Source organism: Caretta caretta, chromosome 6 (assembly GCF_965140235.1).
Source record: "Caretta caretta isolate rCarCar2 chromosome 6, rCarCar1.hap1, whole genome shotgun sequence".
NCBI lineage: Eukaryota > Metazoa > Chordata > Testudines > Cheloniidae > Caretta > Caretta caretta.
The window spans coordinates 3,981,208-4,033,454 of NC_134211.1; the positions used below are offsets into that span (position 1 = coordinate 3,981,208).

Here is a 52,247-nt window from a genome sequence, read left to right on the forward strand (position 1 = left end):
AAAATGGAGTTTGTGTTACAATATGGACAAGTGTAAGGAATGGCAAACAGTTAGAAGACGTTACAATGTTGAAATAGTGTAAGTTTCAGCGATATAAGCAGCAATTGGATTGAAAGTGAAAGTCAATTAGCCAGTTATTGGGGTATCTGGTTTTATGAATGAATGTAGTTGCATTCATAAAACTTTATTTTTGAAGTTATATTAATAAAATGAACAATTAAAAACAATTTCATTGATCAGTTCTACAGAAGCCCGTCACAAATATTCACACATCTGCAACAGATGCCTCCTGGAATTTTGATGGGGTAATAGCTTAACAAAGCCCTGATTTTAGTTGGGGCCTAGAGGCCTTGTTGGAATACAAACAAATTAATAATAATAACAATATAATAATGAACAATACGCCCACAGGTTCTGCGAAATTACATTGTAATGGGATGGGAATTGAATTTACCTGTTTCCACTCCCCATCACTAAACCAGGACTGAGTTAAAGAGATTCAAGAATTGGTTAGCAGTTTATTCATTGCTCTCCTCACGGAGTCCTTCACCTCCGTATTCCTCAGGCTGTAGATGAGGGGGTTCAACATGGGGATCACCAATGTGTAAAACACTGAGACTATTTTGTCCGTGTCCATTGAAAAGCTGGAGGTGGGACGTAAATACATGAAGAGTTGGGTGCCATAAAACAGGACCACAGAGGTCAAGTGGAAAGAGCAGGTGGAGAAGGCTTTGCGCCGGCCCTCGGCGGAGCGGATCTGCAGGATAGTGGAGGTGATATAGACATAGGAGAGGAGGATGGTCACAAAGATGCTCACTGTAAAGCACAACGTGAAAGCAAACATCATAATCTCATTGATGTGGGTGTCAGAACAGGAGAGCGCCAGCAGCGGGGGGATGTCACAGAAGAAATGATTGATGATGTTGGAGCTGCAGAATGACAGCCGAAATGTACAACACGTGTATATCATTGAATCCACAATCCCCACAGAGTACACCCCAACCACCAGCTGGTTACAAAGCTGCCTGGACATGATGACCGTATAGAGCAGCGGGTTACAGATGGCCACATAACGGTCATACGCCATCACAGCCAGCAAGAGGCACTCAACATCTGCGAAAACGATAGAGAGAGACATTTGCACAGCGCAGGCAGTGTAAGAAATGCTTTTCCTCTCGGCTAAGAAATTCAGCAGCATCTTAGGGGAAATTATCAAGGAAATGCAGAGGTCACAGAAAGACAAATTCCTGAGGAAAAAGTACATTGGGGTGTGGAGTTGGGGGTCAGTCGTGATTATCAAGATCATCCCCCCGTTCCCCACCAGGGTGATACCATAAATCAGTAGGAACACCACAAACAGGGGGACCTGCAGCTCTGGACGATCTGTCAGTCCTGAGAGAATGAACTCAGTCACATCTGAGTGATTTTCCTTTTCCATCACCTCTGAACAGAGATCAGGCTGCTTCAGAGATGTGGGCAGGTGAATGGTGCGGAAGACCTGCCCCTTCTCTGTAATGAAATAAGTGAAGATAAATGGAGATCAGTTTCTTAATGGACATCAGTACCCTCTCAGGGAAGGGCTTAGTCCACAGAGCCAGATGTTCACAGCTGGTCATTCCAGGTGTTTGATAAGATACATACACGGTGCAAATACAATACAGTTCAGGTTAATCGTGCCCCCCACACAAGCACTCCTGTTTACTCATCCAAACAGAAAACAATGACTTGTGACTCTGCTGTGAGAAAATCAGTGTGAAGGGATTATTCCTTAGCTAAAGAAGGTTGAGAGTAAAGGAGAGTCAATCTTTCCACCCTCTTTGGGCAAGGGGAGCTCTGTGGCTTGACATGTCCATTTGGGGTTAAGCTTGCTTACTGTGCTAATTAAGCTTTTTGGCATTTACTGGAGCCTGTATGAAAACCCAGCGACATCATGAGAAGCCCTGCCTTCAGTGACTATGTAATTGCCTATTTTTTCCAACCAAGGAGGTTGCTCCTTTTGCTGAAGGGGTAGGAGCTGGGGCTGAGGCATTAAATGCTGGAAGTCTGGAATTCAATACCTGCTGATCCCCATGGTGTCTGAGTGTGTGTGTGTGACACTGTAATTCAGGAGAATAGCACGTACCTTCTGAGAAGAGAGAGAGAGATGTGGTGGCATTTCCCCATCGATAGAAATCACCAGTTTGGAGCATTCGGGAAATTTTATACTGAGATGTGTGATCTATGGCACATGATTCCTGAAGCAACTGGGAATACCTGAGCTCAGAGAGCCATAACACCTAATTAATCCATTCAGTGAACCAAAGCCACCTTGGTGTAATTGGTGCCCTGGGGATTAATTTGTCCCACTCCTTCCTACTGTGTTATAAAATGATGCAATTACTACCAGAGTTACAGAGTTTCAGGTTAGGGGTATATTTCATCCTGCTGTTTTCAGTGCAAGCCGAGTACTGTGTAGAGCTGATCCACAAAGGGTATTTCTTCTGGAGACCAAAATCTTTTCACTAAAATATTTTGACTCAGATATAGCACGGGGGTGCCTCAGACACCACACACCACCAATCTCTTCCATAGGCCAGGCTCCCATGCTGGACTACATCCCCCATGATGCATGATGGTCTCTCCTCTTGTTGAACTGCCCTGGAACATCACCAAAGTCCCACAGCCATGGTTTAGGGAGGAGGGGAGTTTGGCTTTTTTGATGGAAAGCTCATAATTTCCAGGGGAAAAAAATAATTTTATGCAAAAAGTAGTTGAACTGAAAATCCAATTTCCCATCAAAAAAGACTTCTCAAGAAAAATTTTCAACCAGCCTTAGCAACACATTTGGAATCAAAGGAACTGAAAGTTAGATACAAGTGAAATGTACTAATTATTGGCATCCATAGCTGATATCTTCACTGCCATTCCTGGTTTCAGAATCACCTCATTGTCCTGGCACTCCAAATTATCTAGCTATTTATAGGATGCCAATCACCAGAGTATCTTATGCCCTTCTGTTGATAGGTTTCTCCCCAAAGTAGGAAAGGTAGGTTCACTCATTTTGCTTGATGGAGACCACATGATGACCAGAGGAGCTCAGGAGGAGACCACAGCATGCTACTGAGTTCTGCAGTTCACAAAACTATCCCTATTGCATGCATATTATCTGCACATAGAGCTCAGCTGTAAGATGCTAAATAAGTCTACGAGGTAACTAAAACTAGTCTTGCTGTCATTGTAAATGTTAATATTTTTGATAATGTTTATGAAGTTAGAAGATTACATTGTGTCGTGTTATTAATACATGTTCCAAACTGAGGCTGGCAAACCTCTCTGTCGTAAACAAAGAAATTTGTGTTCTACTTAATTTTGTTTCTAAACAGTGTGGTGGGAAATTAACCACGTGTTGTGTTTGGACCAGAACAAACCTGAGGCTCCTTTCTTCATGCATGCGCATACAGGGAGAGTCAGCTGGAGCTGCCCTGGCGTAAACAGAAATACAGAAGCTTATATTGCTGAAAACCACAATTTGTTAAACCACTTCATTCAACAGCATTTCCCTTATTTGGCATGTAGTACAAGCTTTAACTGTAGCTTTGCTTTACTTGGAGTTTAGCAAAACAAGCTTTTCCTGTTATTGACTGGTGTTTCCTTTGCGCTTAACATTTTTTTTTAACTTTTAGCTGTTATGGTTACATTTCTTAAGCTGTGCTTTTACAGTTGCCCCTTAATGGAATTTTCCTCACTCTCTTCTTATGCTTCATATGCACAGTTAGTTTGACCAAAGTTTTTGGCCTATTAGTTTAGGCCTACTAGATGTTCCTTCACATTCCCCCATTTGGTGCCTTTTTGGCACCAAATTGGGCCTATACTTCTATATCCATGAGCCTGTTAATTTTCTCCTTTTCGTCCTCCTGTTCTTCTGCCCAAACTGTGTCACACATTTCATTTACAATCATTAGTGCCACCTACTTCCTTGCACTGAGGTTGGCAGGTCTAGGGTTGGATAGGCAATGATAAATACATTTCTTACAGCAACAAGAACATAACCCTATGCTAAACAGCGGTAAAAGCAACAGCATTCCCATGGGGATAATATGATGTGGTTGGGATTGTTGTATAGCTTTAGCCACAAAACACAATACATTAGTCTGGGTACACAAAGTAGACATTCTATAGGCAGTATTAAAGGCATTCTTTTTGGCTTGCTATATATTTTGGAGCATGTGAATTTGTCCCTGTAATTTGGAAATTTTCTGAAACTCTGGTAGGATTGAAAGCAAATTTTGGAATCGGTCAGGTACTAAAGCAGTCCAGTTAAAGGGTATCTGGAACCGAAGGGGCTAATTGCAGAGTTTTATCTGCAGGCCAATGAATGATATGATTGCCTGCAGCTGTGGTGAGATTAAAATGTACATCATTCAAGGTGGTGGTTTCAAGATGCACAAAACTATTATTAGTTTGGAAAAGTAGGCGTCCTGTCAGGATAGTCCCATGTCCCATACCTTTCCAACAAATGTTGTCATGAACAGTGACAACTTCTCCTGGTTTTAGTTTACATACACACTGAAGTTGAGGGGGCTCTAATGGCCAGAGTGTCCATTAGCTTCCAATCCCTACCCAAATCTCGGGCGTTATTCCAGAAGCACTGACTACAAATCGGTTGGGCATACCTAATTTTTTAGGACATACCAAATCAGGTAGTTCAACTTCCCAAATGTCTCTGTGAATTATCCAATCCCACATGCATCCTCCCCATGAACCTGGCAGGATTCAGCAGGTGGGAGCCCATACCCCTCGGAGTGGCCCGTATGCTTGGAAGGAGCACTGTGAATGCTTGCATCTCCATTCAGAAAATCTCCAAGTATGTCTCCACAGCCACAGATTACATGGAACTCCTGAGGTATTTGTAAGGGCAGTAGGCCATGCCTGATGTTCAAGATCCTTCTGAATGGTCTTAAGTTGGTCATTCAGAAAATTCTGAACCTCTGAACAAGCCACATCCCACTGCAATGCCTTTCCAGCATTGGTGATACCTAATACCATTTCTGTTAACAGGTTTTGGGTCATTGAACTAAGGGTGGATATAACGTATAATTCACTAACACCAGCCTGAACCTGGGCTAGCTGTGCTCCAGTAATAAGGTCCGTGGCTTTTTCCAGCTGTCCCAATTTTTCCTCATGTTGCTGACTTTTATGGATATTTCAGATTGCAGTTACACAATTTGCACCATCCCAGAGGTGGCCAGCCAAGTCCCTCTTCTTTCTAGCGGAAACCCAGGTGCTTTGCTGTGCCAACCGAATGGCAGCTCCTTTTGAACAATTAGGATATATAGAGGTAATCTGAAAAGTAGATAAGGGTGGTGTAAATTTTACTGTCCCTAGTGTAGCATGAATTACAGTCCATCAGTGTCCCAACACACTGACACATCTCTCCCTTGTGAAGTATTAGACCACATCTGCTGGCTAAACACCTTCCCAAAAAGGCTGAGAGGCATCACATCAATGGCCTAGGATGGGGTATATTACAATAGGGCACAGGCCAATGGTTGGTTACTGGGACATTTTCAGTACCGGTAATCTTTTTCAGCAGCAGAACAAACTTTCTGGGTATTTGTTTGATATTGGGTGATTAAATAACAGTAAGGGCCTTTTTCTATCTATTATGCTACAAACTCCGGGAATGGCCATCATCTTTGTCCAGCTATGAGCCCCATTAATTTTAATTTCTGACTTCTGGGGCTCAGTTGCAGTGATATCATATATTTCTATATCCACCAACCCATCTGTTCTCCACTCAATCATTTGCTCATATGAATGGTCCTGAACCTTAAAAAATAATTTCTCAGAGCAAAATTTCCATAAATCACTGAAATGTGAAGGTTTTGGTCATTGGGTTTCATTTGAATATAGGGTATCGTGTATATTTGGGTAGGTTGTGGGGGTGGTGGTGAGGTTAATGGAGGAAGGGATGGTGGGGTTCATGGTTGTGGTAGCAAGGCGTTTTGGATATCCATTGTCTGGGAGCCAATTAGGGAGGACAGTCCATCCCCAGGTTACTTGCCCAACGGCGCATTTTGCCACCCCCAGGAGAAACCCCAAATACCAAGTAGTGCCCCATTCCCAAGCAAAGTGTCCACAACTCCGTCCTTTCCAGTAAACAATACTTTGTCTTTTCCATCATGTCCAATTCTTAATGTCTTTTGTAGTCAGGAATCCCTGGACTTTGGTGGTTTCAGCAGAGCGAGTGTTCCTTCTTCTTTCTTGGAACAGCCGTGCTTTGGCATTATGAAGGGGAGAGGTTACTAGCACGTCACCCTGTAATGGTTTGGTTCTTCTAGCAAAGTCCAAATGCACAGTAGTTTTGTCAGTGGATAAGGGAGAGGGTACCAGCTTTTCACCTTGTCCTTCACTCCTGCTGTCCAGAAGGAGCAACAACGCCAGAAGGAAAGATAGACTGATCATCAGTCGGAGAGCCATTACAGTGAGAAACATGGGCAGGTAGTCAATTCTTGGCACTTCACTGAGGTGTTGATTATTAACAGGACTCAGTAAGGGTCTTTCAGCATGGGTCCAGGGCAGTTCCTTGCTGATGGATCTCTATATAGCTCCTGGAAACTCCTGGTTTCAGCGAGTGCCATGGCTGCTGTATATAAACAGACCTAACACATTTTGTTAGTGCCTGACAATAATTAAGCATTGTGTCATCCATTAAATGACTGTCCATCTGAGCCAGGGCCAGTGGGGGCACAGCCAGTAGTCACATCGGGAGCCCTGTTAGAATTTCACGAGGGCTAAGTCCAGTCTTTCGGTTGGGAGTGGCCCTCATATTCATTCATGCTAATGGGAGGGCATTTGGCCACTTTAAATTTGTTTTAGCACAGATCTTGGCCAGTTTATTTTTTCAGAATCCCATTTTGACGTTTTACTGTCCCAGCAAACTGCGAGTGGTGGGGGCAGTGGAGATTGTGTTGGATCTGTAAAGCTACACATACCTTCTTATAATTTGTTCAATAACATTAGGTCCACTATCACTGTTGCTATCACTGTTGCTACTCACAGGTATGCCAAATTGTGGTACAAAATCCTTAAACAAAGTTTTACAACAGTTTTGGTCTCTGCCTTTTTATAGGGAAAGGCCTCAACCCAGTTGGAAAATACATGAACTAAAACTAACATACTTAAAATTACAACATTTAGACATTTAAATAAAATCCATTTGAATATTTACAAAAGGTCCCCAGGAAGGGGGATGTGCTGCCTGCCTAACCTTGACAGCTTTACCAACACTATGTTCCTGGCAGATTACACACTGTTGGCAGAATTGCTTAAAATATTATTTTTTTTACAAATACCCTTGCTGATTGCAGGCAAAACTGAGGAATTACTCCCCATATTTTTCTGTATTTGTTTTATAGACAAGTTACCAAAACAGATTTAAAATCTTTTTTCCATTTTTCTGGCTTTGACTGTCCTGCTGCAACCACAACTTTGGTCTTTATTTAAAAACATTTTAAATCTTGTAACGCATTAAGTCACCTTAAGGATTAAATGCTAAATACAACACTAGTTTCTTTTGTCTGGCAAAAGTATTTTTTGGTTTTACAATTTGAAAACAACACCAATTTATCTTAAACTTATAAAACAAAGATTGTACACACCAGGAGTGTTTTTTAGCTAATTTGCCTAAATTGTTCACAGTTAAATGATTTTATTTTTATCTCTTTTAATCATGTTGTAAGTTATTCCTGGGAGTCCTTGTGACTCCTCATTTGAGATTCACGGAGCTGTTTTTCCCCCCTTCTGTTTCTTCACGCCAGTAGAAATATGCCTCACACTGACATTGGCCAGAAGTGCACTTCTGAGGTGCACAACCATGTCAAGGTCAAAACTTTCCCTTTAATTTTAAATGATCCCTATCCCTGGTATACCAATTCCAATTTTTTCCAGAAACTTGCAAGTGAACTAGTGTGTGCCTTTTGGGAGAACGGTGATCCTTTTTGACTCACCAGCCCGCATTTTACCTGGTGAGTGCGGGAATCCCTTTTGGACCCCCTGGCTCCCAGAATCCCTACGGATCTTTCACTCGTCCCACTCACACAGGAAGGTTTGTTTAGGGCCTCCACAACTGTCTTACAGCCCCCCTTCAGCAAAGAGCTGAAGAGCTGGTGCCACATACTCTGTCACTTCGGGCGAGGTGATCAGATCACACAGTGGCTTTTCAAACCTCCTTCAGGCGGGAACCAGAGACAGGGGAGGAAAGAGGCTACGGAAACAGACTGTCAGAGGACGGAAGGGATGGAATCACACACTCCTAGACCCAGACAGGCTCCTTGCCAGTCATGATCCCACAGCTTCGCAGGGCACTCTGGGCGTCTTCCTGTGACCCACACTGACACCTGTCTACCGACCTTCACTTTCACACTGGCACATGGAACCAAGTCTATTCATGACCTGCCCAGCCAAACTCAGTGGCTCTTCCTGGGGAAACCAAACCAGAGTCACCAAGCAGGAAGGGAAACAAAGGAAGCTCAAAAGGTGAGGAAAAAGCAGCAGGGAACATCCTTCTACATACACCTTTTGTCTTCTGGTAACCAGATGGAAATGTTTCTCAAAGGGGGAGTAGGATTCTAAAAAGAAGGTGGAGACATCCCAGGGAGCTGTGCACTCTCTCACGCGCTCTCTCTCTCTCTGTCTCTCTGCCCATTGATTCACTGCATCTGAAGGGATAAAGGAAGCAGCCGTTGGACTGGGGGATGGATTGTGACAGAAGGGAGGGGGGAGGGATAGCTCAGTGGTTTGAGCATTGGCCTGCTAAACCCAGGGTTGTGAGTTCAATCCTTGAGGGGGCCATTTAGGGATTTAGGGCAAAAATTGGGGATTAGACCTGCTTTGAGCAGGGGGTTGGACTAGATGACCTCCTGAGGTCCCTTCCAATCCTGATATTCTATGATTCTATGAGAACCTACCTGCTGAAGTGAAGAAACAGATTGACAGAGCCAGAAGAGTACCCAGAAGTTACCTACTACAGGACAGGCCCAACAAAGAAAATAACAGAACACCAGTAGCCATCCCCTTCAGCCCCCAACTGAAACCTCTCCTACGCATCAGTCGGAGAACACTTCAATCTCTTTGGTCACTCGATTACAGACTGAAAAGTGGCAATTCTTCAACAAAAAAAACTTCAGAAAAAGACTCCAATGAGAGACTGCTGAATTGGGATTAATTTGAAAACTGGATACAATTAACTTAGGCTTGAATAAAGACTGGGAGTGGATGGGTCATTACACAAAGTAAAACTATTTCCCCATGATTATTCCCCCCGCCCCTCACTGTTCCTCAGATGTTCTTGTCAACTGCTGGAAATGGCCCACCTCGATTATCACTATAAAAGGCTTTTTCTCCCCCGCTCTCCTGCTGGTAATAGCTCAACTTACCTGACCACTCTTGTTACAGTGTGTATGGTAACACCCATTGTTTCATGTTCTCTGTGTTTATAAATCTCCCCACTGTATTTTCCACTACATGCATCTGATGAAGTGAGCTGTAGCTCACGAAAGCTTATGCTCAAATAAATGTGTTAGTCTCTAAGGTGCCACAAGTCCTCCTTTTCTTTTTGCGGATTCAGACTAACATGGCTGCTACTCAGAAACCTGTCTTAACTCATTGTAAGTGAAGGGAAGAAAAACAAAGAGGTACCACCAAGTCATGGGAAAACAAGTCAGTTTCAGAGCATTTTGGCCTTTAATTGAAATGACATTCATGGGAGGGGAAGAAAGGAATTATGCTGAGAGTAAAAATTTCTGAACGTATTTACCCATCAAAAGAAGGAAAGAGCTTTACAAGGGAGGGAGAAGAATGATGGAAAAGGAGAGAAAAATCATTTTAATGGGAAGGGAGAAAACTCCCCCACTGAGTCAGGGAATGTCTATCCTCAGGTCATTACATTGTCTCAGCAATGGTGTGCAGCAGCACCACAGTGTAGATGATTTCCACGTTGATGGAAGGGTTTTTCTTTCGACGTAGTTAATCCACATCCCCAAGGGGCAACAGCTAGGTCAATGGAAGAATGACACTGAGGATCAGTACAAGCTAACTGCCTCGCACAGGGTGTGAAATGTTTCCCCACCCTGTGTGACAGAGCTCTGTTGATCTATTTTTTAAGCCTAAACGTGGCCTCACAAAAGCTGCTGATGGAAAATACTGGTTTGGAAATCTAGTCCTATCTCCTTGCCAGGGCAGCAGAATCCCCTGCGGTTCTTTTTGTTCAGGAGAGTTGGAAATATTGCAGCTCTCCCAGCTTCCCCGTAGAGATTATTCCGCATTCTGATTGAGCTCACTGTCAGGCTGTGTGTGTGTGTGTTTGGTGTGCAGTTGGCACTGTGTGTGTTGTGTGTAGTGGGCACTCTGTGTGTGTTGTAGTGGGCGTTGTGTGTGTGTGTACTGCACCTTCTGTGTGTGTGTGCATTAGACACTCTGTGTGTGCGTGTGGTGGGGGTTACAGTGGAGCTGAATATCAAGTGTTGGCAGATGTGTGTCTATTGCCCTGCCCAGTGCTCTGGCTGGCGCCCCACCTCCTCCCAGTGCAGGGCTCCTTGTGTGATCATAGAATCATAGCACTGGAAGGGACCTTGAGAAGTCATCTAGTCCAGTCCCCTGCACTCACAGCAGAACTGAGTATTATCTAGAACATCCCTGACAGGTGTTTCTCTCACCTCCTCTTAAAAATCTCCAAAGTGGAGATTCCACAAACTTCCGAGGCCAGTTATTCCAGTGCATAGGCACCCTCACTGTTGGGATCTGTTTCCTAACGTCCAACCTAAACTACCCTTAATGCAATTGAAGTCCATGGGTTCTTGTGCTATCCTCCCTCAGCCCACACACACACACACACACACACTTTTTGCAATTTTATTCCTAATTTTATTCCTAAAACTCTGTGTAACTGGTTGGGTCACAGAAACACCTTTGGAACGGCCAACCAATGTCCTGAGATGTGAAGTTGAACATTTCACCCTCTAGGTGGATGCCCCGAGCCACCAGCTTATAAAATCATTCTCTCTCGCTGGCACTGTCATGCTTCCCATGTTTTGTCGACTGATCTCAGTTGGGGCCTGCAGACCTTGTAGGAATAGAAAAAAAATAATAATAACGATACAATAAAGAACAATACTCCCATGTGCTCTGCGAAATTACTTTGTAATGGGCTGAGAATTGAATTCATCTATTTCCATTCCCCACCACTAAACAGATTCAAAAATTGGTTAGGAGTTTGTTCATTGCTTTCCTCAGGGCGTCCTTCACCTCCGTGTTCCTCAGGCTGTAGATGAGGGGATTCAACATGGGGATCAATAGCATGTAAAACACTGAGGTCACTTTGTCTGTGTCCATGGAATAGCTGGAGGTGGGACGTAAATACATGAAGAAGAGGGTGCCAAAATACAGGACCACAGAATTCAAATGGAAAGTGCAGGTGGAGAAGGGTTTGTGCCGGCCCTCAGGAGAGCGGATCTGCAGGATGGTGGAGATGATATAGACATAGGAGAGGAGGACAGTCACAAAGCTGATCACTTGAATGCAGCTCATGGAAGCAAACATCACAATCTCATTGATGCGGGTGTCAGAACAGGAGAGCGCCAACAGTGGGAGGACGTCACAGAAGAAATTATTGATGATGTTGGAGCTGCAGAATGACAGCCGAAATGTACAACATGTGTGTATCATTCAATCCACCACCCCCACAGTGTAGACCCCAACCACCAGCTGTTTACAAAGCTGCCTGGACATGATGACCGTATAGAGCAGCGGGTTACAGATGGCCACATAACGGTCATACGCCATCACAGCCAGCAAGAGGCACTCAACATCTGCGAAAACGATAGAGAAAGACATTTGCACAGCGCAGGCAGTGAAAGAAATGCTTTTCCTCTGGACGGAGAAATTCAGCAGCATCGGAGGGGAAATTATCAAGGAAATGCAGAGGTCACAAAAAGACAAATTCCTGAGGAAAAAGTACATAGGGGTGTGGAGCTGGGGATCAATTGTGATTAACAAGATCATCCCCCCATTCCCCACCAGGGTGATACCATAAATCAGTAGGAACACCGCAAACAGGGGGACCTGAAGCTCCGGACGATTAGTCAGTCCTGAGAGAATGAACTCAGTCACCTCTGAGTGATTTCCCTCTTCCATCACCTCTCAACAGAGATCAGGCTGCTACATAGATGTGGTCAGGTGGATGGTGCGGAAAACCTGTCCCGTCTCTGTAATGAAGTAAGTGAAGATAAATGGAGATAAGTTTCTCAATGGACATCAGGACCCTCTCTGGAAAGGGCTTTGTACACAGATCCAGATATTCACAGCTGGTCATTCCAGGTGTTTGATAAAATTCAGACACTGTGCAAACACAATAACACGCAGGTTAATCATGCCCCCCACACAAACACTGCTGTTCACTACTCCAAACAGAAAACTGGGACTTGTGACTCTGCTGGGAGAGAATCAGTCTGAAGGGATTATTCCGCAGCTAAAGAAGGGGTGAGAGTAAAGGAGTGTCAATCTTTCCACCCTCTTTGGGCAAGGGGACCACTATGGCTTGGCATGTCGGTTTGGGGTAAAGCTCCTCACTGTGCTAATTAAGCTGTTTGGCATTTACTGGAGCGTGTAAGAAAACCCAGAGTCATCATAGGAAGCCCTGGCTTCAGTGACTAGCTAATTGCCTTTTTTTTCCAACCCAGCAGTTCACTCCTTTCGCTGAAGGGGTCGGAGTTGGGGCTGAGGCTTTTGGTGCTGGAGGTCTGGAATTCAATAGCTGCTGATCCCCATGGTGTCTGTGTGTGTGTGTGTGACGGTAATTCAGGACAATAGCACGTACCTGCCGAGAAGACAGAGAGAGATGTGTTCGTGTTTCCTCATCGACAGAAACTGCCTCTTTGGAGCGTTCGGGAAGTTTTATACTGAGATGTTTGATCTATGGGACATGATTCCTGAAGCAACTGGGAATACCTGAGCTCAGAGAGACACAACACTGAATTAATGCATTCAGTGAACCAAAACTACCCTCAGTGTAATTGGTGCCCTGGGGATTAATTTGACCTGCTCTTTCTTACTGTGTTATAGAATCATAGAATCATAGAATATAAGGGTTGGAAGGGACCCCAGAAGGTCATCTAGTCCAACCCCCTGCTCAAAGCAGGACCAATTCCCAGTTAAATCATCAAATTATTAAATGATGAAATTTCTACCAGAGTTACACAGTATGAGGTTTGGGGTATATTTAATCCTGCTGTTTTCAGTGCAAGCTGTGTATTGTGAAGAGCTGATCCACAGAGGTTTTTTTTTTTGTGTGTGTGTAGACCAAAATCTTTTAGCTAAAAACTTAATGCATTGACTTGGAAGTAGCACGGGAGTTCCGCAGATACCACACAGCACCAATCTCTTCCATGGGCCAATTCCCAGGCTGGACTACATCCCCCATGATGCATGATGGTCTCTCCTCTTGCTGAACTGCCCTGGAACATCACCAGAATTCCAAAGCCATGGTTTAGGGAGGAGGGGAGTTTGGTGTTTTGATGGAAAGCTTATAATTTCCAGGGAAAAGATTTTTTTTGGAAAAAATAGTTAAAGGAAAATCCAATTTCCTATAAAAAAAAAAAACTTCTCAATAAAAATGTTTAACCAGCCTGAGCAACAAATTTGGAATCAAAGGATCAGAAAGTTAGATACAGGTGAAACATAGTAATTGTTTCCGGCTGTAGCTGATATCTTCTCAGTTATTCCTGGTTTCAGAATCACCTCATTGTTCTGGCCCCAGTAGGTGGAATGTAAAACCTGTAAGACATGTAAGAGTACTCCAGATTATCTCGCTATTTATAGCATGCCAATCACCATGGTATCTTACGTCCTTCCATTGCGAGGTTACTCCCCAAAGTAGAAAAGATAGGTTCACTCATTTTGCTTGATGGAGACCACATGATGACCAGAGGAGCTGAAGAGGAAACCACAGCATGCTACAGACTTCTGAAGTTCACAAAACTATCCCTCTTTATGCATATTATCTGCACACAGAGCTCAGTTTAAGATGATAAATAAATCTATGAGTCAACTAGAAATAGTCATGCTCTCATCGCAAATATTAATACATTTTTGTTAATGTATGTGAAGTTATAAGATTACACTGCATCATTTTATTAATACATGTTCCAAACTGAGGCTGGCAAACTTGTCTCTCTTCAACAAAGAAATGTGTGTGCTGGTTAATCTAAATAGTAATGTACACAAAGTCCTGCTTCCTGAACACCACTAGAAAAAACAAACAACCAGCAATCTCTCTATCCAAAGTCTGTGACCTCAGGTCTGTGCCGAGGCAACACTATGCCCCCTCTAAGAGTCATGCTCATAACTCCTCCTCCTGGTTTCTGTGCCTCCTGTGACCTGGAGGTGCCTGGGGCAGTCCTCACTGAAAATGCCAAGGTCAGGGCAGGCTGCAAAAAGGAGGATATTCCCCAAACTGGTGGTTAACACTCAAGATCTCTGCAGCATCTCTGCAGAAGCTGCTACAAAATATCTCCGAGCATGCCAGCTTCCTTCTGATTCTTTTCTTAATTTTATTTATTTCCTATCATTTATAGTCCATGAAACAGAGTGTGGCATTGCACCCCATAATTCTTTATAGAAATATGCTTATGCATGTAAATATGACAAAACTGGAATATGTTTTATGGTAGCTAGGCCATGTAAGATATCTCTGCAAAGGTTATGATCTACTGGATAGATTCATCCTGTTTGTGTGCATGTAACATTTTTGTATTCAAAGTTATGAGTACGTGTTATGTAATTGTTTGATTTGAAGTAGCCTCAGTGAAGCAGTTGGTCAGCTTCTGGAGAAAAGATTATTCTCTGTAAGTGCCCAATCAAGAAACACTTAGGCTAACACTGACCTTTGAGAGATGCCAATTTTCCTGGGAATGTAGCTTTGTCCTGAAGGAACTGAGTCATGCATGTACATGTGACTTGCCCATGTGACTCCAAAACTCCATCTTGGAGCTGGATTCTCCATAGGAGAGGGGAAGGGGTTTCCACCCACAAAAGAGAGACTATATAAGCCCCTGAGGAAACCCCTCAATTTTGTCTTCAGCTCGCAGAAAAGATAGTCCCTCCACCCAAAGGAGATCCCTGAAAGAAACTGGAACAAAAGACAGTAACTACAGGGGTGTGAGTGATTGCTCAACCCAGACTAGGAGGAACTCTATTCAGTAAAAGAGGCTTATTTGAAAATCTCTGAGGGTGAGATTTACCTCCATTTAGTTTTTACTGTATTAGGCTTAGACTTGCGTGTTTTATTTGGTTTGGTAATTTACTTTGTTCTGTCTGTTATTACTTGAAACCAATTAAATCCTACTTTCTGTATTTAATAAAATCACTTTTTACTTATTAATTAACCCAGAGAATGTATTAATACCTGGGGGAGCATACAGCAGTGCATAACTGTCTATCAGTGTTACAGAGGGTGAACAAATTATGAGTTTTCACTGTATAATTTTTATAAAGAGTAAAACAGATTTATTTCTGGTTTGGACCCCATTGGGAGCTGAGCATCTGAGTGTTAGAGTCAGGAACACTTCTTAAGGTGAGCCTTGGGCAGGACAAGGGACACACACCTTCCTACACTTGACATTCAGCTCCACTGTACCCTCCACCACATGTACACACATAGTCCCTGATGCACACCAAACACACACACACACACAGAGTGCCTGCTACACACACACAGCCTGACACTGAGCTCAGTCAGAATGCAGAATAATCTCTACTGGGAAGCTGGAACAGCTGGACTATTTCCAACTCGCCTGAACAGAAAGAACCAAAGGGGATTCTGCTGCCCTGGCAGGGAGATAGGACTAGATGTCCCAACTGGTCTTTTCCATCAGCAGCTTCTCTGAGGCCTGGTTTATGCTGAAAAATTAGATCAACAGAGCTCTGTCGCACAGGGAGGGGAAATTTTTCACACCCTGTGCAAGGCAGTTAGCTTGTGCTGACCCTAAGCGTCATTTTTCCATTGACCTAGCTACTGCCTCTCGGAGACGTGGATTAACTACTTTGAAGGAAAAACCCTTCCATCACTGTGGAAAGCATCTACACTATGGCGCTGCTGCACACCATAGCTGAGTCAATGTAGTGGGCTTCATATAGACATTCCCTGACTCGATGGGGGAGTTTTCCCCCTTCCTCTTAAAGCTATTTCTCTCTCCTTTTCATGTCACTCTTCTCTCTTCCTTGTAAAGCTCTTTCCTTCTTTTGTTAAGTTGGTCACCTCTCCAAATGCCTCTTTATGTAATTGCCCAGCATTGGGACACAACAGTGTCTAGAAATGGGTGAATTTCTTCTGGACTATTCGTTTATTGTCAAAAACAATACTGTTTGGATTCACCTGAAACTCTTCACAATTCTGTTACAAATACTCCTAATAGCTTTGTCCCAGAACACTGTGTGTGCCCAGGGGGAGGATTTAGGTGCCGGTCGCAACACAGCCACCATAGGAGAAGGTAGTGATCCTTCTCTTTGTAATTTTTAGCCCAAGAGTTAGGGTGTTCACTCGAGAGGTGGGAGATACAGGTTTAATTCCCCCTTCTGTCTAGTGCTGGGCAAAGCTCTGTGTGACATTGCACTCCATATGCTTTATAAAAATATGCTTATGAGTGAGACATAACTGGAATATGCTTCATGCTAAGTGCCCCATGTAACATATCATTATAAAGGTTATAATCTACTAAATGTGTTCATCCTATTTGTTTACATGGATTATTTCTATATCTGGAGTTAGGAGAATAACCTATAAACTTGTATTACTGAGGTAGACATTTTAAGTGGAGGCCATTAAAGGTGCTTCAGAATAAATGAACTGTGAATGGCTCTGTTTACCTTCCTGTGTACCTGTGGGACAGCCCAAGACCATGTCACCAGATAGTGTGCTCCATCTTGAAGCTTAAATCCTACCTTTTATACTTAATAAAATCACTTTTGTATATTTGTAAATTCAATGCAAGTAATTGTTACTTGGGGGACAAACAGCTGTGCATATGTCTCTTGCAGTGATATAGAGGGCAAACATTTATCATTTTACCCTGTATAACCTTTATACAAAGTAAAATGGATTTATTTGGGGTTTAAATTCCACTGGTAGTTGGGTGTCTGTGTGCTGGAGACAGGTATCCTGCTGAGGTGGTTTCAGTTTAGATCTGCAGTTTTTGGGGTGTGGCCCAGACCCTCAGTCTGTGTTGCACCTGGCTAGCATGTCTGGCTTGACAAGGCAGGGTTCTGGAGGCCCAGGCTGGCAGGGAAAAATGAACTCAGAGGTAATTTCAGCACATTAGGTGACAGTCCCAATAAAATCACAATCTTTACTCACCAAGCAGGAAGGGAAGCAAACAAAGCCCAAAAAGGTGAGAAAAAAGCAGCACGGAACATCCTTCTATATACACATTTTGTCCTCTGGTAACCAGGTGGAAATGTTTCTGAAAGGGGGAATAGGATTCTAAAAAGAAGATGGAGACATCCCAAGGCGCTGTGTACTCTCTTTCTCTCTGCTCATTGATTCACTGCATCTGAAGGGATAAAGGAAGCAGCCATTGGACTGGGGGATGGATCGTGACTGAAGATGTTTGGTCCGTAAGACTGCTGAAAGCATGTGGTGAGGAAATTTTAGCATTAAATTTCACATCATTTGTCAACATAGGCAAAAGTTGCATTTCAGCTTTATTTGTCTTGTAACCATGTCTGACTTCTATGCCTCATTATTTGCACTCAGTTAAAATCTCTCTTTGTGTTCAACAAACTTTGTTTTATTGTTTTATCTAATCCAGTGTGTTTAAATAGAAGTGTCTGAGAAGCTAAGCTGCAGGCCTGTTAGTGCTATTAAAGAAACAATGGACAGTGTAGCTTGTATTATCCAGGAAAGGACTGGGCAGCACAGGACGTACATTTCGCGAGGGAAATCAAAGAGTGGGGAGTGTGTTGGGGTCAACCTGCAGTATAACCAAGGGTAGTGAAAGCCTGAGTGTAACCCAACTATTCCTGGCCAGGCTGCAGTTACACACACATGCTCAGGGTGTGATTTGCATGCTAGAGGGATGTTTGTGAGTGTCCCCGGTGGAAGCTACTTCAGCAAGGCATTGCAAGGTTGCAGGCAGGTGTGACACAGCTCCTGATTAGTCTGGGCTGGACCCTGGTATGTCACAGCCACCAACCTAGGAAATATCCCAGTAATACCAAAGGTGTGGTGCTGACTGACAGCAGTGTTCGATTGACATGAAAGGGTGAGGTCCCCACAGCGATGGGCCCATGCACTGATCCACGGCTGCAGATGTACAAGGCCATTGTGGTCATTACCTACCCCCAAGGGAATACATAGCAGGCGCAGTGATGACTCTTCCCTTCTTCACTATGGTAGCAGAAATTATCCCGCATGGGTGTGCAGGTTTGGCTAGTATTATCAGTGCTCCAGAGCGTGCTGGTGCCCCCTTCTCCAAAGTGGTGCCAACCTGTGAGGCACTGCAGGGTTGATTGTATTAGGAGGAAAGATTGACGATCCAAGTCAGCTACATTCTTTTGTATAATCCGTTGGGGAAGGGGTGACAAAGAATGGACGCAAAGTCCTGCTTCCCTGAACAACAATAGAAACAACCAACAGCCAGCAATCTCTGTATTCAGAAACTCCCAAGTCTGTCACTCCAGGTCTGTGATCAGGAAACACTCTGCCCCTACTTCCTCTAGGAACTTACAACTCCTCCTCCTGCCTTCTGTGGCTCCTGTGACCCGGAGGTGCCTGGGGCAGTCCTCACTGAAAATACAAAGGTCAGGGCAGGCTGCAAAAAGGAGGATATGCCCCAAACTGGTGGTTAACACTCAAGATCTCTGCAGCATCTCTGCAGATGCTGCCACAAAATATCTCTGAGCAGGCCAGCTCCCTTCTGATTCTTTTGTTAATTTTATTTATTTCCTATAACTTATAGTCCGTGAAACAGAATGTGATGTTGCACCCCATAATTCTTTATAGAAATATGCATGTGACTGTAAATATGACATAACTGGAATATGTTTTATGCCAAATATGCCATGTAACATATATCTGCAAAGGTTATGATCTACTAGATATATTCATACTATTTGTATGCATGTATCAATTTTGTATTTGAAGTTATGAGTATTGGCTATGTACTTGTTTGATTTTAGGTAGCCTCTGTGAAGCAGTTGGTCAGCTTCTTGAGAAAAGACTATTCTCAGTAAGTGCCCAATCAAGAAACACTTAAGCTAAGAATGAACATTGTGAGATGCCAATCCACATGTGAGCTATCCTGGGAATGTGGGGTTGGCCTGTAAGGAACTGAGTCATGCATGGACATGTGACTTGCCTATGTGACTCCAAAACTCCATCTTGGAGCTGGATTCTCCTAGGAGATGGGAAGGGGTTTCCACACACAAGAGAGAGACTATATAAGCCCCTGGGGAAACCCCTCCATTTTGTCTTCAGCTAGCACAAGAGATAGCCTCTCCACCCCAAGGAGATCCCTGAAGGAAATTGAACAAAGGACAGTAACTGGAGGGGTGTGAGTGATTACTGTACTTAGACTAGGAGAAAGTCTAATCTGTAAAAGAAACTTATTGGAATGTCTCTGATGGTGAGATTTACCTGCATTTAGTTTTTACTGTATTAGGCTTAGACTTACATGTTTTATTTTATTTTGTATGGTAATTTACTTTGTTCTGTCTGTTATTGCTTGGAACCACTTAAATCCTACTTTTGTATTCCATAAAATCACTTTTTACTAATTAAGTAATCCAGAGTATGTATTAATACCCGGGGTGGGGGGGGGGGAAGGGGCAAACAGCTGTGCATATCTCTCTATCAGTGTTATAGAGGGAGAACACTTTATGAATTTACCAAGTATAAATGTTATAGAGGGTCAAATGGATTTATTGGGGTTTGGAGCACATTGGGAGCTGGACATCTGAGTGCTGGAGAAAGGAGCGCTTCTTAAGCTGTTTTCAGTTAAACCTGCAGGTTGTGCGGGACGTGGTTAAGACTTGGATCTGTGTTTGCAGCAGGCAATCATGCCTGGCTCAAACAAGATAAAGGACTGAAGTCCCAAGATGGTAGGCAAAAGAGGCTCAGAGGTAGTCTAGGCACATCCGGAGGCAGTCCCAAAGGGGTTTTTAGACGCAACCCGTCACACAGAGTTTAAGAATAAAATTGCAAAACAATGTAGTGGGAGTAGGGGAAGGATAGGACAAGGACTGATGGACCTCAATTGCAGCAATGGCGGTTTAGGTTGGACATTAGGAAAAAAATCCCAAGAGTGAGGGTGACTAAGCACTGGAAGAACTTGACCAGGAAGGTTGTGGATTCTAAACCAATGAAGATTTTCAGGGAGATAGGACTAGATTTCCCAACTGTTCTTTTTGATCAGCAGCTTCTCTGAGGCCTGGTTTATGCTTAAAAATTAGATCAACAGAGCCCCGTTGCACTAGGCAGGGAAACTTTTCACACCCTGTGCAAGGCAGTTAGCTTGTACTGACCCTCAGTGTCATTCTTCCATTGACTGAGCTACTGCCTCTCGGACACATGGATTAACTACAATGATGGAAAAACCCTTCCGTCAATGTGGAAAGCATCTACACTATGGCGCTGCTGCACATCATAGCTGAGTCAATGTAATGGCCTGAGGATAGACATTCCCTGAATCGATGGGGGAGTTTCCCCCTTTCTATTAAAGCAATTTCCATCATTCTTCTCCCTCCCTTGGTAAAGCTCTTTCCTTCTTTTGAAAGGTAAATATGTTCAGAGAAGTTGAAATTGATCTTCTCAGGATAGTTCCTTCCTTCCCCTTCCATGAATGTCATTTCAATTAAAGGCCAAAATGCTCTGAAACTGACTTGTTTGCCCATCATGTGGTGGTACCTCTTCGTTTTCCCTCCCTTCACTTACAATGAGTTGAGGACGGAAGCCATACCTGCTCAGAACCCTAAAATCAGAACCGTAAAATCAAGAGTTGAATCATTTCCCTGTTTGCTAACCACACCAATGTTACCCTTAATACTCTGGAGCTACTTACTGGGATGTATTTGAGATTTCCTCCCTGGAGCATCTTTGATCCCAGGAAAACGGGTATGCACAGCACATGCAATTCATATTGTTGTTTGTGTCTTTCCTTGTGGAAATGGAACACAGAGGGCCAGAGAATCAGCTGGTCTCTGTTGCTGTCACTCCCGTGAGGCCTTTTGAATATAATACGAAACTGAGGTGACTGTATTTGACTTCATCTGTTGGTCACTGGTGGTTAACATTGAAGATCTCTGCAGCTGCTGCAAAATAGAATCTCCAAGCATGCCACCCCCCTCCCTCCCTCCTGTCATCTAGTGTGCTGTTTTCCCAGCCAGCCTGGGCCTCCAGAACCCTGCCTTGAGGAGCCAGACATGCTAGCCTGCTGCAACACAGACCAAGGGTCCGGGCCACACCCCCAAAACTGCAGATCTAGACTGAAACTAGCTCAGCAGGATACCTGTCTCCAGCACACAGACACCCAGCTCCCAAAGGGATCTAAACCCCAAATAAATCCATTTTACTCTGTATAAAGCTGTTTAATGGTTATTTAATTAGTTATCCACAGTAGAACAACTTTGAAAGGAGAGATTGAGAGAAAATTTCTGAACATATTTACCCATCAAAAGAAGGAAAGAGCTTTACAAGGGAGGAAGAAGAATGATGGAAAAGGAGAGAAAAATCTCTTTAATGGGAAGGGGGAAAACTCCCCCATCGAGTCAGGGAATGTCTATATGAAGGCCACTACATTGACTCAGCTATGGTGTGCAGAAGAGCCATAGTGTAGATGGTTTCCACAGTGACGGAAGGGCTTTTCCTTCGATGTAGTTAATCCACATCTCCGAGACGCAGTAGCTAGGTCAATGGAAAAATGACACTGAGGGTCAGCACAAGCTAACTGCCTTGCACAGGGTGTGAAAAATTTCCCCTTCCTGTGCGACAGGGAGCTCTCTTGATCTATTTTCTTAGGCCTAAATCAGACCTTCGAAAGGCTGTCAATGGAAAAGACCAGTTGGGTAATCTAGTCCTATCTCCCAGCCAGGACAGCAGAATCCCCTTCGGTTCTTTTTGTTCAGGCAAGTTGAACATATTCCAGCCCTCCCAGCTGATTGAGCTCAGTGTCAGGCTGTGTGTGTGTGTGTTTGGTGTGCACACTGTGTGTGTTGTGTGTAGTGGGGGGTACAGTGGAGCTGAGTATCAAGTGTTGGCAGCTGTGTGTCCCTTGCCCTGCCCAGTGCTCTGGCTGGCGTCCCCCCTCCTCCCAGTGCAGGGCTTCTAGTGCTTTCATAGAACCATAGGACTGGAAGGGACATTGAGACGTCATCTAGTCCCCTGCCCTGCACTCACAGCACAACTGAGTATTATCTAGACCATCCCTGGCAGGTGTTTCTCTCACCTGCTCTTAAAAATCTCCAATGGTGGAGATTCCACAAACTTCATGGGCAAGTTATTCCAGTGCATAGCCACCCTCACTGTTGGGATCTGTTTCCTAATGTCCAACCTAAACCGTCCTTCCATGGGTTCTTGTGCTATCCGCCCTCTGCCCACACACACACCCTCTTTTGCAATTTTATTCCTAATTTTATTCCTAAATTCTGTGTAACGAGTTGGGTCACAGAAACCGCTTTGGAGCTGCCACCCGATATACTGAGACATGAAATTGAACATTTCACCCTCAAGGTGGAGGTCCCCAGCCACCAGCTTATAAAATCATTCTCTCTCTTTCTGGCCCTGTGATGCTTCCCATGTTTTGTCCACTGATCTCAGTTGGGGCCTGCAGACCTTGAAGGAATACAAAAAAAAATAATACAAAACATACAAAAACCTTGAAGGAATATAAAAAAAATAATAATAACAACAGTACAATAAAGAACAATACTCCCACGGGCTCTGAAAAATTACTTTATAATGGGCTGGGAACTGAATTCACCTGTTTCCACTCCCCTCCACTAAACCAGTACCGAATGAAACAGATTCAAGAATTGGTTATGAGTTTATTTAATGCTTTCCTCAGGGCATCCTTCACCTCCGTATTCCTCAGACTGTAGATGAGGGGGTTCAACATGGGGATCACCAGCGTGTAAAACACTGAGGTCACTTTGTCTGTGTCCATGGAATAGCTGGAGGTGGGACGTAAATACATGAAGAAGAGGGTGCCAAAATACAGGACTACTGAGGTCAAGTGGAAACTGCAGGTGGAGAAGGCTTTGTGCCGGCCCTCAGCAGAGCGTATCTGCAGGATGGTGGAGATGATATAGACATAGGAGAGGAGGACAGTCACAAAGCTGCTCACTGCAATGCAGCTCATGAAAGCAAACATCACAATCTCATTGATGTGGGTGTCAGAACAGGAGAGCGCCAACAGTGGGAGGACATCACAGAAGAAATGATTGATGATGTTGGAGCTGCAGAATGACAGCTGAAATGTACAACACATGTATATCATTGAATCCACCACCCCCACAGCGTATATCCCAGCCACCAGCTGTTTACAAAGTTGCCTAGACATGGTGACCGTATAGAGCAGCGGGTTACAGATGGCCACATAACGGTCATACGCCATCACAGCCAGCAAGAGGCACTCAACATCTCCAAAAAAGAAAGAGAGATGCATCTGCACAGCACAGGTAGTGAAAGAAATGCTTTTCCTCTGGACAGAGAAATTCAGCAGCATTGGAGGGGAAATTATCAAGGAAATGCAGAGGTCACAGACAGACAAATTCCTGAGGAAAAAGTACATGGGTGTGTGGAGTCGGGGATCAATTGTGATTAACAAGATCATCCCCCCATTCCCCACCAGGGTGACACCATAAATCAGTAGAAACACTCCAAAGAGGGGGACCTGCAGCTCCGGACGATCTGTCAGTCCTGAGAGAATGAACTCAGTCACCTCTGAGTGATTTCCCTCTTCCATCTCCTCTGAACAGTGATCAGGCAGCTACAGAGATGTTGGCAGGTGGATGGTGCAGAAAACCTGTCCCTTCTCCGTAATGAAGAAAGTGAAGTTGAATGCAGATCAGTTTCTCAATGGACATCAGTACCCACTCAGGGAAGGGCTTAGTCCACAGAGCCAGATGTTCACAGCTGGTCATTCCAGGTGTTCGATAAAATGCACACTCTGTGCAAACACAATGACACACAGGTTAATCATGCCCCCCCCACACAAATACTCCTGTTCACTAATCCGAGCAACAAGTAGTGACTTGTGACTCTGCTGTGAGAGAATCAGTATGAAAGGATTATTCCATCGCTAAAGAAGGGGTGAGAGTAAAGGAGTGTCAATCTTTTGACCCTCTTTGGGCAAGGGGAGCTCTGTGGCTTGGCATGTCCGTTTGGGGTAAATTTACTCACTGTGCTAATTTAGTTTTTTGGCATTTATTGGAGCCTGTATGAAAACCCAGCAACATCATGGGAAGCCCTGGCTTCAGTGACTAGGTAGTTGCCTACTTTTTTCCAACCAAGGAGGTCGCTCCTTTAGCTGCAGGGGTAGGAGTTGGGGCTGAGGCATTAAGAGTTGAAGGTACTGAATTTAATATCTGCTGATCCCCGTGGTGTCTCTATGTGTGTGTGACTGAAATTCAGGACAATAGCACATACCTGCTGAGAAGAGAGAGAGAGATGTTTCATTTTTCCTCATCGACAGAAACTGACTCTTTGGGGCATTTGTGAAGTTTTATACTCAGATGTGTGATCTATGGGACATGATTCCAGAAGTAACTGGGAATACCTGAGCTCAGAGAGACAACACCTAATTAATGCATTCAGTGAACCAAAGCTACCCTCGGTTAATTGGTGCCCTGGGGATTAATTAAACCTACTCTTTTTTACTGTGTTATTAAATGATGCAAATTCTACCAGAGTTACAGAGTATGAGGTTAGGGGTATATTGCATCCTGCTGTTTTCAGTGCAAGCTGGGTACTGTGTAGAGCTGATCCACAAAGGTTTTTTTTCTTTTGTGGAGACCAAAATCTATTAGCTAAAAATGTAATATTTCGACCACGGGGGTTCCTCAGATACCACACACCACCAATCTCTTCCATGGGCCAGGCTCCCAGGTTGGACTACATCCCCCATGATGCATGATGGTCTCTCCTCTTGCTGAACTGCCCTGGAACATCACCAGAGTCCCACAGCCATGGTTTAGGGAGGAGGGGAGTTTGGTACTTTGATGGAAAGCTTATAATTTCCAGGGAAAAGATAATTTCTCGGAAAAAATAGTTCACTGGGAAATCCAATTTCCTATAAAAAAAAAACTTCTGAAGAAAAATTTTCAACCACCTGAGCAATAAATTTGGAATCAAAGGACCAGAAAGTTAAATACAGGTGAAACGTACTAATTGTTTGCAGCTGTAGCTGACATCTTCTCAGTTATTCATGGTTTCAGAGTAACCTCATTGTCCTGGCCCCAGTAGGTGGAATGTAAAACCTGTAAAACATGTAAGAGTGCTCCAGATTATCTCGATAATTATAGCATGCCAATCACCATGGTATCTTACATCCTTCCATTGCTAGGTTACTCCCCAAAGTAGAATCACAAAATCATAGAATATCAGGGTTTAAGGGACCTCATGAGGTCATCTAGTCCAAACCCCTGCTCAAAGCAGGACCAATCTCCAACTAAATCATCCCAACCAGGGCTTTGTCAAGCCTGACCGTATAAACCTCTAAGGAAGGAGATTCCACCACCTCCCTAGGTAACCTATTCCAGTGCTTCCCCACCCTGCTCGTGAAAAAGCTTTTCCTAATATTCAACCTAAACCTCCCCCACTGCAACTTGAGAACATTACTCCTTGTTCTGTCATCTTGTACCACTGAGAACAGTCGAGATCCATCCTCTTTGGAACCCCCTTTCAGGTAGTTGAAAGCAGCTATCAAATCCCCCCTCATTCTTCTCTTCCGCAGACTAAACAATCCCAGTTCCCTCAACCTCTCCTCATAAATCATGTGTTCCAGACCCCTAATCATTTTTGTTGCCCTCTGCTGGAAGTTTTCCAATTTTTCCACATCCTTCTTGCAGTGTGGGGCCCAAAATTGGACACAGTACTCCAGATGAGGCCTCAGCAATGTCGAATAGAGGGGAACGATCATGTCCCTCAATCTGCTGGCAATGCCCCTACTTATACATCCAAAAATGCCATTGGCCTTCTTGGCAACAATGGCACACTGTTGACTCATATCCAGCTTCTCGTCCACTCTAACCCCTAGGTCCTTTTCTGCAGAACTGCTGCTGAGCCATTCGTTCCCTAGTCTGTAGCGGTGCATGGGATTCTTCCGTCCTAAGTGCAGGACTCTGCACTTGTCCTTGTTGAACCTCATCAGATTTCTTTTGGCCCAATCCTCCAATTTGTCTAGGTCCTTCTGTATCCTATCCCTCCCCTCCAGCGTATCTCCCTCTCCTCCCAGTTTACTGTCATCTGCAAACTTGCTGAGGGTGCAATCCACACCATCCTCCAGTTCATTTATGAAGATAGTGAACAAAACTGGCCCGAGGACCGACCCTTGGGGCATTCCACTTGATACTGGCTGCCAACTAGAAATGGAGCCACTGATCACTCCGCATTGAGCCCAATGATCTAGCCAACTTTCTATCCACCTTATAGTCCATTCATCCAGCCCATACTTCTTTAACTTGCTGGCAAGAATACTGTGGGAGACCATGTCAAAACCCCTGCCAAAGTCAAGGAACAACACGTCCGCAGCTTTCCCCTCATCCACAGAGCCAGTTATCTCATCATAGAAGGCAATTAGATTAGTCAGGCATGACTTGCCCTTGGTGAATCCATGCTAACTGTTCCTGATCACTTTCCTCTCCTCTAAGTGCTTCAGAATTGAAAAGATAGGTTCACTCATTTTCCTTGATGGAGATCACTTGATGACCAGAGGAGCTCAGGAGGAGACCACAGCATGCTACGGACTTCTGCAGTTCACAAAACTATCCCTCTTGCATGCATATTATCTGCACACAGAGCTCAGTTTAAGATGATAAATAAATCTATGGGTCAACTAAAATAGCAATGCTCTCATCGCAAATATTAATACATTTTTGATAATGTATGTGAACGGACTTCTGCAGTTCACAAAACTATCCCTCTTGCATGCATATTATCTGCACACAGAGCTCAGTTTAAGATGATAAATAAATCTATGGGTCAACTAAAATAGCAATGCTCTCATCGCAAATATTAATACATTTTTGATAATGTATGTGAAGTTATAAGATTACACTCTATCATGTTATTCATACATGTTCCAAACTGAGGCTGGCAAACTGCTCTCTCTTAAACAAAGAAATGTGTGCTCTGTTTAATTTTGTATCTAAGCTGTAAACAGAGTCGTTAAGCAGGAAGGGAAACAAACATAGCCCAAAAAGGTGAGGAAAAAGCAGCAGGGAACATCCTTCTACACAGAGTTTTTCTCTTCTGGTAAACAGGTGGAAATGTTTGTCAAAGTAGGGATAGCACTATAAAAAGAAGGGGCAGATATCCCAAGGCACCGCTCGCTCTCTCTCTCTCTCTGCCCACTGAAACTGACTTGTTTGTCCATGACTTGGTGGTATTTCTTTGTTTTTCCTCCCTTCACTTACAATGAGGATGGAAGCAGTACTTGCTCAGAACCCTAAAATCAGTACCGTAAAATCAGTTTTGAATCTTTCCCTGTTTGCTAACCACACCAATGTTACCCTTAATACCTCTGGAGCTGCTTTCTGGGATGACTTTGAGATTTTCTCCCTGGATCACCTTTGCTCCCAGGACAACAGGTGTGCACAGCACATGCAATTAATGTTGTTGTTGTGTCTTTCCTTGTGGAAATGGAACACAGGGGGCCAGAGAATCAGCTGGTCTTGATCGCTGTCTCTCCCGTGAGGCCTTTTGAATATAATATGAAATTGAGGTGATTGTACTCCCCTTCATGTGTTGGTCACTGGTGGTTAACAATGAAGATCTCTGCAGCAGCTCTGCAGATGTTGCAACAAAGTATCTCCAATCATGCCACCCCCTCCCTCCCTCCTGTCATCTGATGTGCTGTTTTCCCTGCCAGCCTGGGCCTCCAGAACCCTGCCTTGTTGAGCCAGACACACTAGCCTTTTTTGAAGGAGAAAGTAGTTAGGACATTGAGGTCAATGGGACAAAATACAACATGGTTTTACAAAAGGTAAATCGTGCCAAACCAACCTGATCTCCTTCTCTGAGAAATTAACAGATTTTTTTAGACAAAGGAAACACAGTGGATCAAATTTACCTAGATTTTAGTAAGGTGCTTGATACGGGGTGACACAGGGAATTATTAGTTCAATTGGAAAAGATGGGGATCAATATGAAAATTGAAAGGTGGAAAAGGAAATGGTTAACAGGGAGACTACAGCAGGTCCTACTGAAAGGTGAACTGTCAGCCTGGAGGGAGGTTACCAGTGGAGTTCCTCAGGGCTCAGTTTTGGGACCAATCTAATTTAATCTTTTTATTTCTGATCTCGGCACAAAAAGTGGGAGTGTGCTAATAAAGTTTGAGGATGATACAAAGCTGGGAGGTATTGCTAATTTAGAGAGAGACCGGGATATCATACAGGAAGATTTGGATGACCTTGTAAACTAGAGTAATAGTAATAGGATAAAATTTAATAGTGAGAAGTGTAAGTTTATGCATTTAGGGATTAATAACAAGAATTTTAGTTATAAACTGGGGACGCATCAATTAGAAGTAGTGGAGGAGGAGAAGGACCTTGGAGTATTGGTTGATCATAGGATGACTATGAGCTGCCAATGTGATATGAACGTGAAAAAAGCTAATGCGGTCTTGGGATGCATCAGGTGAGGTATTTCCAGTTGAGATAAGGAGGTTTTAGTACCGTTCTACAAGGCACTGGTGAGACCTCACCTGGAATACTGTGTGCAGTTCTGGTCTCCCATGTTTAAGAAAGATGAATTCAAACTGGAACATGTACAGAGAAGGGCTACTAGGATGATCCGAGGAATGGAAAACCTGTCTTATGAAAGGAGACTCAAGGAGGTTAGCTTGTTTAGCCTAACTAAAAGAAGGTTGAGGGGAGATATGATTGCTCTCTATAAATATATCAGAGGGATAAATACCGGAGAGGGAGAGGAATTATTTAAGCTCAGTACCAATGTGGACACAAGAACAAATGGATATAAACTGGTCATTGGGAAGTTTAATCAGAGGAGTGAAGTTTTGGAATAGCCTTCCGAGGGAAGCAATGGGGGCAAAAGACCTATCTGGCTTTAAGATTAAACTCGATAAGTTTATGGAGGAGATGGTATGATGGGATAACATGATTTTGGCAATAAATTAATCTTTAAATTTGCATGGTAAATAGGCAAAATGGCCTGTGATGGGATGTTAGATGGGGTGGGAGCTGAGTTATTACAGAGAATTCTTTCCTGGGTATCTGGCTGGTGAATCTTGCCCATAAGCTCAGGGTTTAGCTGATCGCCATATTTGGGGTCGGGAAGGAATTTTCCTCCAGGGCAGACTGTTAGGGGCCCTGGAGGTTTTTCGCCTTCCTCTGTAGGATGGGGCATGGGTCACTTGCTGGAGGATTCTCTGCTCCTTGAAGTCTTTAAACCGCAATTTGAGGACTTCAATAGCTTAGACATAGGTGAGCGGTTTTTCGCAGGAGTGGGTGCGTGAGATTCTGTGGCCTGCGTTGTGCAGGAGGTCAGACTAGATGATCATAATGGTCCTTTCTGACCTTAACATCCATGAATCTATGAAATCCTCCCCCCCCCCCCACACACACTCACACAAACATTGTTTTGGGACAAAGCTGTTAGGAGTTTCATAGATTCATAGATATTAAGGCCAGAAGGGACCATTATGATCATCTAGTCTGACCTCCTGCACAATGCAGGCCACAGAATTTCACCCACCACTCCTAAAAAAGACCTCACACCTATATCTGTGCTATTGAAGTCCTCAAATTGTAGTTTGAAGACCTCAAGGAGCAGAGAATCCTCCAGCAAGTGACCCGTGCCCCATGCTACAGAGGAAGGCGAAAAACCTCCAGGGCCTCTTCCAATCTGCCCTGGAGGAAAATTCCTTCCCGACCCCAAATATGGCGATCAGCTAAACCCTGAGCATATGGGCAAGATTCATCAGCCAGATACTACAGAAAATTCTTTCACGGGTAACTTGGATCTTACCCCATCTAAAAACCCATCACAGGCCATTGGGCCTATTTACCTTGAATATTTAATTACCAAAACCATGTTATCCCATCATACCATCTCCTCCATAAACTTATCGAGTTTAATCTTAAAGCAAGATAGATCTTTTGCCCCCACTACTTCCCTCGGAAGGCTATTCCAAAACTTCACTCCTCTGATGGTTAGAAACCTTCGTCTAATTTCTAATCTAAATTTCCTAGTGGCCAGTTTATATCCATTTGTTCTTGTGTCCACATTGGTACTGAGTTTAAATAATTCCTCTCCCTCTCTGGTATTTATCCCTCTGATATATTTATAGAGAGCAATCATATCTCCCCTCAACCTTCTTTTAGTTAGGCTAAACAAGCCAAGCTCCCTGAGTCTCCTTTCATAAGAAAGTTTTCCATTCCTCGGATCATCCCAGTAGCCCTTCTCTGTACCTGTTCCAGTTTGAATTCATCCTTCTTAAACATGGGAGACCAGAACTGCACACAGTATTCCAGGTGAGGTCTCACCAGTGCCTTATATAACGGTACTAAAACCTCCTTATCCCTACTGGAAATACCTCTCCTGATGCATCCCAAGATGACATTAGCTTTTTTCACAGCCATATCACATTGGCAGCTCATAGTCATCCTATGATCAACCAATACTCCAAGGTCCTTTTCCTCCTCCGTTACTTCTAGTTGATGCGTCCCTAGCTTATAACTAAAATTCTTGTTATTAATCCCTAAATGCATGACCTTACACTTCTCACTATTAAATTTCATCCTATTCCTATTACTCCAGTTTACAAGGTCATCCAGATCCTCCTGTAGGGTATCCCTGTCCTTCTCTAAATTAGCAATACCTCCCAGCTTTGTATCATCTGCAAACTTTATTAGCACACTCCCACTTTTTGTGCCCAGGTCAGTAATAAAAAGATTAAATAAGATTGGTCCCAAAACTGATCCTTGAGGAACTCCACTGGTAACCTCCCTCCAACTTGACAGTTCACCTTTCAGTAGGACCCGTTGTAGTCTCCCCTTTAACCAATTCCCTATCCACCTTTCAATTTTCCTATTGATGCCCATCTTATCCAATTTAACTAATAATTCCCCATGTGGCACAGTATCAAACGCTTTACTAAAATCTAAGTAAATTAGATCCACTGCGTTTCCTTTATCTAAAAAATCTGTTACTCTCTCAAAGAAGGAGATCAGGTTGGTTTGGCACGATCTACCTTTTGTAAAACCATGTTGTATTTTGTCCCATTTACCATTGACTTCAATGTCCTTAACTACCTTCTCCTTCAAAATTTTTTCCAAGACCTTGCATACTACAGATGTCAAACTAACAGGCCTATAATTACTTGGATCACTTTTTTTCCCTTTCTTAAAAATAGGAACTATGTTAGCAATTCTCCAATCATACGGTACAACCCCTGAGTTTACAGATTCATTAAAAATTCTTGCTAATGGGCTTGCAATTTCTTGTGCCAATTCTTTTAATATTCTTGGATGAAGATTATCTGGGCCCCCCGATTTAGTCCCATTAAGCTGTTTGAGTTTCGCTTCTACCTCAGATATGGTGATGTCTACCTCCATATCCTCATTCCCATTTATCATGCTACCATTATCCCTAAGATCCTCTTTAGTCTTATTAAAGACTGAGGCAAAGTATTTGTTTAGATATTGGGCCATGCCTAGATTATCCTTGACCTCCACTCCATCCTCAGTTTTTAGCGGTCCCACTTCTTCTTTCTTTGTTTTCTTCCTATTTATATGACTATAGAACCTTTTACTATTGGTTTTAATTCCCTTTGCAAGGTCCAACTCTACTTGACTTTTAGCCTGTCTCACTTTATCCCTACATATTCTGACCTCAATAAGGTAGCTTTCCTTACTGATCCCTCCCTTCTTCCACTCCCTATATGCTTTCTGCTTTTTCTTAATTACCTCTCTAAGATGCTTGCTCATCCAGCTTGGTCTACAACTCCTGCCTATGAATTTTTTCCCCTTTCTTGGGATGCAGGCTTCCGATAGCTTCTGCAGCTTTAATTTAAAATAATCCCAGGCCTCCTCTACCTTTAAACCCATAAATTCTTCAGTCCAATCCACTTCCCTAACTAATTTCCTTAATTTTTGAAAGTCAGCCCTTTTGAAATCAAAAACCCTAGTTGCAGATTTATTTTTGTTAATCCTTCCATTCAGTTTGAACTGAATTAGCTCATGATCACTTGAGCCAAGATTATCCCCTACAACCATTTCCTCTATGAGGTCCTCATTACTCACCAAGACCAAATCTAAAATGGCATCCCCTCTAGTCGGTTCAGCAACTACTTGCTGAAGGAATCCATCAGCTATCGCATCTAGGAAAATCTGAGCCCTATTATTATTACTAGCACTCGTCCTCCAGTCTATATCTGGGAAGTTAAAGTCTCCCATGATCACACAGTTTCCATTAGTATTTACTTTATTAAAAACATTAAAAAGGGCTCTATCCATATCCAAATTAGATCCCGGCGGTCTATAGCACACCCCAAGCACTATCCCAGGGGAGGCTCTAATAGTTTTCTTCCCCAATTTAATTGTTGCCCAGACAGACTCAGTCATATCCATTTCATCGCTTCTTATTTCTTTACATTCTATCTCATCACTGATATAGAGTGCTACTCCACCACCTTTACCTTTATTTCGGTCTTTCCTAAACAGCACATACCCTTCAATACCTGTAGCCCAGTCATGACTACTATTCCACCAGGTCTCTGTTATACCTATAATATCTGGTTTCACTTCCTACACCAGTAACTCTAGTTCCTCCATTTTATTACCTAGGCTCCTTGCATTAGTGTACAAACATCTTAATTTTTGCTGTTTGGCCTCACTCACATTCTGTACCCTATTAGGCACGGTTATTTTACTACCAGTATAACCTATTAGACTTGTATCTACACTGCCCTTCCTCCTACCTACAGCTGTATCCACTCTTACTTCATTTTCTTTCCACTCTATGCTAAATTCTGGCGTGGAGATTACCTGGACATCTCCCAACCATCTCCCCCAAATTCCTAGTTTAAAGCTCTCTTAATCAGTTGTGCCAACCTCCATCCTAGAAGTCTATTTCCTTCCCTACTCAGATGAAGTCCATCCCGAGAGAACTGTCCTCTATCCATGAATGCCTCCCAATGACCATACATCCCAAAGCCCTCCTTATAGCACCACTGCCTAAGCCATCTATTGATAGTCATAATCTTGTCACACCTTTGTTGCCCTTCTCTAGGAACAGGCAGAATCCCACTAAAGATCACCTGAGCCTCAATTTCCTTAAGCGTCCTCCCCAGCCTAGCATAGTCTCCCTTAATACTTTCCAGCGAGAATCTAGCCGTATCATTTGTTCCCACATGAAGGATAATTAGGGGATTCTTTCCCGCTCCCTTTAGAATCCTTTTCAACCTCAGGTCTACATCCCGTATCTTAGCACCTGGAAGACAGCACACCCTCCTATTTTCTGGATCAGCTCTGGTTACAGGCCTATCTATTCTTCTCAGTAAAGAGTCCCCAATCACATAGACCTGCCTTTTCCTAGTGACGGTGCTATTCTCCAGTCTATCCCCTGTTCCCTCTGGCTGCAAGTTCTTTCCATTCCCATTCTCCCTTGTAATCCTTTTTAACCCATCCTGTATCCTCCTGGGGCTCATATTTGGTGTAATCTCCATTAACTCTTCCCCTTTTCCTATAGGACTAACCGCTCTTCTCTTCTTCCTTGCCCTGTCACCTTCAGTGACTACCTGCTGAGCCCCTTCGTCATTTTCCAACTCTGCAAACCTATTCTGAAGCTCTATTTCTCCTTCACTAGCCCGTCTTTTCCTCTGCCTAGTTTTTAGTCACATGCTTCCACTGACCACTTTCCTCACCCAGTCTCCCCTCAGAATTCCCTAGTCCTGCTTCCATCTGCAAGTCTGAGCTTTTCCCTTCAAATACCTCATGTCTTTGCTCCATAATCTGCTCAAACCCCTTCCTAAACTCTACCAGACTTTCCACCTGCATCTCCAAACCTCTGATCTTTTCCTCCATCAGCTCTATCAGACGGCATTTCATGCAGACAAAACTCTTACCAGGTACCCCCTCCAGGATCATGTACATACCACAGCTTCCACATCCAGTCATCTTCATTGTGTCATCTGCGACATGGGTCACTCCCACTGCCACCTCTGAATCTGTCATAGCCTTCCCACCTAAATCCTGTTAATCAGGGAAACACAAACCACACCCAAACACCACCACCCACAGCAAAAACAAACCCCACACAAGCACCACAAGACAAACTCCCCTTTCAAACTCCCACTCAAACTCCCCTGTTTACAGCTCTGTTTGCTAGCTCCTGTGCCGCTGCAGCTGTCTGTGCCGCTGCCTGACTGGCTGCTACCAGTTTTTGTAACATGTTTGTGAAAAGTTTCAGGTCAATCCAAACGGTATTGTTTTTGACAATAATTTAATTAGTCAAGATGAAATTCACTCATTTCTGGACACCTTTCCATCCCAAAGTTGGGAAATTACTTTAAGAGGCATTTGAAGAGGTGACCGACAAATAAAGTGGAATATAGTCACCTCAGTTTTGTATCATGTTAAAATGACCTCACAGGAGAGACAGCGATCCAGGCCAGCTGATTCTCTGTCCGTCTGTGTTCCATTTCCACAAGGAAAGACACGGCAACACCATTAATTGCATGTGCTGTGCACACCTGTTGTCCTGGGAGCAAAGTTGCTCTAGGGACCAAATCTCAAAGTCATCAAAGCCAAATTTAACCTCTGCCGCCAAAGTTAGCAGCTCCAGAGGTATTAAGGGTAACATTGGTGTGGTTAGCAAACAGGGAAAAATTCAACTCTTAGTCTGATTTTTGGGTTCTGAGCTGGTACTGTTTCCGTCCTCCACTCATTGTAAGCGAAGGGCAGAGAAATAGAGAGGTACCACCAGGTCATGGACAAGTAAGTCAGTTTCAGAGCATTTCAGCCTTTAATTGAAATGAAATTCATGGGAGGGGAAGGAAGAAATTATCCTAAGAGGAAATTTTTCAACTTTTCTGAACATATTTACCTATCAAAGGAAGGAAAGAGTTTTATCAAGGGAGGGAGAAGAGTGACAGGAAAAGGAGAGAAAAATCGCTTTAATGGGAAGGGGGAAAACTCACCGATCGATACAGGGAATATCTATACTAAGGCCATTACATTGACTCAGCTATGATGTGCAGCGGCGCCATAGTGTAGATCCTTTCCACAGTGAAGGAAGGATTTTTCCTTCGATGTAGTTAATCCACGTCCCTGAGAGGCAGTAGCTAGGTCAATGGAAGAATGACACTGAAGGTCAGTACAAGCTAACTGCCACCCACAGGGTGTGAAAAGTTTCCCCTCCCTGTCTGACGGAGCTCTGTTGATCTTTTTTTTTCAGCATAAACCAGGCCTCAGAGAAGCTGCCGATGGAAAAGACCATTTGGGAAATCGAGTCCTATCTCCCGGCCAGGGCAGCAGAATCCTCTTCGGTTCTTTTTGTTCAGGCTCATTGGAAATATTGCAGCTGTCCCAGCTTCCCCGTAGAGATTATTCTGCATTCTGATTGAGCTCAGTGTCAGGCTGTGTGTGTGTAGTGGGCACTCTGACTCTGTGTGTGTGTGTTTGGTGTGCAGTGGACACTATGTGTGTGTGCATGAGGTGGGGGTGCAGTGGAGCTGAATGTCAAGTGGAGACGGATGCGTGTCCCTTGCCCTGCCAGTGCTCAGGCTGGCGTCCCCCCACCCCCGAGTGCAGGGCTCCTTGTGAGATCATAGAATCAGAGGACTGGAAGGGATCTCGAGAGGTCATCTCGTCCATTCCCCTGCACTCACAGCACAACTGAGTATTATCTAGAACCATCCCTGACAGGTGTTTGTCTCACCTGCTCTTAACAATCTGTAGCGGTGGAGATTCCACAACCTTCCTGGGCAAGTTATTCCACTCCTTAGCCACCCTCACTGTTGGGATGTTTTACCTAATGCCCAACCTAAACCACCCTTCCTGCAATTGAAGTCCATCGATTCTTGTGCTGTCTCCCCATGCCGCCCACGTCCCCCCCGCCCCAGACACACACATTGTTTTGCAATTTTATTCCTAAACTCTGTATGACAGGTTGTGTCACAGAAACCCCTTTGGAACTGTTTCAGAGTAGCAGCCATGTTAGCCTGTAGCCGCAAAAAGAAAAGGAGGACTTGTGGCACCTTAGAGACGAACAAATTTATTTGAGCATAAGCTTTTGTGAGCTACAGCTCACTTCATCGGATGCATTCAGTGAAAAATACAGTGGGAACTGCCACTCACTGTCCTGAGATGTGAAGTTGAATATCTCACCCTCTAGGTGGATGCCCCTAGGAACCAGCTTATAAAATCATTCTCTCTTTCTGGACCTGTGAGTCTTCCTCAGGTTTTGTCCAATGACCTCAGCTGAGGCCTGCAGACCTTGTTGGAATACAAACAAATTAATTTTAATAACAAAATAATAATGAACAATAATCATATGGGCTCTGCAAAATTACATCGTAATGGGCTGGGAATTGAATTCAACTGTTTCAACTCCCCATCACTAAACCAATACAGAGTTAAAAAGATTCAAGAATTGGTTAGGAGTTTATTCATTGCTTTCCTCAGGGCGTCCTTCACCTCTGTGTTCCTCAGGCTGTAGATGAGGGGGTTCAACATGGGGATCACCAGTGTGTAAAACACTGAGGCCACTTTGTCTCTGTCCATGGAATAGCTGGAGGTGGGACGCAAATATATGAAGAGGAGGGTGCCAAAATACAGGACCACAGTGGTTAAGTGGAAAGTGCAGGTGGAGAAGGCTTTGTGCCGGCCCTCGGCAGAGCGGATCTGCAGGATGGTGGAGATGATATAGACATAGGAGAGGAGGACAGTCACAAAGCTGCTCCCTGTAATGCAGCTCATCAGAGCAAACATCACAATCTCATTGATGTGGGTGTCAGAACAGGAGAGCGCCAACAGTGGGAGGACATCACAGAAGAAATGATTGATGATGTTGGAGCTGCAGAATGACAGCCGAAATGTACAACACGTGTATATCATTGAATCCACCACCCCCACAGCATACACCCCAGCCACCAGCTGTTTACAAAGCTGCCTGGACATGCTGACCGTATAGAGCAGCGGGTTACAGATGGCCACATAACGGTCATACGCCATCACAGCCAGCAAGAGGCACTCAACATCTCCAAAAACGAAAGAGAGATACATTTGCACAGCACAGGCAGTGTAAGAAATGCTTTTCCTCTCGGCTAAGAAATTCAGCAGCATCTTAGGAGAAATTATCAAGGAAAGGCAGAGGTCACAGAAAGACAAATTCCTGAGGAAAAAGTACATGGGTGTGTGGAGTCGGGGATCAATCGTGATTAACAAGATCATCCCCCCATTCCCCACCAGGGAGATACCATAAATCAGTAGGAATACCACAAAGAGAGGGGCCTGCAGCTCTGGACGATCTGTCAGTCCTGAGAGAATGAACTCAGTCGCCTCCGAGTGATTTCCCATCTTCTCTGAACACAGATCAGGCAGCTACAGAGATGTGGGCAGGTGAAGGGTGCAGAAAACCTGCCCCTTCTCTGTAATGAGGTAAGAGAGGATAAATGGAGATCAGTTTCTTAATGGACATCAGTACCTGCTCTGGGAAGGGCTTAGTCCACAGAGCCAGATATTCGCAGCTGGTAATTCCAGGCGTTCGATAAAATGCACACTCTGTGCAAACACAATGACACACAGGTTAATCATGTCCCACACACAAACATTACTGTTCACAAATCCGAAAAGAAAACAGTAACTTGTGACTCTGCTGTGAGAGAATCAGTCTGAAGGGATTATTCCATCTCTAAAGAAGGGGTGAGAGTAACGGAGTGTCAATTTTTCCACCCTCTTTGGATAAGGGGAGCTCTGTGGCTTGGCATGTCCGTTTGGGGTAAAGTTGCTTACCGTGCTTAGTAAGCTTTTTGGCATTTATTTTAGCCTGTCTGAAAACCCAGAGACATCATGGGAAGCTCTGGCTTCAGTGACTAGGTAATTGCCTACTTTTTTCCAACCAAGGGCTTTGCTCCTTTAGCTAAAGGGGTAGGAGTTGGGGCTGAGGCTTTCAATACCTGCTGATCCCCAAGGTGTCTGCGTGTGTGCGTGTCTGTAATTCAGAAGAATAGCACATACCTGCTGAGAAGACAGAGAGAGATGTGGTGGTGTTTCATCATTGTCAGAAACTGCCAGTTTGGACCATTAGGGAAGCTTTATACGAAGATGTGTGATCTATGGGACATAATTCCTGAACTGGGAATACCTGAGCTCAGAGAGCCATAACACGTCATTAATGAATTCAGTAAACCAAAGCCACCCTCTGTGTAATTGGTGCCCTGGGGATTAATTTGACTGACTCTTTCTACTGGTTTATTAAATGATGCAATTACTACCAGATTTACAGAGTATGAAGTTAGGGGTATATTTCATCCTGGTGTTATCACTTCAAGCTGGGTACTGTGTAGAGATGATCCACAAAGGGTTTTGGGTTTTTTTTGTGAAGACTAAAATCTTTTCACTAAAATCTTAATAGTTTGACTCGGAAATACCATGGGGGTGCCTCAGACACTCCACAGCACCAATCTCTTCCATGGGCCAGGCTCCCAGGCTGGACTACATCCCCCATGATGCATGATGGTCTCTCCTCTTTCTGAACTGCCCTGGAACATCACCAGAGTCCCACAGCCATGGTTAGGGAGGATGGGTGTTTGGTATTTTGATGGAAAGCTTATAATTTCCAGGGAAAAGGTAACTTCTTGGAAAAAATAGTTAAATGGAAAATCCAATTTCCTATAAAAAAACTTCTCATGAAAAATTTTCAACCAGCCTTAGCAACAAATTTGGAATCAAAGGAACTGAAAGTTAGATACAGGTGAAACAAACTAATTGTTTGCAGGTGTAACTGATATCTTCTCTGTCATTCCTGGTTTCAGAGTAACCTCATTGTCCTGGCCCCAGTAGGTGGAATGTAAAACCTTTAAGACATGTAAGAGTACTGCAGATTATCTAGCTATTTATAGTATGCCAATCACCATTATATCCTATGTCCTTCCCTTGCTAGGTTACTCCCCAAAGTAGGAAAGACAGGTTCACTCATTTTGCTTGATGCTGACCACATTATGACCAGAGGAGCTCAGGGGGAGGCCACAACATGCTACAGACTTGTGCAGTTCACAAAACTGTCCATCTTGCATGCATATGATCTGCACACAGAGCTCAGCTATAAAATGCTAAATAAATCTATGAGTCAACTAAAAATAGTCATGCTCTCCTCACAAATATTAATAATATTTTATCATGTATGTGAAGTTGTAAGATTACACTGTATTGTGTTCTTAATACATGGTGAAAACTGAGGCTGGCAAACTGCTCTGTCTTAAACAAAGAAATTTGTGTTCTACTTAATTTTGTATCTAAATAGGTGAGGAAAAAGCAGCAGGGAACATCCTTCTACAAAGACACTTTGTCTTCTGGTAAACAGGTGGAAATGTTTCTCAAAGGGGGAATAGGACTCTAAAAAGAAGGTGCAGACATCCCAAGGCACCTCTCTCTCTCTGCCCATTGATTCACCACATCTGAAGGGATAAAGGAAGCAGCCATTGGAGTGGGGGATGGCTCCTGACCTAAGATGTTTAGTCAGTGAGAGTGCTGAGAGCATGTGGTGAGGAAACTTTTCCTTTGAATTTCACATCATTTGTTAATTTAGGCACAAGTTGCATTCTACCTTTATTTTTCTTGAAACCATCTCTGACTTCTATGCCTCCTTATTTCCACTCACTTAAAATCTATCTTTGTAGTTAATAAACTTTGTTTTTTATTGTTTTATCTAATCCAGTGTGTTTAAATAGAAGTATCTGAGAAGCTAAGTTGCAGGCATGTTAGTGCTATTAAAGAAATAATGGACAATGTAGCTTGTATTGTCCAGGAGAGGACTGGGCAACACAGGACGTACATTTCTGGAGGGAAATCAAAGACTGTGGAATGTGTTGGTGTCACCCTGCAGTATAAGGAAGGGTGGTGAGAGCCTGAGTGTAGCCCAACTATTCCTGGCCAGGCTGCAGTTACACACACATGCCTCGGGTGTGATTTGCATGCTAGATGGTTGTTTGTGAGTGGCCAAAGTTGAAGCCACTTCAGCAAGGCATTGTAAGGTTTCAGGCAGGTATGACACAGCTCCTGATTAGTCTGGGTTGGACCCTGGTATGTCACAGCCACCAACCTAGAAAATATCCCAGGAACACCAAAGGTGTGGTGCTGATTGACAGCAGTGTTCAATTGACATGAAAGTGTAGGTCCCCCAAGGGATGGGCCCATGCACTGATCCATGGCTTCAGATGCACAAGGACGTTGTGGTCATCACCTCTCCACAAGGAGACCCAAGGCAGGCCCAGTGATGACTCTTCCCTTCTTCACTATGGTAGCAGAAATTATCCCGCAAGGGTGTGCAGGTTTGGGTGGTATTATCAGTGCTACAGGGAATGTTGGTGCCCCCTTCTCCTAAGTGGTCCCAAACTGTGAGGCATTGCAGGGTCGATTGTATTCAGAGGAAAAATTGATGATCCAAGTCAGCTACATTCTTTGGTATAATCCATGGCGGAGGGGCTACAAAGAATGGAGGCAAAATCCTGCTTCCCTGAACACCACTAGAAACAACCAAAAACCAGCAATCTCTGTATCCAAAGTCTGTCACCCCAGGTCTCTGCCCAGGAAACACTATGCCCCTACTTCCTCTGAGAGTCATGCCCATAACTCCTCCTCCTGGTTTTTGTGCCTCCTGTGATCCGTAGGTGCCTGGGGCAGTCCTCGCTGAAAATGCCAAGGTCAGGGCAGGCTGCAAAAAGGAGGATATTCCCCAAACTGGTGGTTAACCCTGAAGATCCCTGCAGCATCTTTGCAGATGATGCTACAAAATATCTCCGAGCATGCCAGCTCCCTTCTGATTCTTTTGTTAGTTTTATTTATTTCCCATAATTTATACTCCGTGAAACAGAGTGTGATGTTGCACCCCATAATTCTTTATAGAAATAGGCTCATAGCTGTAAATATGACATATCTTGAATATGTTTTATGCCAGATATGCTGTGTAACATATCTCTGCAAAGCTTATGATCTACTGGATATATTCTGTTTGTGCGCATGTAACGTTTTTGTATTCAAAGTTATGAATACTTGTTATGAATACTTGTTTGATTTTAAGGACCCTCAGTGAAGCAGTTGGACAGCTTCCTGAGAAAAGATTATTCTTTGTAAGTGCCCAATCAAGAAACACTTAAGCTAACAATGAACTTTGAGAGATGCCAATCCACATCTGAGCTTTCCTGGGAATGTAGTGTTGTTGTTTAAGGAACTGAGTCGTGCATGGACATGTGACTTGCCCATGTGACTATAAACGCCATCTTGGAGCTGGATTCTGCATAGGAGAGGGGAAGGGGTTTCCACCCACAAGAGAGAGACTAAATAAGACCCTGGGGAAACCCCTCCATTTTGTCTTCAGCTGGCACAAAAGATAGCCCCTCCACCCCAAGGAGATGCCTGAAAGAAACTGGAACAAAGGACAGTAACTACAGGGGTGTGAGTGATTGCTGGACCCACACTAGGAGGAAGTCTCGTCTGTAAAACAGGCTAATTGCAACATCTTTGAGGGTGAGATTTACCTGCATTTAGTTTTCATTGTATTAGGAATTTTACTTATTAATTAACTCAGAGTATGTATTAATTCGAGGGGGCGGGGGGCAGGGGCGGGCAAACAGCTGTGCATATCTCTCTAACAGTGATATAGAGGGTGAAAAATGTATAAGTTTACCCTATATAAACTTTATAAAGAGTAAAACAGATTTATTTGGCGTTTGGACCCCATTGGGAGCTGGCTATCTGAATGATAGAAACAGGAGCACTTCTTAAGCTGTTTTCAGTGAAGCCTGCAGCTTGTGGCAGACGTGGTTGAGACTTGGATCCGGGTTTGCAGCAGGCAAGCGTGTCTAGCTCAAACGAGGTAAGGTACTGAAGTCTCAAGCTGGCACGGAAAACAGGCTCAGAGGGAGACTCGGCACATTGCGTGGCAGTCCCAAAGGGGTTTCTGTGACCCAACACGCCACAGTGGCGTAGCTGAGCAGGATGTGTGCACAGCTGATTTCTTTGAGACTCTGGTCATGATTTTAAGTGAGTTTTGGCTGTGGTGGGTAGAGAATAGACAAAGTGATTACTGTTTTGTTAGTTTCTGATTGCTTATTTCAATTAAGGGAAATAGGGACAGAAAAATAAGCAAAATCAGTAAAAGTGAAGATCAAAAGAAGCTAGAACTGCCGAAGTTGCAGACTGCCCAGAAAGGCTGAAAACTGGATACTGGGAAAGTCTCTGTTAACTAAGAAGCCCCTGAACTGAGTGAATCTCAGTTTCAGTGAACTGCAGATAATACTAGATAATAGATAATACTTAGAACTGCCATGAGTGCAGGGGAGTGGACTAGATGACCTCCCGAGATCCCTTCCAGTCCTATGGTTCTTTGATCTCACAAGGAGCCCTGCACTGGGAGGAGGGGGGACGCCAGCCTGAGCACTGGGCAGGGCAAGGGACACGCATCTGCCTCCCCTTGACATTCAGCTCCAGGGTACCCCCACCACATGCACACCCATAGTGCCCACTGCACACCAAACACACACACACACACAGAGAGAGTGCCCACTACACACACACAGCCTGACACTGAGCTCAATCAAAATACAGAAGAATCTCTCGGGGAAGCTGGGATAAGTGGAATATTTCCAACGAGCCTGAACAAAAAGAACCGAAGGGGATTCTGCTGCCCTGGCAGGGAGATAGGACTAGATTTCCCAACTGGTCTTTTACATCGGCAGCTTCTCTGAGGCCTGGTTTATGCTTAAAAATTAGATCAACAGAGCTCCGTCGCACAGAGCGGGGAAACTTTTCACACCCTGTGCGAGGCAGTTAGCTTCTACTGACCCTCAATTTCATTCTTCCATTGATGTAGCTACTGTCTCTCAGAGATGTGGATTAACTACATCGATGAAAAAACCCTTCCATCAATGTGGAAAGCATCTATGCTCCGGTACTGCTGCACACCATTGCTGAGTCAATGTAATGGCCTTAGTATAGACATTCCCTGAATGGATGTGGGAGTTTCCCCCTTCCTATTAAAGGATTTTTTTTCTCCTTTTCCTGTCACTCTTCTCCCTCCCTTGGTAAAGCTCTTTCCTTCTCCTGATAGGTAAATATGTTCAGAAAAGTTAAAATTTGTCTAAGGATAATTCTTTTCTTCCCTTCCCATGAATGGCCCACTGTAATTTCAATTAAAGGCCAAAACGCTCTGAAACTGACTTGTTTGCCCATGACTTGGTGGTAGCTCTTTGTTTTTCCTCCCTTCACATACAATGAGTTGAGGACGGAAGCAGCACCTGCTCAGAACCGTAAAAATCAGACTAAGAGTCGAACTTTTCCCTGTTTGCTAACCACACCCAGGTTACCCTTAATTCGTCTGGAGCTGCTTTATGGGATGACTTTGAGATTTGCTCCCTGGAACATCTTTGCTCCCAGGACTACAGGTGTGAAGAGCACATGCAAATAATGTTGTTCCCTTCCTTGTGAAATGGAACACAGAGGGCCAGAGCATCAGCTGGTCTGGATCTCTGTCTTTCCCGTAAGACCTTTTGAATATGATATGAAACTGGGGTGACTGTATTCCACTTCATGTGTTTGTACCTCTCCAAAAGGCTGTTTAAGTAATTTCCCAGCATTGAGACATGAAAATATCGAGAAAAGGGTGAATTTCTTCCAGACTAAACATAGAATCATAGACTTTAAGGTCAGAAGGGACCATTGTGATCGTCGAGTCTGACCTCCTGCTCAACGCAGGCCACAGAATCTCATCCAGCCACTCCTGTAACAAATCTTGAACGTCTGTCTAAGCTATTGAAGTCATCAAATCATGGTTGAAAGACTTCGAGGTGCAGAGAATCCTTCAGCAAGTGACCCATGCCCCACGCTTCAGAGGAAGGTGAAAAACCCCCAGGGCCTCTGACAATCTTCCCTGGAGGAGAATTCCTTCCCAACCCCAAATATGGTGATCAGCTAAACCCTGAGCACGTGGGCAAGACTCACCAACCAGACACTCAGGAAATAATTCTCTGTAGTAACTCAGATCCCACCCCATCTAACATCCCAACACAGGCCATTGTGCATACCTACCGCTAATAGTTGAAGATTAATTAGTTGCCAAAATTAGGTTATCCCATCATATCCTCCCTTCCATAAAATTATCAAGCTTAGTCTTGAAGCCAGATATGTCTTTAGCCCCCACTGCTTCCCTTGTAAGGCTGTTCCAGAACTTCACTCCTCTGATGGTTAGAAACCTCCATATAATTTCAAGTCTACACTTCCTGCTGGCCAGTTTATATCCATTTGTTCTTGTGTTCACATTGGTACTGAGCTTAAATAATTCTTCTCCCTCCGTGGTATTTATCCCTCTGATACATGTATAGAGAGTAATCATATCTCCCCTCAGCCTTCTTTTAGTTAGGCTAAACAAGCCAAGCTCCTTGAGTCTCCTTTCATAAGACAGGTTTTCCATTCCTCGGATCATCCTAGTAGTCTTTCTCTATACCTGTTCCAGTTTGAATTCATCTTTCTTAAACATGGGAGACCAGAACTGCACACAATATTCCAGATGTGGTCTCACCAGTGCCTTTTAGAATGGTACTAAAACCTCCTTATCTCTCCTGGAAATACCTCGCCTGATGCATCCCAAGACCGCATTAGCTTTTTTTTCATGGCCATATCACCTTGGCAGCTCATAGTCATCCCAAGGTCAACCAATACTATGAGGTCCTTCTCCTCCTCTATTACTTCCAAGTGATGTGTCCCCAGTTTATAACAAAAATTATTGTTATGAATCACTAAATGCATGACCTTGTACTTTTCACTATTAAATTTATGAATAATTTATGCTCCCTCTCTTTGTAATTTTTAGCTTAATACTGACGGTGTTCACCTGTGAGGTGGGAGATCCAGGTGCAATTCCCCCTTCTGTCCAATGCTGGGCAAAGATGTGTATTTGCGTTTCCTGTATTTCCAAAAAGCATCCCAGCCCCTGAGTGGTGTCGTATTCTAGACTCGGTTGCTCTCAATCTCTCCTTTCAAAGTTGTTCTACAGTGGACAAGTAATTAAAAAACCATTGGAACAGAGACATGAAGTTGAGCATGTTGGTGCCCCGAACCACTTGTCTATACAGTTATAACTTCGATCAATTTACAGCAGTAGTGTAGACCAGTCCTGAGAAAGATGCAGGACAGAACATAGCCCAGTCACCAGGATCCTGTCCGGCAATGTGGGAGACCCACTTTCAAATTGCTTCTCCCCATTCGACAGAGGGGGAATTGACCTGGATCTCCCACTTCCCATGGGAGTGATCTAATCACTGGATTAAAGTCTACAAGGGAAGCAGCACCATTACTACTTCTTCCATTCCCATCCCTTTTGTCAGTGTGGACCTACATTGTCTTTGCTTTGACATCAAAAAGTATCCAGGAAGGAAAGGAAATGTTCCATTTCTGGTCATGCTAAATAGTTCCCCACAGGACATTTCTGTCAATGTTTTCAATTTGCCAAACATTTGAGGAATTTTCAGATTTGGTTCAGGTTGAACAGAATTTGTTTTTCAATGTTTTCTAACCACCCATGAATGCAAAAATCAGCTATTGGCTCAGCTCTATCCATTTCTCACTCTCCACAACCTGAGCTGTACAATTCCCAGAATCCCTATTCTTCAGAGTCCATAGGACTTACCCACAGAACTAAGAGTAAGACCTCATAGCGAACCTGCTCCTGTGGTATAAACATCTAGAGTCTGATATGACTTTTTCTTTCTGTTTAATTTATATACTCGAGAAAACTCACCCTTCCCATATTACTTTGTATTCAGTTCAATGCAGATTCTCACAGTGGACGCACACACACCACGTTCTCTTTTGGATATCTTACCCTTGTTCTTACTTATTTTGTTGCTCCCTTAACTTAAAATAAAGGCCATTTTGATGGAATTCACCTGTCTCCTCCACATGCGTGGATACAAACCAGGCGACAATCTACACAACAACCCCACAGAGGACGCAAAGGGCTGCAGATGATCAGGAGGGTGCAAGGTGCAAAACTCCCTTTGTTTCAGCCATAGAAATCACACACTTCATACTTGCAACTGCATAACCAAACCAAACCCACTACAAAGCAGAAGGAGATAGATTTGATTCCCCCCTCTTCTTTCCCAATACAAATACATCTATGCTTTCAAAGTGTTATGCAGTCAAAACTACACAGGTTTGTTTCATGGGACAAGACAAGATGTCACGTGTATTATAACACAATTTGTTTTATGACCAATAACTAATATCTAATACCTATGTATACACACACACACACACACACATCAAATGTTCTGTAGCTGCTAGATAGTTACCATTCCTGAATGTAGTTTGAGTTCTGGGCTTGAGTTCGTAGCTCGTGGCGGATAACTGGCAGGAAAGCCAGGCACAAGGAAGAACTGGGTCTCTGTTGGGCATGCACCAATGCCCTTCCATGTTGGCAGCAGAATGTTACCCTCCAAAGTCTTCCATCTCACCCATCCTTTTTGTAGGCTTTAGTTTGAATCCAGAGTCTATAGGTCTTGATGTGTCACACTGCCTCTGGGTTTGGTGTGATTGATCACCCATCAATTGCAGACATGACTTTCAGCCTGGGACTTGGCTTTGATGTTTCTTCAATTGAACTTTTGTTATTTTTTTTCCAGGGTGGACTCTTCTTGCTTTATCAGGGCTGTTGTCTGCATCTTCAGCCATTGGTGTTTACACTTTATTTCATCAGGACAGTCTGGGCGGGAGGTTGATTCTATTATCCATATATACCTCATTCACACATCTAAACTACACTAATAAGATTACAGCAGGGTTTTGCAAAAATGAAGGTTGCAGCAAGCTTTTTCAAAATGGAGTGAGCATTTTAAAATGGAGTTTGGGACAAGTTAAAATGGAGTTTGAGTTACAATATGGACAAGTGTAAGGAATGGCAAACAGTGAGAAGAAGTTACAATGTTGAAACAGTGTAAGTTTCAGCTATTTAAGCAGCAATTGGATTGAAAGCGAAAGTCAATTAGCCAGTTATTGGGGTATCTGGTTTTATGAATGAATGTAGTTTCATTCATAAATCTTTATTTTTGAAGTTATATTAATAAAATGAACCATTAAAACAATTTAATTGATCAGTTCTACAGAAGCACGTCACAAATATTCACACATTTGAAACAGGTGCCTCCTGGAATTTTGATGGGGTAATAGCTTAACAAAGCCCTTATTTTAGTTGGGGCCTGCAGGCCCCATTGGAATACAAACAAATTCATAATAACAATACTATACTCCCACGGGCTCAACAAAATTACATTGCAATGGGATGGGAATTCAATTCACCTGTTTCCACTCCCCATCACTAAACCAGTACTAAGTTAAACAGATTCAAGAACTGGTTAGGAGTTTATTCACTGCTCTCCTCAGGGCGTCCTTCACCTCCATGTTCCTCAGGCTGTAGATGAGGGGGTTCAACATGGGGATCACCAGCAAGTAAATCACTGAGACTATTTTGTCCGTGTCCATGGAATAGCTGGACGTGAGACGTAAATACATGAAGAGGAGGGTGCCATAAAACAGGACCACCGCAGTCAAGTGGAAAGTGCAGGTGGAGAAGGCTTTGCGACAGCCCGCAGCAGAGCTGATCTACAGGATAGTGGAGGTGATACAGACATAGGAGAGGAGGATGGCCACAAATCTGCTCCCTGTCAAACACAACGTGAAAGCAAACATCATAATCTCATTGATGCGGGTGTCAGAACAGGAGAGCGCCAGCAGAGGGGGGATGTCACAGAAGAAATGATTGACAATGTTGGAGCTACAGAATGACAGCTGAAATGTAACACATGTGGGAATCATTGAATCCACCACCCCCACAGCGTACACCCCAGCCACCAGCTGTTTACAAAACCGCCTGGACATGGTGACCATATAGAGCAGCGGGTTACAGATGGCAACATAACGGTCATACGCCATCACAGCCAGCAAGAAGCACTCAGCATCTACAAAAGCGATAGAGAGAGACAATTCCACAGCGCAGGCCGTGTAAGAAATGCCTTTCCTCTCGGCTAAGAAATTCAGCAGCATCTTGGGGGAAATTGTCGAGGAAAGACAGAGGTCACAGAAAGACAAATTCCTGAGGAAAAAGTACACGGGGGTGTGGAGTCGGGGATCAATCATGATTAACAAGATCATCCCCCCGTTCTCCACCAGGGTGATAGAGGTCAGGCAGAGGTCAGGCAGCTATAGAGATATGGGCAGGTGAATGGTGCGGAAAACCTGCCCCTTCTCTGTAATGAAAGAAGTGAAGATAAAAAGAGATCAGTTTCTTAATGAACATCAGTACCCACTCAGGGAAGTGCTTAGTCCACAGAGCCAGATGTTCACAGCTGGTCATTCCAGGTGTTCGATAAAATGCACACACTGTGCAAATATAATGACACTTCAGATTCATCATGTCCCACCCACAAACACTTCCTGTTCACTCATTCAAAGAGAAAACAGTGACTTGTGATTCTGCTGTGAGAGAATCAGTCTGAAGGGATTATTCCATAGCTAAAGAAGTGGTGAGAGTGAAGGAGTGTCAATCTTTCCACCCTCTTTGGGCAAGGGGAGCTCTGTGGCTTGGCATGTAGGTTTGGCGTAAAGTTGCTTACTGTGCTAATTAAGCTTTCTGGCATTTACTTGAGTCTGTATGAAAACCCAGAGACATAATGGAAAGCCCAGGCTTCAGTGAGTAGGTAATTGCCTATTTTTCCAACCAAGGACGTCACTCCTTTAGCTGAAGGGGTCGGAGTTGTTGCTGAGACATTAAGTGCTGGAGGCCTGGAATTGAATAGCTGCTGATCCCCATGGTGTCTGAGTGTGTGTGTGACTGTAATACAGGACAATAGCATGCACCTGCTGAGAAGAGAGAGAGAGATGTGGTGGCATTTTCCCACCCATAGAAACTACCAGTTTGGAGCATTTGGGAAGTTTTATACCGAGATGTGTGATCTATGGCACATGATTCCTGAAGCAACTGGGAATACCTGAGCTCAGACAGCCATAACACCTAATTAATCCATTCAGTGAACCCAAGACACCTTGGTGTAATTGGTGCCCTGGGGATTAATTTGTCCCAATCTTTCCTATTGTGTTATTAAATGATGCAATTTCTACCAGAGCTACAGAGTATGAGGTGAGGGGTATATTACATCCTGCTGTTTTCAGTGCAAGCCAAGTACTGTGTAGAACTGATCCACAAAGGCGGTTTGTTTGTTTATTTTTTTTGTAGAGACCGAAATCTTTTTTGTTAGGAAATACCATAGGGGTGCATCAGATACCACACAGCACCAATCTCTTCCATGTTCCTGGCTCCCAGGCTGGACTGCATCCCCCATGATGCACGATGGTCTCTCCTCTTGCTGAACTGCCCTGGAACATCACCAGAGTCCCACAGCCATGGTTTAGGGAGGAGAGCAGTTTGGTATTTTGATGGAAAGCTTATAATTTCCAGGGAAAAGATAATTTCATGGAAAAAATAGTTGAAAGGAAAATCCAATTACCCATCAAAAGGCTTCTCAAGAAAAAAATTCAAGGAGCTTTCACAAGAAATTTTGAATCAAAGGAACAGAAAGTTAGATACAGGTGAAACATATAAATTATTTGCAGCTGTAGCTTATATCTGCTCAGTCATTCATGGTTTCAGAATCACATCATTGTCCTGGTCCCAATAGGTCGAATGTAAAACCTGTAAGACATGTAAGAGTACTCCAGATTATCGAGCATTTACAGCATGTCAATCACCATGGTATCCAATGTCCTTCCCTTGCTAGGTTACTCTCCTAACGGTAGGAAAAGTTCGTTCACTCATTTTTGCCTGATGGAGACCATAGGATGACCAGAGGAGCTCAGGAGGAGACCACAGCATGCTCTGGACTTCTGCAGGTCACAAACTATCCCTCTTCATGCATATTATCTGCACACAGAGCTCAGCACTAACATGCTAAATAAATCTAAGAGTCAACGAGAAATAGTCATGCTCTCACCACAAATATTAATACATTTTTGATAAACGATAGAGAGTCGCGTCTCTTTTCAGCCGGTGCAGCCCTGCATGTCCCAATTTCCCCTCACTCCCCATCTCACTCCACTGCTCCCTCACCTACTCCCTACTCCTCCCAAGGCCACCACCCATCTTACAAGTGCATCCTCTCCAGGGTCCAGGCACCTAATTAGGCACATTGCCCTTCACTGCCTCGTGCGTGGTCACCCAGGCACACACCTGAAAGGGAACTGTGGAAATGACCCTTCTGAATGGAATCACTATTATAAAAATGGCGTGTTGGACAATGGTGGTGCAAGTTTTGACAGATGAGAGGAAGAGCTTGATTTTTATGGTTTCACTCGCAAAGAGTAGCCTTCACCTTTCTAGGCAAATGCCTTTTATTTCACAGGAAAAGAGCAATTCAAGAATGACAAATAGTAAAGTCCCAGTGAAAGAGGGGACAATTTAATTTCTGTGCCCATCCATGCTGGGATCTCTTCAATGCATGGCCAGGGATTTCATCTTGTGAAATGACCCAGTTTTAACACTAACAGCTCCTATGCATTGCAAATATCCATTCTCTTCCTACAGGTCTCAGGACTTGGTTTTTTTTTCTGAAATAGAGATGAGTCCTTCCTGCACAATCTCCTGCATGGATATGTTGCTAGTGGCAGCCTCTTGTCCCTGCCCAGCAACCTGGTGAAGCTAGGGAAGGGAGAATGTGCATCCTCCCCTGCCTTATAGTGACATCACATGGGCAACACTGGACCTTCTACATTCCTCAACTTGTGCCTCCTGAGGATGCTCAGGGCTTCTCTGCACTGTGCCTAGGTCTGCTGGATATGGATAGACTTGCTTAAAGAGGTAACCATAACATGGACACTACCCATTAGACCACATCCCCTGCTGCTGTCAATGGATGCCTCTCCCTGGGAGTCATTGGGCCAGATTCACAGGTGGTGTAAATCACCATTGTGCTGTGGTTTTTTGGAGGTGGGAGGGGTGGGAGTGAAGAGTTTCATGGCGATAGAATAAATTGACATTCCCACAGACTTTAAAGGGTGTTACTGTGCAATCTAGGGGTTGTTCCCATGGAATTTGTTCTGATTGTGCTGCTGATTACATAGGGCTATGGGTGTGGCTACACCTGTTTGGTATGCTTCACAGACAGGAGTCCTCTCACATTCTATGTCTCATATGTTCGAATAGCTGACTTTTTTGTCTTGTATTTGAGAGAGTGTAACTTGTGGTGGGGGTGGAATTGTTTGTGTGGATTTTTTGTTTTTTTGTTTTTTGTTTTTTGCTTTTTAAAGTATGCCTTATAATGTATCATTTGAAAACTCATAATTTGCTGATCATTATTGTCCTGATAAAATACATATGGCAACATTGTATGCAAATTATAAGATTACATTGTATGGTGTTTTCTGAAAACATCCACTCAATGTGCAGCGGTAGTCAAAGAAGTGAACAAACTGTTGGGAATCATTATGAAAGGGATAGATAATAAGACAGAAACTATAATATTGCCTGTATACAATATCTTGAATACTGCCACATCTTGAATACTGCATGCAGATGTGGTCGCCCCATCTCTAAAGAGATGAATTGGAAAAGGTTCAGAAAAGGGCAACAAAAATGATTAGGGCTATGGAACAGCTTCTTTATGAGGAGAGATGAATAAGACTGGGACTTTCTAGCTTGGAAAATAAATGACTAAGGGGAGGATATGATAGAGGTCTACCAAATCATGACTGGTGGAGAGAAAGTAGATAAGGAAGTG

At 43.7% G+C, this 52,247-nt stretch overlaps 3 protein-coding genes and 1 pseudogene across 3 annotated transcripts; all 4 read right to left on the reverse strand.

The window, feature by feature from the left end:
• Positions 1–499: 499 nt before the first annotated feature.
• Positions 500–1,438, reverse strand: LOC142072286 (olfactory receptor 5AR1-like). The gene has a single exon (XM_075128982.1). It carries the CDS (start codon positions 1,436–1,438, stop codon positions 500–502), a length of 939 nt encoding a protein of 312 aa, XP_074985083.1.
• A 9,794-nt stretch (positions 1,439–11,232) lies between these two features.
• Positions 11,233–12,171, reverse strand: LOC142072403 (olfactory receptor 5W2-like; annotated as a pseudogene).
• Positions 12,172–23,051: 10,880 nt separating this feature from the next.
• LOC142072287 (olfactory receptor 8U3-like) lies at positions 23,052–23,990 on the reverse strand. The gene has a single exon (XM_075128983.1). It carries the CDS (start codon positions 23,988–23,990, stop codon positions 23,052–23,054), a length of 939 nt encoding a protein of 312 aa, XP_074985084.1.
• Positions 23,991–36,852: 12,862 nt separating this feature from the next.
• Positions 36,853–37,785, reverse strand: LOC142072288 (olfactory receptor 5W2-like). Its single transcript, XM_075128984.1, has one exon. The coding sequence runs from the start codon at positions 37,783–37,785 to the stop codon at positions 36,853–36,855; it is 933 nt and encodes a 310-aa protein (XP_074985085.1).
• Positions 37,786–52,247: the final 14,462 nt, after the last annotated feature.

Bases quoted from the DNA above. Each gene is read 5' to 3' on its own strand.
- LOC142072286 (XM_075128982.1), bottom strand. From the start codon at position 1,438: ATGGAAAAGGAAAATCACTCAGATGTGACTGAGTTCATTCTCTCAGGA.
- LOC142072288 (XM_075128984.1), bottom strand. From the start codon at position 37,785: ATGGGAAATCACTCGGAGGCGACTGAGTTCATTCTCTCAGGACTGACA.
- LOC142072287 (XM_075128983.1), bottom strand. From the start codon at position 23,990: ATGGAAGAGGGAAATCACTCAGAGGTGACTGAGTTCATTCTCTCAGGA.